We start from the raw sequence: 71,113 nt of genomic DNA, 5'->3' as shown, positions 1-71,113 counted from the left end.
GCTCTAGGAGTTTATCCACCAGAGAAGGAACATCAAATGAGGCACCAAGATAACTGCAAAGTGTCAATAATCACAATAAGATCAAGTCTCCTAAAGGGGGGAAACATAAGTGTGTGCCTATATGGAAACAAATTTACCCCAATGTAGCATGAATACGCTCCTCTGGTGTCGCATTTGGAGGAAGATCATATTTGTACACGGTGAACGTAAGCACCACACCGAGATGATTAGATTTCAGAAGCTTAAAAGGGGACGTTAGAGCCCCTTTACCTGTTGCCCGGGAACGTAATATATTATCATGATCTTCCTGAAATCAAGGTTCTAATGTTAAGAGACAGATGAAGGTCCTGAAATCTAAAAGCTTACATATTTATTTCAAGCCTACAATCTATGGCTCCTGTGTTGCTTTTGTACCATCATGTAATGCGCTAAACCACCAAAAAAGAATGCAATAACCAAAAGATCTTTTATTGCTATACTGTGGAAAAGAGAGAGGGGGCACAACTCTTTTACTGAGGTCGAACATCTAAGGTCCACATGTCAGCTATAGGCAGTGATGAACAAATTCATGGCCTCCTGCGTAGATTACCTAAGGTTTGAACATTCTATGGAACCTATCCACAATTTATGGTAATATAACGCTCTAACTCAGATGAACTGTTGAATAAGACACTGAACAGCTCATAATACTATCACATTCATTGTAACAATGTAATTTTTATGCACCAATTTCTAGTTTAATGAACAGGATAAAGTTTTGCACATGTTTTATCTTAAGCACTCGAAAGTAAGAAGAAGAGTTAGAAATTGCTTATTTTCCTAACAAAGTTAGCAGTGAGAATATAGATCAAAGAGAAAAGATTTACAGAAAAGGCCTGCAAATATCCTCACCTTCCCAGACATCATATCTACAGATATGATATGCTTCACAGTTTCCTGAGAGAAAATAACAGGTGCATACTCATCTTGAACTGGTGATGGTTCAAGCTTTTCAGGATTATAATCATGAACAAGGGACTGATCTCCAGCTTCCATCTTCTTAATCTTCCATCCGTGTTGTTGCTCAAACTGCTCCCTTTCACTGTGTAATACCTTCAATGCATAGGCCACACCGCTCATCAATGGCCTTTCAAATGTCGTCCTTGCTGTGAAGTCCTCGAATGTTTTCTGCAAGGGTCGGTATAAGCAAAAGTACATGATCATTGAAAAAGGTACAGTTATATTAGCAGGATGAAAACTAACATGACTTTCTCCTTACAAACAATAATTATTAGTAAATAGAAAATATAGTTTCAAACTAAATACTACTGTTTTAAGAACTTCTGTATGGTTCATACTTCATAATACAGTGGATTTTGGATTATCCACCTAGCAAAATCCCTATTATTTGCTTATTGGCAGTACATGGATGTACACGCATTCATTCCTTTCTCTACTACATACTTAGAGATCAGGGGACAAGTAAATAGAATGCTATTCCAGGTTTCAGCCAGAACAAGGCTCTGGTCTTTGTTGCCGCCTCCTAACTATAAGTAAATGAAGATGATCCTTGGGAGGCAATAATGCTATTGAAGTGGTCAGGATACATGAGACGCTTGGCACTTATTAAAAAAAAACTCGACCGGTGGGGGAAAGACCGCCGCCACGGCATTGCACTAAAAAGAAATCTCAGCCAATCTGGCCGAGAAAACCCCCAAACCCTGGATTCACCCTATAGGCCCGCACCGTAACCTGGGCCGACCACGACCAACTGGGTTGGCGACCACAGCAACTACCCCCTGATAGGAGGGCCCAAACCAACCATATGTGCCACAGGCCGGCGCCCTGCCACTATTTTTCCGGGTTGCCAGCGAGGGTTTTTTTTTTGTGCCACCAAGGTTTGAACCCTGGTTAGTGTCTCCCTCAACTAGGGAGCGTACCACTACACTATTATCGTTTACTCCCCAATTCAAAAAACCTTGTGCCGCTGCATGCAGTGTCAGCAATTACGACGGCTCCCTTTCTTAAATAAGAAATAAGACAGCCTCCTTAAGGAATCTATCTACTTCAAGTTATGTCCCTTCATCACTAAAGTGCAGCACCAATGGACATCATGATATCCAGTACGGTAAGTACAACACCATTATTTAAAAAAAGCGGTAAATACAATATCATCAGAAGCAGAAGTATTTGACTTCACCCAAGTAAATATAATAACATGAATGTTATACTAAGCAAATATGCAATCTCAAAGTTGACTTAACTCTACTGGAAGCTAGTATTAAATGGTGCCAAGCAGGAGCTGAACTAAGGGCACTTTGAGTTCACTACACATCATAATATGGTTCCCATTGATCTGTTCTAAAATTTACTATTTCGCTATTACTATATGACACCCATATTGAAAGTTTGTTATTCACCATGTGTATGGGAGAACTTTGCAATTCATGAAGGGTACCTGATCGATAGCAGACGGATTCTTCCCATGGTGAAATGTTGAGACCAATATAGCCAAAGCTTGCACATGGTTCATGCTTACATTAAACTGATCCTGTAGCATCCTTGCTCTCTCATCACACATATTAGCAAGATTCTCAATTCTCCTAGCGACAACATCTGCATACATGCATAAAAATATGCATCCAGAGCTACAAAGCCCAATTGAGACACCAATAAGCAGGGCTCTTTTTGACCACTTTCGACTTATTTTAGCACTTGGTATCTGGAGAACTTTGTCAGACTCACACAGCTTATTTGATTGAATCCTTCTTTTGTGTATAGTTTTAACTATTGAAACCACAATGCTCCCAAATAAAGCAGATAGAAAGAGCATCACTGTGTGATTGGAACTTGACACAATATTCTGGACCACATTCACGCCATTCATTCCAGCACATAACTCACATTCATGCAGCTAGATACATTGGAAACAAAAACAAAATCAATGCAACTTTGTAGCAGTTGATGAGTAACATGATCGTGGATTATGCAATTACAAATAATATTTAAAAATCAAATAACCACATGTCAAACCAATATTTTACTTTACCAATATGATAAAACTCCATTTCTTTAATGATAAATCAAAAGCTAGAGGTTTAACAGCTATAGTCAAGTATCATGGCATAAAAAATGAAGCTAGGTAGTTCGTGCAAGAGAATTCTACTTAGGATTGAGTTCTGAAGAAACTATATATATTAACCTCTACGAAATATCTATTAGAGTTCAGATATCTATAGAACAATATGTTACATGTAATAGGTAGAAGTTCCAGATGACTCACGAATAGCCAAATACACTCAACTACATGTTTCACTAAATGCAACTCTATACATGCTTTATATCTGTAACTGTAAGAGCTGCCATTCACAAAGTACATACAAGAGGAAATAAAATGAAACACTCACATTGCCTTGTGTAGTAGAACTAATGTCTTCTTGTATGACATTTTGCAAGAACTTAGCTTCCAATACCGCAGGTGCATGACTATTGACACCATATTTATCTTGAACTGTGCAGAATTGTTGAAGAATTGCATCTTTCAACCAATTCTGCTTTCCATCATATATCTTATCTCGAATACAAAGACTATCTGGGATACAAGACATGCCATTTACTTGATTTCCACCATGGATCAATCCAGATTTTCCCATACATTCTCTCTACAAAATAATAGCAAAGAAATAGTGGAAAGTGACAGTGAGGAATGCAAAATGCGATAGCGCAAAAACATTGTTAGTAACAACTATTTGATCAGACAGCTATTAGAAACATTGCATTCAAAACTCTCAGTTGGACACAGGTACAGGTATTTGATGGGAAAAGTAAAATTTTCCATTCCACTGAGATGTATATTCTTCTGTTTCACACATATATTAGCTAGTTTATAAATATGAATTGGAGTGATTTGTCTTGAGTTCGACATGAGCAATTAAATATATTGAAATGAGTCCCTTGCATTTGAATCACGTTTTACATCTCCCCTTCTTGTCATGTTTACCATAAATACTAAATGCCTGATAGCAATAGTATGTTAAATATGTTTTCAAGAAAATAGTAAGTGAAATGCACTTAAGGTATGTAGCCCTTTACTTTTACTTCCTAGATTACCACAGCTTTGTGTGCAACAATGGAGTTCTTGATAGCTAACTATATCTGCTGGTTGTTGAAACGGCCATTTGAGGTTGCTAGAGATCAAGTAAAAAAGTAGACCCATATTTGGGGTTCAATTGGCACCAAGTGAAAAGCATCCAAAAATCAACACAAGATTAGGCATAGTGTGCATCCGGCTTAGATGATTAACCAAGAGTTGGTTTAGATCAGTGATCCACATTTGTTATTCTTGATGCTTCGTGGCGCTGAGACAGCCTGGCAGCGATTGTTTAACTCTTGTGAGGGGCTCCAACAAGGATTGTGGGAGAGGGGTGACTCCCCAATACCTCAAGAAAAGGTTGTCATGCGTATTTTTCTTCTACCTCTACATACCAAAATTAATTTATTGCACTTATTTTTCACATTTTTTCCCTAGGATTGACATGTGTAGTTTATAGGATTGAAACCTAGAGTGCAAAACTTTTGTTCCGATAGAGTAGAAACACTAGAAAAGCCTAAAGTGCATTTAGATTGAAATTGATTTAGGCTTCTATATGCTGAGCCGATTAATTTTAGAAACTCTCTGTCCATTCAAGGATGACCGGTCTACCTTCTTGCCTATTAATGTTATGCTTCTAGGGCTTGTTTGGTTGCAACCCTGGACTAGGCAGCTAAATCCAACGGTAGGCACTCGAAATCGACGGCCTGAGAAGTCTGCCTAGCCCAGGCAGCAAAACACAGGCTTGAAGCAAGCAAGCCCCTAATGCTTGTTTCAATCCTTGCTGGAACAGAAAAACTGGCAACCTAACATTTTTTTATTGGATTCTAAACATTTCTTTATCTATTTTCATCGATCTTATAACAGCTTAAATTTCTAAAATCCACTGGAATCCAACTCAATCTATTGTCAACCATTTCCAGCAATCCTTCTACCCACAACAAATTCTTATTACCATGGAACCTTGTACTACTCTGTTTAGTAGATTAATTAGCTCATATAGGTACTGTTAACTACAAGAACAGACTCAGCATTCCAAATAGCACTAGATAATCAAGTGAACATACAGAAAGATAGCATACCTCTTCAGGTGTCAGTACCATACGGAATGGAACAGGTTGACACGTGATATCTAGTCCATAACAAATTCATATGCACCTTATTTGACATGCCGTAGGGAGAAACTGCATGTCTACGTTCAATCCTTGATACATCTCACTCCTTTACAGTGACTTGTGTGTAACATGACAAATTAATCTATTTATTGCTCCCGTTATCTACAATCTTTCACGAGTTTTGGTGCTCAACTACCTCAGATAGTAGTCTATATGGCTATCAAACAACGAATAGCTATATCAACAGCAGCGGACTGAACACGGATGAAAGATTGTGCAATGCATATGCGTGGCAAGCTCCTGCACTGTTCCATTCAATTAGAACTACAGAAAAGTAGAAAACAAGATACTGACACAATAATTAGGCAAGCAAAGTACCTCTGTCGACGAGAGGAGGGACACCAACGCCTGCAGCTGTGTCGTACTGAGGTTGAACTGCCCCAGCATCCCCTCCTCCTCAGCAACCCTGCCCGAACTTGGCCTCCCACATCCACCAGTTGCCCAGACCACCAAGAGGCACACGACGAAGCCGGCAACGGCGCCGGCGCCGGCGTGCGCCGCCTTCCTTCGCCGGCAGCCGCCGCCGCACTCCCCTGCCCCGTTCGGAGCCATCCTAACCAGCCCCCCGCTTCAGCCACTGAAGACCTTCAAGAAACACGGCCTCACAGCACGAGACAAGTGGTGCTGCAGCGATTCAGACTCCACGATGCTGTGTTGCGCCCCTCCCCGATTCCGGGCCGGATGTTCCCAGAGCCACATGAACAGCGGAAGAAACCGCCGAGGCTTCCACCCGTCCAGGAGGCAAGTGAGCTCAGGATTTCAGAGAGGCCAGCGCCTCCCGCATCATCGAGCCAGCAGCAGTCACATGCCAAGAGAGAAGGGCGGGATTGGTGGGGTTCTTGCTTGGTTTCTTGCCCGGTTGGAGGGGCCCGGCACGCCGAGAGCCAATCCAAGAACGGAGGAGGTTGGTTGCTGCGGTGGCGCGAATGATTGCTTCCTCCTGCACTCGCACGCCGGGGCGTCGGGGACCGGTGGTGATCCAAGCGCCCACTCCAAGCCACCGAAGCAAGTTGCTCCTGGTTCCTTGCCCGGGTTTGGGTGGGTGGGTGGTGGGAGGGGAAAGGTTGGAGCAGGAGCTGCAAACAAAGGCAGGGGGGCTTGGTAGTAGTGACTAGTGAGCAACAACTGGACAACAGGAAAGAAACAAGAGAGGGAGGGAGGGAGAAGGGCGGCAGTGGTGTTTACTCAAGGTGGGTTTGTTTGGTGCCGGAGGGGGTTGCCTTCGACCCATGAACCCACGTTTGGTTGGAGAGGAATGGGGGTTGGGTCGGACCTAATAGGAGAATATTCGGTTGAGATGCGAGTCGAACGCATCCGCCCAAAACGAGCGGACGCACTGGACCCGCGTCGACGTCGCGTGCGTCCGTCCGTGCGTCCGCGTGCGGGCCTATGCGTGCACGGGAGGAGGTGGCCTGGCATGAGGGCGGCGAGGAGGCGGCCAGCGGGAAGGAAGCGGCGGCCGGCGTCGGGGCGGGGAGGAGGCGGTGCCGAGCGTAGAGAAGGTGGGGGTCGGCGCGGGGCAGGGAGGAGGGGTCCACAGGTGACAGGTGGGACCCGTTACTAACAGTGTTAAAATGACATCCATCCCATCCCTCTCAACCCCTTCAACCAAATAAAAAACTGAAATGAAATCATCCATCTCATACAAACACGAGATGGGTCGACACCAACCCACGTCGTTCCAAAATCAAACACACCTTCAGTAAAGCTATTGTGGATCTTGTGCTCCTCTCTCTCTCTCTTCCCCTGTTGCTTTTGATCCTTTACCCCCAGCTGTGTCTCTTCGCTGCTGTTGTTGCTGTACTGCCAAGTACTACTATAGCTCTAGCTGGAGGCAGGGGGATGGGAACAAGCCCAGGCCAGCAAGGAGGTGATGTGGAGTAGGGTAGTGAGATGGAAATTTTTGATGTTGGGAAAGGGTTGAAGGTGCACATCATTCTCACATCATACTCTGGTCCCAACATTAGCCCTTGTTTACTTCGCGAATTTGGGAGGTGCTAAATTACTGTAGATCAACTGTAGCGTTTCGTTTGTATTTGTGAATTATTGTCCAAATATTGACTAATTAGGCTCAAAAGATTCGTCTCGCAAAGTACAACAAAATTGTGCAAATAGTTTTTGATTTCGTCTACATTTAGTACTCCATGCATGTACCGCAAGTTTGATGTGATGGGGAATCTTCTTTTTGCATAGTGTTAAAGTTGGGAGTTTGGAGGTAAGAGAACAAGGGCTTAGTCATTGGTGACATGGCTTGGGGTTTTTCTTTCCCTTCTCTCTCTGTCTTTGCTTGCAAGAAAGATCTAAGTAATGAAGTCATGTGTAAACTGTGTGGTTGTATACGTGGAAAATTGTATATGTGGAAAATTGTGCTTGGCCATTTATGTGTAATCAGTGATGTATTTTTGTCCTTTTCAAGTTTAGGTAATTAAGTTACAGATGCTGACATGATCACATGAGAACGTAACCTTAGAGTACATCGTAGTTTGTAATAGAAATGTGGTTGTCACATCGTAGTTTGTAAAGATGTGGTTGTCTTAGTGTTATGTCGCTTTCCAAATGTATCTTTGCTTCCAAAAATCTTCCTATTCCAATTTTACTCTCCAGGTAAATGTTTCATATGAATAGGAGTCAAGCTCTAGCACCTTCGAAGTTAAATAATTGTCATCAAATTAGGCTTTCTACATAGCTATCGGTCAACATGCCCTTTTTTAAGTCATGTTTGAGCCCCTAACGTGAGAGTTAAGTCATGCATAGCGCAAAGTACTTCTATCGTATACGTCCTGGTATGAACAAAGCATAAACATGCACATCATGCATATGAACATCAATGATAGCTGATACATGAGTTAGTGTTGCGTCATTTTGCATTGATTTATTGTGACCATGCAGATGCTCTTTTTTCTCCATGAACCAAATAATATAATTTCTCTCCTTACTTGAATTTCTAAGTTTACTTTGGATCTCAGGTATCCAAAAACTTTAAAACTTCTCACCTTACTCGAAGTCATAGTTGATAATCGGGCATGATCCTATTGTAGTTTGTGTTATATATCTTGTGTGTCATTATAGAAGGTTGTCCAAACGTTTTGGTTCTCCTTTTTTGGTGAACACGCAGACTGCAAAAGTTCGTGAAGTTTGACCTTAGATGGTCCACCTCTATTACATTTTTTTCTTTATATAGCCAAAAACTTTTGGAAAATCGCACTTGGTATGTGCTGGTCCCTATAGGCTATAGCATGCATGTACTCTCTGATAGCCTGTCAAAAGCAAATATAAAAGCACCGCCCGATTGGATGTATGGTCCATGTGTCGTCTTTTCCTAAGGTTCAGTGAATTATGATGCACGTCTTTATTAGTATTTCCATTTGCTCTTTTAACATGAAAACAAAGTTTCACGCGGGGGTTATCTGGACTATGCAGAATATAAATTGTGAACATCTTTGTTTACAAAATATTAGTTAAATTTCATTGGCGCAAATAGTTGTGATATTTTGGGCTTTATATTATTTTTTCACAATGGCATAGGTGGTTAATTTAGATCAATAATAGTGAAAGTGGATAATTTGTTAAAAGATATACACAGTACTTTGGGACTTGAATGATAAAGCAAGGTAATTTAAATATAGACTTAGTGTTGCTTTGGGTTATTTTCAACAATTGTTTTGGTGAATAGTCTAGATGAAGATTTAGGGTGTTCATTTAAATTATTTTCTTAATAGCATAGGAATGATTCTGATTAACAATGGCCGAAGTGGATAATTTAGATGCATATATAGAAATACGTAGGGATATTTTCATAATGAGGATTTTTTTATAATGATAAAGGTAGGTACATGCCAATTAAAGTGTGATTTGAATGAAAAAAAGGGACATGAAGCGAGTACAGTTCTTTTTCTGGGACTCTGCAAACTTTGCTTCTTTGGCAAACAAACGAGTATATAATGAAATCGGTGAAGTTTGACATTATATTGATGCCTAGTTTTTAATGTCAATGTTTTCTTTATATCCTCACAAAATTTTATTTGCTATTTCTACAGTCGGGAATTGTACACCAAAGTAACATTTTGCCCTCAGATATGCTGCCTGAATTTTATAAATGTTTGGTGATTGCCTAAAAGAAAATGGAAAAATATTGCTTGATTCAATGTATGGCGCTACATCTTTCTTTTTCTAGTTCTTATAAGGTTTTGCGTGTCATCATGATAAACGTCGCTGTTAGAAAATAATTGCCTAATGTTCCCTATTGGTTGTTCTTTTAATACGAAAAATAGATGACCTGCGCGAGGTCTTTTAATTTAAAGTATGCAGATTAATGATCAAAATCGACCAAACCTAAAAAAAATAGAATATACACTACTTGCGCTGTCGCGCATATTTTATTTGCAAGTAGGTAGCGATCATATATAGCTATCCCAACTCTAAAATAAGACTGCACATAAAACACTAAATTCATTCAACCTGGAGTAGCTAAGAATTTCCGAGCAGTTTGAAATCATTGTCAAAAGATGAACTCAACCATAATTAAGGCCTCGTTTGGAACATGGAATTTTCCTCTCGTTACTATGATAATGTACAGTATTGTTTCTTCTGAAACTGTTGAATTACGGTGAAAAAACAGAGTCACGGTAAACAACTCATGAAGTCATCATGAAACAGGTGGCGTCATCTAAGCTGATTCTGATTTTCTATGGAAGCTGATTCTCTGAGAGAAGTAATTCTGTGATCGAAAGTGATTCTTTTTTATTCTCTAGCGTAAACACTTAGGATGAAGAATCACTTCACAGAATCAGGAGAAGCTATTTTTTCAGCTCCTTGCTTCTTAGTTCATTTTAGAGAATCACTTCAGAGAATCAGCAGAGAATCACTTATCTCTAAAAAACTGTTTGGCAGTGCTCCTATTGGATTCAGCAGAATATCAACTCTGGGAGCTCTGCCAAACGCACCATAGGAGTAGCAAAGAGCCAAAGAATCAAAATTATAGCTCTAAATTTTGACCGTTTATTGCCATCACATCGCACTAGCTCGTTTGTTTGTAGCACAGTGTGAAAATATATAATTTTTAGTGGGTCGACTTTTTCTGCATCGGTATCTCACTGGTTTAGTGTTTGAAGTAGTATTTGTCATCCACAAATCGCCACGCTTACCTGCGGCTGGCGCCAAAATGGGGCAAGAAAAGCTACGGAGGAGCACTAATAGCCGTGTACTCCCTCCATCCAAAAAACTATTCATTTATCTTTCAAAACTTATCCCATAAAAAGTGACCATATAACTTTATAACAATCCAACAAAGACTCTCATAATACCTTCTAGCCCAATTAACGAATTGATCATTTACTCCCACCGCCGATGCTCGAGCCAGACTCGCTAAATAAGGAAGGCTAATAGGTCCGAAATTACTGCAAGCGTGCATGCATAATTAATTCTACATGGTAATCCATCTGATTAAAAAGAGTTATTAGAGGTACTTTGGATTTTTAGCTTTACTACTACCTTATCTAAAATTTTCTAAATGAACGGTCTTTGTGGGACGGAGGGAGTAAAGTTTTGTGGCACCAGTCAACCAAACAAAGGGCTTGGTGGGCTGTGCTCGGCATCCAAACACGTTCATAGTCAATTAGTCATAGCCGATTAAACAGGGACAATCTATCAGCAGTAGGAAGTCAATGTGATGTCCATTACGAGTAGGAAGTATCGTCTGGGAGTCGAGATACCAAGTGCTGATCTCAGCACGACAGGTAATGGACATCCGCGGCGGGCCAACCCGGCACTCATGGTGCGGGCGTGTCGAGTGTGGTCCACACCCTGAATCCCTGATCGAGCGCTGTGAATTGATGCATGCATACAAGTTTTTCAAAAATAGGCATGAGTGTGCACCTGTTCAGGAGATTTTTTTTTAATCGAAGACAGAAATGAGGGCGCAATTTATGCAAAATTGGCTAGGGACAAGAATATTGATATCATTTAATCGACGGTCTCATATATACACTTAAAAGACAGAACGTAGGCTATGTTGTCTTCTAAGTTGTGCGGTAGTCACTCAATAATTTTTTAAATTTCTGCATAGAAAAAATATTATAAGTTGTATGATAATAACTTGAGCAATGGCAAAGGAGTTGTGTCATAGTTCTAAAATATAGCTTACGAGGGTTGTTTCATGAAAAAAATAAAAAAATTTATCTCACCCCGCTATGTCTTCTTCACGTCACCAAAAATCATATTCCCTTAGTCCTAAATTGTAGGTCACTTTATCTTTTCAATACACATAGATATATGCTACGTCTAGATTCATGGTAAAAATATATGAATCTAGAAACGCCAAAACAACATATAATTTGAAACAAAGGGAATATATGCCATCATATGAGATGATATTTAAGACTCTTGACGTGTAGCAATGTAAGAAAAAAAAGGTAATCGCAATATTAAATTCTAATATAATAAAACATCACGGGCATAGAAACTAGTATGCAAAACTCTAACATAATAGATATCAGAAATAATTATGATCTCAAAAAATATTATTAACATATGGATCAGATCATGCTGCACGTACTAAACATTTACATATGAAGACACAGTGGCTGGTACATATGTGTTACCGATATGACAAGTCACAGCAGTCGGCGAAGATGACAGAGCTGTGCGACAATCGATGTAGGAGGAAGCTGAGCCATGGTGGCGAATTTAACCAAACACATGGAGCGCTTTCCAAAAATCTTATCCGTCCTCTCCCGGAGTCCCGGTGTAGGATCGCAAGGATGAGTGGTTTAGGAAACGTGCTCTCCCGCTTGTCAACCATGGCTTTTGAGGAAATCAGATGCACCAATCAGATGGTTCGACGTTCACGGGCCTCGTTGAAATACTGTGAAATGCTTTGTTCATGGATGGATACAACACCTTGATGCTGAAGATTGGCTAGTCAACTAGCTAACCAACAAACACTACAAGAAATCTTCCGACCAGTGACGAACCAAAAAGTGTCATAAACGTATTTTTTTTATTATAAACCGTGATTTATGACGCGGGAATGATGAAAATCCTTCGTCATTAGTCGAGCGTCATAAACCACGACTAGTGACTTTCCTTATTTCAGTGCGTTCGTCCCACATGTCGTCATAAAATTGTTTCGGAGGCTGCACCACGTTGGATAAGAGGCTCCAACGTGGCAGGAGTGTTATGATGATTTTGGTACGTCACAAATTGAAGCCCAGTCCATGTAAGAGATTTTATGAGCCCAATTTTATTAGTCCATTTTTAGCTCATTTTAGCTTTCCACGCTATTCTTTAGGCCGAAAAATGTTTGTCGCACGTCATATTGGGCTTTTTTTCTAGGCCCTAACCCATCTAACGAAGAGCCATTATTGCATTTTGCAGTACCATATTGGACCATTTTTTTCTGGACCCTAGCCCATTATTGCATTTCGTAGTGCCATATAAAAGCAGCTCATTTCCAACTTCCATATTGTTCACATCACAATTAATGAATAGTTCATCAGTAACAATAATGCAAAATAGAATAAGTTCAACATCAACAATGCAACATACAATAAAAGTACATCAGCAACAAACAAGTTCACAGGAAATACACTTCAGTTGAGGGAAGGATTCACCTGGCTCTGACTGGTGTTGAAGTGAATCAGGCTAATCAAAGTATGCAACTGCTTTGTGGTGTTCTTCAAAGCTTCGAGCTCTTCTATCGAAGACTTCAATGTTGTTTCTTACGTTTAGATCCTCAATCTCACTGCACCCATCTCAAACTCCTGTTCAGCAATCTTTTGCCGAAGTTGTGCCCCCCTTGTTTCTCACTCTCAAAATCAGCTTGGATTTCTTCTACCTGCAATGCAGTACCAACCCTAGTCCTTTTCTTCGATGGTGGGTGAATGCTTGCAACCTTCTAAAATGTACTAGATTGGACAATTTCAGCCACTGCTTCAGTAGCAGTCTTTGGTTGGTCGTCTCCAGATTGGGCGACAATTTGTTCCATTTGACCCTAATAAAAAAAGAAAATGAATAATCTCACAAAAATACTCACAAACGTTTCTAGTGTTGTTGCAAAGAAGAAGGCAAAGTAAACAAGTACTTACAATGGCTGCCTGTACTGGAGCGGTGTAGCCATTTTTGCTGCAATGAAAGTTCTTGAAAAGATCAATTGGAGTTGGTTCTCCTTCAACTTGTTTCTCCCTCTAATATGATGTGAAAACAGGCATAAACTGTTAGCTTGGAACAAGGAGCATGAGCAGGTTCATCAAATAAAGTACAAAACAATAGCATGACTTGTTTAGTTGCTTACCACAACATGAGTCTATGCAATATAGCTTCTAGATCCTGTGCGCTGAGGATACCTGACCTGTCCACGATTACTAGTGTTTGTAGTACCCCTCTCCTTTACAATAATGAAAACTCATGTAAGATACATGAACAAGAAGAACAGATCAGTACATGCAAATCTGCTAGTGGCAATTTGAAGTTCTATCATACCCTGTAAGGTTGGCTAGACCACATCGTAACCAGTTTGTTCCACTGGTCATCATTCATAGTGGTCACAGGAGTTTTGGTTGGGACTTCACTTGCTGCAAGACCATTGAAGTACTTTTTCTTGAGTCGGTACCTCCCCTGTCTCTGTTGCAACTTGAGCACGTCAGTGCATGCCTCTATGACAGGTTGACTGGTGGTGTCAATGTCAAATTGTCCCTATATTAAGCACAACACAAGAGTAGTCAGAAAAATGGATGAAAAGAATGGATTCAACGAACTATGGTAGTAGATGAGTTGATATATACACACCACCAGTTTGCCAATGTAGTTTTTGAGATATTTTTCATTATCGGTCTTGTAGTCCTTCCAGCGAGTAAGGATTGGTATATGCCCACGCAGTATGATCCCACCCTCTGATACAAACTTTGCAGCTTGCATTGGTTCCTCTGGCCATTTGAGCCTTTCTCAAACATGGATCGGAAGCTTGGTGTGTAACCCTCTGCTTATCCTGTCCAGATCTCTACCCAACCTTCTTGAATCCCGTGGCACTTATACTCTTGTGGAAGGGCGTGCATCACCTAACAATTTTGTTACGATCAAACAGGTGGTGTGTATTAATAATGATTTGGTTGCTAATTGCGACGTTCCAATTTTTTGACTTTGGGAAAAAAAGATCAAATAACTTGCCTTTGCCTGTCATCATGTTGACGATGTCCTTAGTGTGGGTGGTTGTTGCTTGGCCATTGGTTGACAATTCTTATGAATCAAGAGTCATCCCATCCGAAACTCCTACCTGAGCTAAAGTTAATGCCTTTGCCCTAGTCACTCTAGGAAGCATATTGTCAGAGGCATCAGGTGCTTGAATTCTCTTGGACAACCCTCTTCCCCTGCTGACAGGTATGCTATCATTGATCTGATTGGACAAATTGCATAAACAACAAATAATGACAAGCAATCCTAAATAACTTATACAAGAAATTTGGTAGGCAACAACAGATACCTCGTGTTGGCATGTCCTTGGTTAGATTCAGGCCGTTCCTGAGATGGGTCATACTCTGGATCTGGATCTTCACTTCTTTCAGTTCTTGTTTCATTGGTATCCTTTCTTTGTCCTTTTATAGCCTCTTTAAGGTTGCTTGCGACTTTTCCAACTTTGAGGGAAGACAGTACCTTCTGGTTCCTTAAGATACATGCAGCCCTCTCTGCTCGTAAGGACTGGTTCTTATGTTAGGAAAATAAAGGAACTTCTATAAAATTGTCCAATCACTATAAACGAAACAAACTATTATACAAGAAACAAAATGCTACAAAATCTAAAGGTAGAGCGCACCAAAACAAGATCCAAAATAGGATGTTCCTAGCCAAAACAAGATTCAGGAAAGGATGTTCCTTCCCAACCTTATATTGAGTTTTACATTGGGAAACCAAAGAAACCTCCCGTCTATTCAGTGTGGTTACTACAATTGGAAATCCTTGTACCATCCGGGCAACATTGTAAATCCTTGTACCATGACTTCTATTGGATGTGTTTACTACTTAATCATGTGCACATTGGAAATCAAACAACCCTCCCTTTGGTTGCATGTGCTTACTTACATGTCAACATTCGAAACCAAAGAAATCTCCTTTCGATTGGGTATGCTTACTACTTATTCATGTGCACATTAGCAATCAAACATCATTTTTCCCAATTGGATTTGCTAACTACTCAATCATGTGCACATTCAAGATCAAACATCCCTCCCTTTGGTTACATGTGCTTACTTACACACATGTCAACATTGGAAATCAAAGAAATCTCCCTTCAATTGGGTGGGCTTACTACTTATTCATGTGCACATTGGCAATCAAAAATCATTTTCCCCTATTGGATTTGCTAACTACTCAATCATGCGCACATTGAAGATCAAACATCCCTCCTTCCGATTAAATGGCTCCCTTGGATTAAGTAGCGCTGGACATAGTTTTGGGTTACATTAAAGATTACAAACAAAAAACACTACAAAGGTAGTTTTGTGTTCCTTGTATCGATACACTCATTACATGATGGCGTGGTCGGAGAAGTCTCCTTTTTGGGTGGCAGAAGATTAGACCCTGCCACGCATGTATTCCCGCATGTATCCATAATCTTAATCCACTCCGACTCTTCAACACCCCTAGAGTAGTTAGATGATCTAGCTTCATCCGCAACTTGAAGACAACATGCCAGCCTATCTGCTTGGTCATTCTACACCCCATTGGTACCAGACAAGTTATAAGACCAGTCTGATTCCGGTACAAACTCTGCCAGATCACCAATAGATAAAACCTGATCACAAAGCCTAGGAAAAAAATTATTACAAGGCTCAACAAAATAGTTGGTTAGTACATGAGAATGAAACATTTGTTGTTCAAATCTAATACAACAATCAATGGCAATAAAAGAATTGTTTAACATTCTACCTCTTTGTCATCGGGGTTCCAAGAAGGTGCTGACGTAGCAGGATTGGTTGACAGAAGAGGGTCATCAGGAGCTATAGATACATGATTATTTGGAGGAGGAGGAGCACCAGTTGCAGGTGCAGCAAAGCCTTCCGACGTAGTTGGAGCAGGAGCCGGTGTAGCAGAGCCTTCCGATGTAGTTCGAGCAGGAGCAGGTGCAGCAGAGCCTTCCAACATATTTCGACTAGGAGCAGGTGCAGGAGATTCTTTTGACGTAGCGAGACCAAGAACAGGTGCAGGAGAGCCTTCTGACGTAGCGAGACTAGGAGTAGGAGCCACCGTAGGATCTTCCTGAACTTGCAATGTAGTGAGATGAGGATCATCCTTAGCTTGCGAAGTAGTGAGACTAGGATCATTAGGAGTAGCAGCAGTAGACACTTCATGATCATCCGGATTTGTAGCTGTTTCCACCACAAGATTTTCCTTTGCTATTGCAAGGCAGCAATATTAGATAGAACCATGAGTATTGATGCATTTGCTTCCTCACCGTCGCCACCCTTCTTTGCGGGAACAATGTGCAATCCTTTTCTATCTAGGTTGTCGTTGATGTCAACAATTGTGGAATTCCAGTTGAACTGTGATGCGGCACAGAGACTTCAAAGGATTTACCCGGTTCAGTTGGAGGCATGATTAGCAAGGGGATCTGACCAGCATGTGGGAGTTGAATTTGCGGTGATGGTAACCCGACCTGCTAGTACAACTGATTGGGTGCAGCAGAGAAGGTGGTGATCACATTGTTGATGTTCTGGTCTGCCCTCTGTGCCACCTGCTCTAGCCACGCGAATTGTCTCTCCTCCTGACGAGCCAGTCTCTCGTCCAACCATTTTTGTAGCTCGGCCAAGCGGAGATTACTTTCTGCTTGTTTGGCCTGACCATCAACCATTCCTTGAAGGATTAAGGCAAGCTCTGTTGGCTAACTGGATGTTGCTGGAGTGGCCGGTACTATTTCTATAGCAGATCGCGATGCACCTGCCTCCTGGTCATGAGTGACTTGGAGACAAGGTACATACGTATTTTCCCCCACACTACCTTCGTTGTCTGAGCAATAGTTCTCATTTCTGTGCTCATCAGGAGATGGCTCATTCCTAGCCCTTAGGCCATGATGTCTGTCTCCTGGTCTCGCTGGCTTGTTGAGGGATATGGGTACCCCATGGGTCCCCACCAACCAAGACACTGGCCGGACTTGACAAGTGGGCCCACCCAACCAGGGGTGCGGGCCAAAGACATGAAGTTAGCGTACACGCCAAGGAGGCCGGGTGATTCAAATCAGCCCGGATATTGCAAAACGCATGTTGTAGTCCAATTCAGATTACCTTCCACGTAACTACCAAGTAGATTAGATTCAAACCAACTTGTAACCCAAGGTCATCAGTCTATATAAGGCAGCCAAGGGAGCCCCTAGGGTACCTAACATCTCAATTCTCAAGCAATACAAGCCACCAAGCATACAGGAATTAGGGTATTACTCTCCGGAGACCCGAACCTGTCTAAAATCCCCGTGTCCCTTGTGTTCTCGCGATCACCTTCGAGTTCTTGGTTTCACAATCGTCCCTAGTAGACTGCTGAGGTTATAAATCCGACAGTTGGCACGCCGGGTAGGAGGCATTGTGAGATCCTCCCAAGCGAGCACGATGGCATCTCGCCCCGGCGTCATCTTCCCCGAGAGCATGAAGGACTTCCTCGGGCTCGACCACCCACCCATGCCCTCCGATTTAATCGCGGGGTCAGCATATGTGTTCAACAGCGAACGAGGGTGCACACCGCCGACTAGGCATGACGAAGCTCGTTGACTCCACCCAGCAGCGCTCCCCTACGAGGCTACCGTGCTAATCTCCAACCGGCATACATGGCTTGACATCAGGGAATACTTTCTCTTCTTTTTTTTCCTTATCCGATCATAAGCTGGCACTTTATCTTTTGGCTTGAGGATTATTTTTAATATTGTCTTTTTATGCAACGATGGTTAATGCACGGCGGTCCGTGTCTCTCCTTCCATGCAACTTCATGCACAATCCTTCACTTGACCCTTCGGCATGCAAGCATGGATTTTCAAGTTGCTAATCTGCATGACATACACCGCTTGCCCCAAATTGCCTACGCTTACACTTCAACGACGAAACCTTCGATCACTCGAACCCGACATCAGCTTCGTCAACAACTTTTCACCAACGGCTACCCACTCGGGCGCGACGCTGACTCTTTGACTCGACCACGAATTAAGCTAAGTCTTATTTACAATTAAATATTTTACGGCTTCCATATACCTACATATGCCTCAGCTCCTCCATGTCTCCGTGACTTTCGCCGACCACCTCATCTTCTCTATGTCTCCTTGACTTTCGCCAACCACCTTGGTTGCACCCCGACTGCTTATACAACTTGGTCCGTCGACTACACAGGCGGTCGGGGACTACACTCCATGGGTGCGTAGCTCATGCCGGTGCTTTTCCACACAGTTCCAGCTGCTTTCCAACTTGTCCGTCCCTCTTAACGGTTGCTAAAGTACCCGGGTAGCACACACCTTAATCCGTGAAACCTTGACTCATCCTGCGCATCTCCTATATGCGTGCATTGGGTCAGCCCCAGCATTATAGCCTGAGATAAGCTGTCCTCTCCGTGAGTAGTGGTCAGCTGGGCTAGGTGCTTAAACGTAACAGGCTAACTACTCGAGGAAATTACCTAGCCTACAAGAGCAGGATGCACAAGAGTTTACTTCAACAGCGAATTAAACTTTCGAGTTGTTTAATTATTAAATGATCTACACTATACTACATAATGTTTGTATTGTCCTTTTACAGCTCAAAAATGACTTTGTGTGCCTCCTGTCGCCCGGCTGACCTCTCTAGCTCGGGGTAGGAGGCGACTCGACATGCTTCCACGACTTGTCCAGCTCCCAGGCTCGGGGGCTGGGTGCCATAGATGACTCGGCGTGCCTCCCGTCACTCGGCCGACCTCTGTGGCTCGGGGCAGGAGATGACTCGACGTGCTTCCACGACTCGACCGGCTCCCAGGCTCGGGTGCAGGGCGCCATAGACGACTCGGCGTGCCTCCCATCGCCCGGCCGACCTCTTTGGCTCAGTGTAAGAGGTGACTCGACGTGCTTCCATGACTCGTCCAACTCCCAGGCTTGGGTGCTGGGCGCCACAGACAACTCGGTGTGCCTCCCATCACCCGACCGACCTCTTTGGCTCGGGGCAAGAGGTGACTCAGCGTACTTCTGCGGCTCATCCAACTCCCAGGCTCAGGGGCTGGGCACCGCAGACGACTCAGCGTGCCTCCCGTCGCTTGCCCGACCTCTCTAGCTCGGGGTGGGAGGCGACTCGACATGCTTTCGTGACTCACCCGGCTCCAAGGCTCGAGGTATGGGCACCACAGATGGCTTGGTGTGCCTCCCGTTGCTCAGCCGACCTCTCTAGCTCGGGGCGGGAGGCAACTCGACATGTTTCGCTACTCGCCCGGCTCCAAGGCTCGAGGTATGGGCACCACAGATGGCTCGGTGTGCCTCCCGTCGCTCGGCCAACCTCTCTGGCCCGAGGCAGGATGCGACTCGGCGTGCCTCCATGGCTCCATCAGTCCTCGTACTCAGGCGCAGGGTGCCTATTTCAAGTCGGCGTGCCTTCGCGGCTCCGCCAGTCCTCGTCCTTGGGGGCTGGGCGCCTATTTCAAGTCGGCGTGCCTCCGCGGCTCCGCTAGTCCTCATACTTGGGGGCTGGGCACCTATTTCAAGTCAGCGTGCCTTCGTGGCTCCGTCAGTCCTCGTCCTTGGGGGCTAGACGCTTATTTCAGGTTGGCCTGCCTCCGCGGCTCCGCCAGTCGTCATCCTCAGGGGCTGGGCGCCTACTTCATGTCGACATGTCTCTGTGGCTCTGCCTTTCCTTGTGTTCAGGCACTTGGACTTGCTATTGGGCTCAACTTTTTTCTTTTTTGGACCATTGGATTGATTATACTAATCGCTTCAATGCGCGGGGGCCACTTCTGTGGAGTGCATCTTGCGACGCCCTCCATATCCTTCGTTTCGACCTGCTGGATGCCCAACATCCATCAACTCGGCACTCGGCCTTGCTCTGTACGATGGCTCTGCGTTCATTTGGATTTTCTTCTTTTTTAAGCACTATGCAGCATCTCTGTCACCATGATGCCATCACAGCTTCAGCCAACTAAATTCTAAGCTTCGCTGTGACAACCTCAAGTTTATGTTTGCCTCCACATTGCTCGAGGGCTTGAGAGATATGGGTACCCCATGGGTCCCCACCGACCAGGATACTGGTCGGACCTGACAAGTGGGCCCACCTGACCAGGGCGTGCGGGCCAAGGACTTGAAGCTACTTGGAGTACACGCCAAGGAGGCCGGGCGATTCAAATCAGCTCGGATATTATGGAACACGTGTTGTAGTCCAATTCAGATTACCTTCCATATAACTACCAAGTAGATTAGATTCAAACCGACTTGTAACCCTAGTTTGTTGGCCTATATAAGGTGGCCAAGGGAGCCCCCCGACGGTACCTGACATCTTAATTCTCAAGCAATACAAGCCACCAAGCATATAGGACGTAGGGTATTACTCTCTGGAGGTCCGAACCTATCTAAAATCCCCGTGTCCCTTGTGTTCTCGTGATCACCTTCGAGCTCTTGGTTTCACAATCGCCTCCACCTACAAATCAACCACTTGGGTAACCCCCTGGTGGACTGCCAGGCTTATAAGTCCGACACTTGTATACCTTGAATTGTGTTTTGGCATAGCTGTACTCATGTCGCCAATTTTTGGGTCCGGTTTGCACCTCTCTACCATTCTCATCTTTTTTAGTAAGATGACTCAGGACGACGGAGATCCAGCGAGCATAAGGCATTTGTCGGGCCACTGTCAAACCATCATGGATAACATCTTGGATCTCACAAAGAATAAAGTCCACGATGTCGAACTCTCGGACAGTCATGATGTGAAGAAGAAGCCACTGCTAAAGACTAGTGATGAACTCTGCATTGCTGATCCGAAGTAACAATGTCTTCCTTAATGGCCGGTGAACCACATTGGGCTCAGGGGTAAGCATGTTAGGCATGCAATATGTTTGGCTAGAAGGGAACAGCTCCACAAAAAGTTCGGCCATATCCTCCTCCGAAGGGAATGATCCACCAAGCAAACTACGGTGAGGTAGTTCATGATCCCAATAGACAATGTCATGTAGGGACACGTTACACGTATTGACTCCAATACTATCAGCAATTTGGTGTTGCTAAATTCTATGTGGAGCTCCCTGTCACATGATCTGAATGTACTCTCTGCTCTTAGGAATGTACATCGTAGCATAGAAAACTCGGACCCAATCCTTGATATACTGATGATACCCTAAGACCAAATCAGTCAATCCGGGTAGTTGATCAAAGTATCCCTTAATATCCTCTCCTCCCGTGACCATGTTCATATGATTCCAGTTTATAATCTTGTGCTCAAATAGATTGGTGGACAGCTTTTTGTAGTTATAGTAGAAAGTTTGCTGAATGACATTCCTAAATTTTGGTTCGACCCGTCTGTCATGGGATTTTTCAAACCACACATCCTCAAACAAGAATCTAAGCCTTCTAATCATTTGGTAGCTATGCATGCTCAGGTCAATCATCCTTAGCGGCTCTTCCGGTGGAGGGTAAAGAGGTACCTCGTTCTCCTCCCTAGGGTCGGGTGCGCGAAACTCAGCAGGGCGGGGTGGCCCATGCTACATAGATTGCGGTCTCCCAGAAGGCACCAAGGTTGACCCATCCCGTGTGTGGCAGGAAGGCGCTGACGTTGACCCACCCCGTGTATGGCGGGAACAGGCAGGGGAAGACTCCCGTGTAATGGACTTGCTCCTTTGCCACGTCTGAGCACTAGACATGCCTGCAGAATTCGCCTGCGACTTCCTTTGTCACTTCGCCGAAGGTGGGTCAAGCGTCTTTCCATTTCTCTTACCACCATCTCGGCACATCTGCAAGATCTTTTTCGAATCAGCTACCGCAATGATCTCAAAAAATTTAATGAATCCCCTTACAATGACGAATACCTGTGGAATCGGGGCGAGCGGCGGCAGATTGCGGTAGCGGCAGAGCGCGGCCGTGGCGGCAGGCAGCTGCAGCAGGTGGCAGCGGCTAAACCCTACCAAGGGCGAGCGTCGCAAGTGACCTTACAGTAAATGGGGAATAGCAAGTCAGCAGGAGTGACACGGCGTTGGATAAAGTCATAAAGGTATAGTGTGCACCTAGACAAGAAGATCGGTGGTAGTTTCCTACCCAACCTTGTTCTACCATAAGGATGTTCCGTTGTTTGAGAATACACCAAATCGGATAAACAACCAGCCAAATAAGCAATCGAAGATTTTGAAAGTAGGATGTTCCGGTGTTTGAGAATACATCGAACCGGATAAACAGCCAGCCAAATGTTCATTCGAAAATTTTTAAAGTAGGATGTTTTGGTGTTTGACGATACATCAAACTAGATAAACAACCAGCCAAATGGGCATTCGAAGACTTTGGAAGGTGTCATAGGATGTTCCGATGTTTTACAATGCAACGAGCTGGATCGATAGCTAGCTAAGTGCGCTTTCGAACATATTAAGATGCGTTAAAAGGATTTTCCCACAACTACTATGATTAAAGGTCTACATGCACATATCGGTTCATATCTAATACAACAAATGAGTTCAGATCAGATTGACTAAAACATTAATTGATTTCACATCCTAGTCCTCATCACTGTCAGGTGCAGGATTTTCATCTTCATCATGGTATTGCAAGATAGTCTCGTCCTCCCCCTCATCATCAGAATTGAATCCGTCCATATCAGATAGAACCTGTTGGCGAATGGAAGTAACTTGAGCCGCTGGAACGACAATCCATTCCTACCTCGTCGTCAATAATAGGCATCGGAGGCTCTGAACCATCACCAATATCATGATTCAAGGTTTCTTCAATTACATCATCTTGATATGCAAGTACCATGCCACTAGGCGCTGTGTCCTGCTCATTTTCATTAAAGCGCCACAAATGCATGTGCTCAAATTTTTGCACCACTCTCCATGGGTCTTGTAGCAGGGTGTCTGGCAAGTAAAACACCTTTGTTGCTTGTTCAGCAAAAATGTAGGGATAACTTTTGTACCAGTACCTTCCATTATTGATGCTTGTGAAGTACCCATCGTTGCTAATCCTCGGTTCCCTCTAGGTCCCTCCCAGATCATACCAATCACATTGGAATAATACAACAGTTCGATTTCTGCCACGCCCTGATGAGTTATACTGCAGCTCAATAATTTCTTTTAGACAACTATAAAAGTCGAATGGCTCACTGTTATTAAAGCCCGCAGCCATAATCCCACTGTTTTGTGTCTTCCGATTTTCCTCTCAGGCATATGTGTGGTACCGAACAACGCCAACAAGACATGCTGAATATTTTCTTCACCGCTTATCTAGTAAAGCTGATAATGCATATAGGTCCTCGGAGACCTCTCCTTCAAGCATCTTTTCAATCTATACAACAAAACCATAGTTTTATATATATTTTTATATATAGGTCCTCACCAGCTAATATAAGTTTGTTCTAAAAAAGCAGAAAACTTACATGCGATTTAAACCATCAGGCAAATTCTTTCTGAATTCTACGGTCAATGACGTGGTCTGACACACCTTCTGCTTCTAACTGATCCCTATCCATCTGAAAATTAGATTGAAATAATTGCAATACAATCATTGCATGACGGATTACGTACCCGATATATGGCTCAACCTCTTTGCAATTGTTTAGCACATACCAAACCAACTTGTCATAATCCGAATCAAGGAATGAAATCTTCACTGCTCCAATTACATCAACATTTTGTTGGAAAACAAGATAAATCACTTTCTCATAACAAATCAGCATTCTCTCCGTTCCTACCCTCCTAATTGAATCATGTGCCAACATCATCATACGCAAAGCACCTTGAGCAAAATGTCAAGGCCTCATTAGCAACATATGCTTCTGCAATGGATCCTTCAGTCCTAGCCATGTTTCTCATGCTTCAATGTGCATAGCCTTCTTTCAACGGGATACATCCATCCATATTGTACTGGGCCACTTAGGATTACTTCCTCAAGCAAATGGACAGCCAAGTGCACCATAACATCAAAGAAGGCAAGAAGGAAAATTTTCTAAAGCTTGCACAAAATTATTGGGATGTCTGTTTTCAGTTTATTCAAAACATCCAACTACAAAGTTTGCAATATAGTTGCTGAAAGAAGTTTCCTAATTCCGAAACAGCTGAGTATGTCTCTTTACCCATTAAACCTCGAAGGGAACTAGGCAAAATCCTTTGGAGTAGGATATGACAATCATGATATTTTACTCTTTGGAGTTTGCATCCATCAGCGGCAATACATCTTGATAAGTTAGAAGCATATCCATCTGGGAACTTCACCTGACTTATAAAATCACATAACACCTTCTGTTTCTTTTTACCCATTGTATATGGAGCTTCTGGCATTTTGCATGACTCCCCTTCCATAGTATTCAGCATGTGTACATGTGGTCTAATACCCATCTTTTCTAAATCAACCTTAGCATTGATCGTATCCTTTGTCTTCACAGCAATTTTAAACAATATTCCAATAAGGTTTTCGCATATGTTTTTCTCAATGTGCATGACATCAAGATTATGTGGCAGCTTCAGAGTTGTCCAATACAGCAAGTCAAACAAATAAACCCTTTGGCTCTAACACTGTCTGGGTTCCCACTTCCTTTTCTAACCTTGAGGAGGCTTTCCTGGTTTAACGTCTTTAACCTTCTTGAGTTGCTGCTAAAGCTCCTCAGGAGTAAATTGCTCTGGCCTCTCTCAGCTTTTAGTATTACCATCAAACTCTGCTTTCTTTCTTCTCCATGGATGGTCAGTCGGAAGGAAACGACGATAGCCAATATAACATATCTTGTTCTTCAATCTCCTTGAGCAAGGATCCTTGTCACAATGCACACAGGCATAATAACCTTTCGTGACTCGCCCCGCCAATGTGCTCCGTGCTGGATAATCATGTATGCACCAAATAACCGCAACATGCAGTTTAAAGAATTGTTGACTACAAGCATCATATGCATCAACACCCTTCCAAAGGTCCAACAGCTCATCTATGAGAGGTTGCAAGAAGACATCAAAATCGTTTGATGGAGAACTCGACCTAGGGATCAATAATGCTATCATGAAGTTTGATTCTTCCATGCATACCCATGGTGGCATGTTATACAACACAACAAATACTAACCACATACAATATGAGTTGGTCATATTGCCAAATAGATTGAAACCATCGGTTGCAAGGCCAAATCTAATGTTCCTAGCATCTTTTGCAAATTCCAGCTAATTTTTATTGAAGTCTTTCCATGCCTCACTATCAGTTGGATGGCTAAGCTCATTATCCTCCGGTTGTCACTTCAACTCGTGTCAATATGCATCCTTTGCGGTTTTTGATGAAAGGAACATCCTCTTTAGCCTTGAAACTAGCAAACAATGCCTCAATACCTTTTCTGTGTCTTTCCATCTTGAATCCGTTTCACAACACACTGGGCACACATCATGTTCGGCTAGCATCTTGCAAAATAATACACAATTATTCTTGCAAACATGGATAGATTCATAGCTGAGTCCCATGGCACGTATGTACTTCATTGCGTCATCATAAGATGTTGGAACACATGCTCCTAGGAAAGCAAGGGATACCACCTTCAGAATCACATTGAATGCGACATTGTTGATCCGATAGAAAGACTTGATATGAAGTAACTTCACAACAAATGTAAATTGTGTATACTTAGATCCTGGTGACACCTTGGTTTATATGTCCCTTTATAAATTCTAACATTTTTCCTCCAAGCTCTTTAGCGTAGCACATGCGGTCTATCATTTCAGAAAGTCCATCTTCAGTGCATTCATTCTCCTCCATACCCGATATGTGTTCGTTTTCCCAAACCATTTCCTGATCACCATCATCCTAAAATTGCATTATCCACAACCCCCTCATCCGATAGAATTGCAATTTCCTCAACCCCATCATCCTACAGAATTGCATTTTTCTGAACCCCATTATCCTGCAGATTTGCATTTTTCTGAACTCTATCCTCGAATGTTTCTCCATGATGGATCCACCTAGTGTAGGTGCTTGCCATCCCATTCAAAAGTAAGTGCGGGTTCACCTCATCTACAGTACATCTAGACTGATTCAGGCATCCATGACACGAGCATAGTATTTGTTCATCGTGAGAGTATCTACTCTTAACAAATTCCATGAAATCAGTGACCCCTTTCTCATGCTCAGGGGTAAATAGTTGACAACCGTGTATCAAATGTCTATCCATCTAGTAAATTTAAGCAAATTCAACTTAAAATTACTGATTAGATTGAAAGACCTTAATGCGAAATGAAATTTTGGCAAATTCAACAAAAAATTACTGACCAGATTGATGCGCCACAGCAGGAAACACCAGATTTGTCCTGCCGTAGGACTAAGCTGCCGCAGGGAGGCGCAAATCTTCGCCGGAGTGCTTCATCCTGACCGTCCTCTCTCTATTCTTCTTTCTTCCATATCGCGGGAGCGAGGCAACAGGTAAACTATTTTTTAGCTGCAGCGCGGGCTTTTCTGCCACCAAATACTACACTGACCTGAAACTTACCTTAAATATGGGACCTGGTCACGGTAAAGACTTCCCATTCGATCAATAACAGGTTCGACCCACGGGAGGAGCACGTTTTCCATTTTATTTTACCGCCTTATTTATCACCTTAAACTTACATGTGGGACCCTTGTTCATTTATGACATTTTTTGCGGAGCTTATATCATCACAAAACCACCATGTTACAGTGAGTGACGATTTCTTTTTGGCTACAATGGCAACTTTGGTGATATTTTATAACTTTATCACTAAATTTGCTCGGACGTCAAACTTTATGACATTTTCAGCTAGAAACGTCATAGATCTATGATGAGAACAAATGTGTTATAAAATTTTTGTCATAGATCAATACATTTCTTGTAGTGAAAGGATAGCTATCGTGCTTACGTGACCATAAGAGACTAGTTTAGTAGTTTACGAGCAAACTAATAAGGATCATCAAGTTACACACCAAGGAAGGATCTCGTTGGGATGTGGTGTGTACGCCCTCAGGTTGCCCTAGGCCGACTAACAAGCCTACTAGGATGCCACCTCTAATTGTGGAGATCACGAGATAAATAGTTGTAGGGAATGTAAAAGTAGGGTAAAAGAGAAAATAATTGGACCTCTTTGGTCCAATATATTTATAGAACAAGGAGATCTAGCCACCATGAGGAGTCGAATCCATAACAAATTCATGTTACAAACTGACACAAAAATAGTATACAACTCCTCATCCCGACTGCCAAAACCAGATGAAATGACCCTAAAAAATGGGGTTAATATTCATAAATTTTTTATAATAGTTTCATCTTGGTGCACTTAAATACATGAATGGATCTCATCTTAATGCTATTTCAAGTGCTTCTTTATGTCTCCAGCAACATCATGCCCAAATTTGTCCACACGTGATGCTCACATCCTGTAGAACATGTCAGCATGCTAATCTTTCAGAATAATTAAAAGTTAGTTCTAAATTTGCTATTTTAGCTTTAATCTTTGCATGTTAGGAAGACTGCCAAGTTTTGTTGGCAAATTCACCTGATTCAAATTAATTTCCTGCCAAGGGAAGATAGAGATAATAACTGGAGCTTTTGAACATGGCGTGATTTAACTTATTAACTTTTTGTGTGTAGGGAAAATGGATCTAGCATAGCCCATTAATGATTTTGGTGATTGTGTATCAGCACTAACCATTGACACTAACGATATTTGTGAGTATACAATAGGTTTTGGTCATATAGATGCAAGGTGATGGACTTGGGTGATCAAACATCACAAACAATGTCAAGACGACATCTACAGGACTCAAGACATCATAAAAGACAAGCCGAGACAAAGACACATGAACAAATAAAGCAAAATAGTGAAGATTCTTCACCATCATATATGACCATATCATCCTATGAATTACTATATATTCACATCGGATCAGTTGCCATCACCGGATTCCTATGATGAGTTTTGTCTCCTCTCTGTCTTGAATATTGGAGGATCAATGTAAGGTCGATCATGTATCATTATGTTTCAGCTATAAGAGAGCAAAATATTCAACATAATGGCTAGTTTTTATCATTATGATTCCTTATCATCGTACTCAAATTCCTCACCATCACATATCACCAATTCATACAGTATCAACAATAAAATCATCATATCATCTAGTGTTAACAGTAAAATCAACCTTTTATGAGTAATGGCTAGTTCTTCATGTTTGGACTATAAATACCCCATTGGCCGGCCATTTGAAGGGTGTTATAGGCTTGATTTTCACATAAACACAAGTGTTATATCCACCAAAGTGCTTAAGAGAAGACTAAGGCAATTAGCATAAGGCTTAGATCTTGGTAAATGCTAGTTTAGACCTATTAGCACATTGCTTTAGGGATTAACCTAGAGTTAAGCGAGGGTTACACCTCTTGCTATCAGTGTTTTTACACACAAAATGTTGTAAATCCGGGACTTATAACTATTATGAGACCCTCCAATCGCGCTTTTGGAGTGGCCATCAATGCTTGTACAAGGGAGAAGAGGCCCTAGACGATATTCCGGAGCTTTACCTAGTGAAGACAGCGAAGAGTATCCGGCAGAGGCAAAGTGGAGACCCACTTGTGTGTGAGGAAGGCCCATCGGCTATTCACGGAGTGACCCGACCATGAGCTTAGCCCTTGCATAGGGCATTCCCTTGCGAGGGGCTCCAATGAGAATAGGTGAAAGCGAGAGTTTTTCAATACCTTAGTAAAAAGCCATCATGCCGAGAGTTTGTATTTTCTACCTTATTTACCTTCCACATTACTTATTTCACTTTACATTCCTAATTGACATTTTCTAGAATTGCCATGTGTAGTTTGTAGGACTGGAACCTAGGGCGCAAACTTTTTTACGATAGAGATAGCAATAAATAGAAAAATCTAGTACACATCTAGATAGAAGTGGAATAGGTTTTGGTATGTGCTTGGAGCTTGAGTTTTTAGAACACCTCACCCTCTCTTAGGATATCACGGTCGCTTCATTATGTTGTACTACATCCATCCTAAATTATTATTCGTTTGACTTTTCTAAATACACAAGAAAAACTATGTACCTAGATATATACTATATCTAGCTAAATAGTAAAAGCTATCTACGTAAGAAAGTTAAAAGGAATATGGTAATTTGGGATAGAGGGGTAAGAACTTTTAGTTAACACTCGTAAAAGCCGTCATCACTAAATAATCAAATTTGTACTTTTTGTCGCCCCATGGATTAGTGTCGTGGCTGAATTGGTCGCCACATGAGCTTTGTTTTTCTTTGCATTCGCATACAAACTTTTTAGGGGTCTAATTAACATTCTTAGCTAAAAGTGGAATATTTTTTGTTCATTCTACACCAACCAAGCTTAAATTTATGCATGCGAGGCAACTTTTGTAAAAGTCTAAAAGGGAGAAAGTGATCACGGACTAATTAAATTAAGCTTCAGTAGTTTACAACTTTTTGCACATTGTTATCATTTGCGTGTGGCTCGTTACGCTACCAAAAAGGGGTATAGTGGTTGGCACGTTGCCCTCCGGAGGCTCTGTTGCATAATGTCACATGTGAACTCATCACACTGGTATTCACATACGCACGTGTTGAATCCAACAGTTCCATGCATTTCAGACTTAAATATGTTCATAAACAAAGCATGGCCAATCAACACCGAGTTCATACACACCCATTGAACAAAGCGGTGATGTGGGATACGATTGTTATCAGCATTCAACGTCAAGCTCAATCATTTCACCCAACACCATCATAGATTTTTGCAGCGGACAAAATAAAGGAAGAACACCGACACTATCGATGCTTGAGAAATCCATGTCATTGCCTTGCCAAGAGAGGCTGAGTGGTTGGCTTTTAGCAAAAAAAAATCCTATCACATACTACCAATTAAGGAATGTGTGTGCCTAGTGCCTAGTGCCTACTGATCAGAAAATCAGATTATGTTCGGAATAAACACACGTACACTATTCCTTTCATTGTCTGATAGGTTTGCCCTCACCGACACTTAGTGGCGGATCCAGAACCTGGGCTGCCCAGGCTGCAGCCCGAGTTCGTGGTCTGAAAATCAGTAGAGGTTCAAGTAAAATTATGCAAAAATTAAAGGTGAAAAACTCTTGAGCTCTAATAAGCTAGCCCCCTTCCAGCCATTTCCTGAGTCCGGCCCAGCCAACGGTGTCACGCTGGCATGCTGGATTACTCATTCGGTACTTTGTTTTATTTTTAACTATTGAAAGTTGATAATCCCGTCCAAGTTCCCACCCTCTATCAAAACTTAGGATTAATACCTTTACCTTCGTAGCTATATGATATGTGTAATTGTGTATGCTTGGACGATTTTAGATAATATGGTTCAACTAATTTCTTAATTCATATGTTTCATCACTCTTTTAAGAAAATTAGATCGAATGGATGGATATGTTCACCCAACTAAACACCCATCTTGAGTGAATTAATGAACTAAATAGTACGTGCAAAGCAAACACCTAGGTAATAACGAGTTAATAGAATCGTGACATGTACTCCGGTCCGATGTTGATGAGCTGATCTCTATCCGTCTCCAGTTCTCCACTCACCCGCTGCTGGGCCCCCTAAAACAAAGGCAATGACGGAAAGGAAGCCAAACCAGAGCGGCAAGCCGTATCGGCCACACCTGCAAAAGCTAGCTCAGAGCAATTTCTCGGCAGCACGTACTTCGCATGCCGTAATGGGAACACACCACGCCAACACGACGCGGCGAAGTCCCCATCAGCTCCAGGAAGCTGACACTGTTGGGGCGGCCGGCCGGTTTGGCAGCACATACCCCTCCACGTGGACAGTGAAGCAGCAACGGCAACCATTGCCATTTGCCATGGACTCATGCTGTCATGCATGGAGAGCCACAGGCAAGACGTACTTGGGAAAAGGCTGCAAAGCATCTGCATGAATGACTTCTCTCCTCTGACCAGAGCCTGCATCAGCTGAGCTGATGAGCTGTGCCTCTACCCAGGACCCAGCTAGGATCTTGTTTAGTTGTCAAAGTTTGGAGGTGTCAAATTACTGTTACAGTACTGTAGCATACTGTAGCGTTTCGTTTGTATTTGTGAATTATTATCCAAATATTGACTAATTAGGCTCAAAAGATTCGTCTCGCAAAGTATAACAAAACTATACAATTAGTTTTTAATTTCGTCTATATTTAGTACTCCATGCATGTACCGCAAGTTTGATGTGATGGGGAATCTTCTTTTTGCATAGTGCCAAAATTGGGAGTTGGAGGTGAAAGGCTAGGACTAGGAGCTAGCAGCAAGGCGAATCAGCTGCTCGTGGATAGAGGCCGCGTGGCCGCGTATCGTGCAGCGAATCAGCAGGAACATGAGGCTGTGCTGCATAGGCAGCTGCAGCTGCCCGGTATAACAGGCCCACAGGTCAGCCTCATGCTGCTCACTCGGTTGTTGCAGCTGCAGCCACAGCACTGCAGCAGCAATCTTTACCGAACACTGCGGATACAACAACTACCTTGCTTGTTACGAATACACACACACGTAGATTGTAGAGCAGTAGAGGCAAAACTGTGTGACAAATGACGACAAGCCAGAGAAAAAATCAGCTCCGCAACATGGATTGGAACCAGGCCAATTACGGGATACAGCCCGAATAGGCCCAGCTTTGCACAAACAGGACAAAGCAGGTGGGCCAATAATTAGACCTTTCTTAGGCTGCTTTGCTGTTGCCCTGGAAAAGTATAAAGCCCAGCAAGCTAGCGAATCACCAGCCCATGTCTAGATAACGCCGCGCGCGCGCGCACCTCCCCGGATCTAGTTGAAGGGCCCATGGACGACAAGTAAGGCCAGCCCAGAACAGATGGCTCGGTCGAATATCTGTAACACAATTCATTGTTTCGTTGATTCGTTCACCATGAAACAACCATTATTTATTATTTTATTTTTCATAAGAAACGGCATTCGTCAGGCTACAACATCGCCCGACAAACTTATGAATGCCCGTGCTCTGGAAATGCGTACAGAAAAGTTTGATACACAGTAATATGGTGCTATACCAAATGGCTGAAAACAATAAAAACAAAACCACCGCAGACTAAGATTGTCAAGTTTCCTCTGCAATGAGCAATTCCCCTCGACTCCACTAATCGGTCTAGTCTAATACCCACAACTAATTTGCAATAGACCACTGTTTAATAAAATTTTGGCATACATTAACAAGCATCGTTATATATATATATATATATATGGATGTCGTAATAGCGTTGTTACTGATCCGTCACCGTTATCAGCTTTGCTGCTTACGTGGACACTTGTTTTCTCTTCGGGGAAGAACAAAGCAGCACCACTCATGTGGCAAGTACAAGGTCTCCTGCATGCGTGCCCCCAAAAGGGAGAAGCATTTTTAAGAAGTTAGTTAGGTGGAGTAAGTGCACCAACGCTAACGATGTCGATCGAATGCTGCAAACCGTCCGTCCACCTAGATTAATTTATTAGGATCATATCATCAGGAGTCAACCAGATTGTGCCAGCAAATGCCAACACAGCCTTCCTAGTGTACGTGGAGGCTGTGTTGGCATTTGCAGTGTACAGTGTCAAATTACAGTAAAACTAGACTAGCTGCACGGTTGAATGTCGATGAATTTTTAGAGGTTTGTATAATGCGCCTTTTTTTTAATGTGAGACCATTTTGCTCACCCAAGTCAAACCAAGTGCTAGTTCACTTATTTCCCCGTTTGGTTTTGAGTGTGTCCGGGCAGAGTCTCTCCACGTGATCCAGAAAAAGAAAAGATGTCACCTCTCCAGTGTCTGTGGCGAGAGGCTGAGGTAGGCATAAGCATGATCTACCTACCCGCTCCAAGAACAACAGCGCACCAAATCCACCTAATCATCTAACCAATTGATACGAACGGGGGATGGATGAGAGGACAAAGGATGAGAAACGGACCACAATATACAAGGAAAAAGGTGCACAACTTTCTCTCCAGGCTTTTCAATCACTCATATCCATTTAACAAGTTATGAGATCTGTTGCTGATCCATTTTTAGAAGATAAAGAACACTTCTTTGATTATGCATTATTTTTTATGTGTTTGGTTATAGGTATTTGAAAATTATTTATCTCGAAAAGTGAGCTTTTGCTATGCTTTATAAGCTACTTAACAAAAATACACTAGTCAGAGTTGTATATTGAAAGATTGTGTCACTTATCTTCAACCGAACAGTAGCTGGAGGGAGTATTTCCTTCAATTTACACCCAAGCCGTCATGAAAGCTCCAAACCTATCGGGCGTGCGTGTCCCGTGTTTAGGGCACACGACATGGAGAGGATCGGAAGAAACAGATAGGCTGCAAGCTGCTGCTACGGACGACAAGGCTTTATTCCGCTTGATCACCGTCGTTTTCAGTCGATGTAAATGCCGTCATTCTCTTTGCACGTCTTCGCGTACTTAATACGGAGGAGTACAAACATACTTGGTTACAAGAGGACAGATCAGAACTCCATTACTCTCGCAAATAACGTGTGCGAGGAACTCCAGCCACGTCCTCTCTCACAAGAAGTGCAAGCTGTAGCAGATAGCAACAAGAAGCTAGCTACCTACTTTCCAAACAGAAAGGAGGAAGCTACCTGAACCTGAAACCTACCCCGGCTGATTGGCTCCACACACCACACCAAATCTGCTCCTCCAAACGGGACGGCACTCTCCAATCTTTACATGTTTCAGTTCGGCACCCGTTGCTTGCAAAGTTTCCACTTTGAGTCGTCGACCAATAAGAGAGCAGAGGTACGCTTGTCTCACGAGAAGAAAGTTGCATAAGGGCAGTCCCAACTCTCCAGATATGGTGTTCATACCATTTAATAGGCTGCTTGATGATGTGGCAAGGGAATTAAAGAAGAGAGAAGGAAAAAAAGAGGAAATCGGATCGCATGCACGACATCGTTTTGGCGGGCGTTCCAAGATGCTAGAAAACCAGCTATTCGTTCCAAGATGCTAGAAAACCAGCTATATCGGCGTTGAGTCAGACTGTTTATTTCTTCCGCTGTTACTCCTCATCTCAATCCATTGTGCCAGGCTCACTACGCGACGCTTGCATCGGAGAGCTCAGCGTTGCACTCGCCGCGCCTTTAAGCCAGCAACCAGTCATGTGCGGCCCCCGCGCACCATGTCATCGGCTGCTGGAGAACCATGCCGCCGCCGCTCGCAGGATTGAGCTCTCGTGGCCACCTGTACCTGAACCCCTCGTGACCACCACCGCCGCGCAAGAAGAGGAGGAGGGCGCGGGTCGTACCTATCATGACCGCCGCTGCCACCCGCCGTTCTCTCTCCGCCATTGGGTTGGAGAGAGAAGATGAGAGAGAGCAGAGGATATGAATGATAAAATATTGAGATGGAGCCCACACATTAGAAACTATGGGTTGGCTAATGTAGTTTCTAGATAGAGTGTCTTACTGATTTGGCATCATAGACATCATCTATAGACACTGTGGATTGGGACTGCCTTAAGCATTCAACTGCCTTAAGCATCCAAGGCTTTCCTTCTTACTGTGGTTCACACATATGTCACTACCAGTGCCACACATACATTGCATTTTTTTTTCAGTTGCATATATCGTGTCTCTTGTAAGTAAACGATTTCCTGGATTTTTGTTTGTTGTTTTAAGTTATGCCATCATGGCTTTGACTTAACTGGCAATCATATATTGGTTTGTCTAGGCGCAAAAGGACATTTGCAAAACAGATGTGGCTTTAATTTCTGAAATACCATCAATTTATTTGGATAGGAGGGAGTAGTTGTTCTGTTGACAGTCGCCCTCCAGAGATGATATCAAGTTTTATCTTCGTGTGGTTACTAAGACCACTGACAGAAAACTTCTTCACGATTCAGTACTTCTGTGGACTGTGGCAAAGTGCTAGTGGATGTTGTTTATACCCTAATTGACATCCAAAAATCTCATAGCCATCTTTGTAAAGTACTAGGTAGTACAGAAAGCTAACGACCTCTCGACCTCTATCATTTTTTTATTGCTAAAGTTCAACCTAGACTTTTTCTTAGAATTAAGACCCCATTTGGATCCCTTCCTTTTGAACGAATTGAAATCTGCTTAAAGGAGTAGACTATTTATTTTAGAATATGGCATTCCACAACTTTCCAAAATCTAGACATAAGCCTATCTTAAATTTATGGGGGTTGAGATGAAAATTAATTATACAGATCATCATGTCATGTTCCTAATGTGTAACTTATAGCACGCTCTTCGACTCACTTCCTTATAGCAGAAGTGCAGCATATAAATATCTCTCACATATGACCAACAATAACATACAAATATATTCCACATGTAACTATATTAGCTTAATTAATTTATGTCTAGATTATGATTATTAGAATGTAATTCAATTCCAATGATCCAAACGGAGCCTAAGTGCAAATTTTACTTGAAAGCGTCTTTCCATAAACCATTAATCTAAGTTGCTCATTTCACGATGAATATATGTACCTTCTTCTTATTTTTTTCGTTTCAAACAAGTTTACTTGCCCCCTCTGAAATACGATAGAATTCCTTATTTGCTATCACAGGTTAACTCGAGCGGTGTCCTATTTACCATCACAAGGTTTACTGGCCTTGAAACAAGTTCACTTGTTCTTTTAAGTTTTAACGGAGGGAATATAAGAAATTTTGCCGGAGCTGGGACCTGGGGTGATAGAATATAGATCCCCGACCATCACCATTGATGAGCAGCTGAGAGGCGCCGCTCACCACTTAACACGCGTGCCTGCCAAGTGTCATGTACTCCTAGACGTGTAGGAATGAGACGTGCAACTAGGCAAGTGCAACAAATTGATGGCACGGAGGGAACGAATGAGAACATTGGCTGGCTCCTAGGTCCCGTGCCGAAGAGGAGGGGGAGATGAGGCTGAGAGGTGGCGCCATCAAGGAGGCGGGGCCCAGTTGTCCCGGTTATTAGAGCCATGAAGCCCACCTACTCGCGTCGCCGGCGAATTAAACGCCCGCCCGGTGTCCCGGCGGACGCCGCGCCAGCGCCACCACCGAGGCCAGCGGCCAGCCACAGCCACACCGGCCACCTGCCTCCCCCTCCCGGCCGCCATCAATCAATGCCGCAAGGCCGGCCAGCGGCCACGCACAGCAGGCAGCCGCGCAGGTGAGGACGTGAGGCGAGGCGGCGAGCTCCGCGACAGGCCAGCGTGTGCGCGTTTATTACGTGCGCCCAGCCGTGCCCACGCCATCCATCCGTTCCATCTACCAGATGCCGCTTTCCTGTCCCGTCCGGTTCGAGGCTGAACGCTGAGACACGAGCCGGGCTGCCGTGCGCACCATTCTCATCTAGCGATCGTGCGACCAGCCTGCCACTCGGAAGGGCAAACTCACCTTGTTCGCACCTAAATCCAAATAATTATTATTCACTTCTTATCCTTCCCGATCCCACACATATCTAATGAATAATTAATTTTTTACTACATATATATACATATTCAATTGATTAATCGTATCATTTTCACATCCTACCCTTTCTATTTTTAATGATATATAATTTCCTACCCATACCTTTCCCATTTGAAGTGAGTGAAGATGGGTGGGGATGGATACTCAGGAGCGGCCTGCGTGCAATCGTCACATGCAGGTGTACTTGTAGCGCCCAGAGGGCCCCACTGGCTGGGCTTTTAGTCAAGAACCTCCTTCTCTATTCCTAAATTTGCACTTAAAAATAACAGCTTTGTGCATTTTTTAAAAAGCATACTTTTCAAAGAAAAACATCTGGATGGTCTTCCACGATTTTCTTTTAAGCGTTTAAGTACCAACGGTGTGAAATTGTTTACAAACAAAATAATTGCCATATAACTCTTTTGTTCGACTTGCCATAGCTACAAATTATTTTTACGTTTCTTTGACTTGTCCTAAGTCAAATAATTCTAAATTTGACCCAGATTACATAAAAGATCAAGAATTTTGTAATATTTATGATATCCAATGAGCACCATTAGATTCATTAGGAAATATATTTTTAAATTTTATTTTTTTGATATCATAGATGTTAATATCTTCGTTGTAAACTTGATCAAACAGATAATAGTTTGACTTAGGGGCTGTTTGGTTCCACCTTACTAAACTTTAGTTGCTTTTAGCTGCTAAACTGCCAAACACCCTTGCTAAAACTTGCTAAAGTTGAGTTGCTAAAGTTTAGCACTTTCTTGCTAAAAGGTGGGCTGGACAACCTATACCCCTCATTTATTGCTTGTCTCCCCCCTCCTGCGCACCTTTAATAAGGGTAAATAGATCTTTTTACAGCTCATTAAATACCTTTTAGCAAGAGTATCCAAACAGCTTTTGCTAAAGTTTAGCAACTAAAGTTTAGCAAATTTTAGCTGCTAAACTTTAGCAAGAGTAACCAAACAGGGTCTTAGTTCGAATTTAAAAGTATTGGCATTTTGGACGGATGGACTAGCTCCACCTTTTGTGTTATGAACTAACACTCTCTTTTTTCATCTTTTATGATTGTTGATCAGATGTATGACAAAAGTGATAGCTCTTTTGGGACTTGGCCACTTGGGGGAACATGTGTTTTCGTGCTGTTCATCGTAATCTTTTGCTCCTCAATCATGGCTTTGGTGATGTGCGCTTGCTCAGGATCTTTTGAAATCTGTTACCTGACACTGGTACTTCCTCGTAATTTTGCCAGGAGACAATGCCATAAAGCCATGGGCAATGCGTATGGTGCATTTTAGCCTTAAGAGGGCCCACAGAATTCTAGTTGACATTACAATCTAGGGGATGTTTGGTTTGAGTTGCTTATGCATAAGTAGCTAAAAATAAGCAACTTTTAGCCCAAACAAACCAAACACCCTTGCTTATGGGGTTGCTTATGGAGCTGCTTATTTTTAGCTCATAAGTAACAATGGTTACTTATGGGGGCTAAAAGGTACACTTTACACCTCCAGCCCGCCGCCAGCCCCCGCCCGCCGCTCCCTACCATGGATCGGGCGTGTGCAGCAAAGAAGAAGCATGGGGAGGCAAAGAGGGGGTAGCAATATAGTGGACAAATATGACAATGTCCACCTCATTCAATGCTCATAAACAAGGATATCCAAACAGCTAGACTAAAAATAAGCAAATCCAAATAAACACCTTTTAGCTGCTTATAATAAGCAAGAGGAACCAAACAGGCCCCTAGAATTCCTATTGACACCTTAAGATGTGATGCCAACATGGGCAAATTCTAGTTGACATTACATCTTCTTTAAAAGGTTGACAAAGAAATTTCTAGAATTCAAGCTCGGAGCCTTAATTTGAATTCAAAATAATTACAGCATTTGAACTTCTGGATTCGTATTTGACTTTTTTCATATATGGGCTAAGGGCATTTAGATTGATCCACCGTATGCTAGTCTCGCTCCGTCACATGGAAAACTATTTTAACTATACCGATGTTCACGTACAAATCAATTGCACCCACCTAATAAGTTTATTGTACTAGATTGAGCATTTTATATGTTGTTGGACTAATTTGCATCCACCCGACAAGCTGTTGTATGGTGGATGTAATTTACTCTAAGTTCAACATCAGAACAGTGCCATCCTTTTACTTACACAAGATCAGGGCACATGTTTTGGAAATTTGTGGAGGCTTGAGATTATAATCCTTGACCCCGCTCACAGATTTTGTGGAGTGAAAGAAATGGTGAGGTTGCTGCGGAGCACACAGATTTTAGTGCGGTGGACAACGCTGCCACTTGGTCATCCCACCAAGAAGCTTTTTGAACATGCCAATTGCCATGCTGCCAAGGAGGTTCTCCGGTCCGATGCTTGCGGTGAATTCGCAGGTTCTTATCTCTTGTTGCACTCCAGATTTTCCAAACGGGTTTGGTGGCAGTAACTTTGCACATGTCTCTAGAATATTTACGAGAATACTGTATATAGGTAGAGCAAGAGTGAGTGAGTGAACCCTTTCGGAAAATGAGAAAACTTTACAAGGGAATCTAGTATATATTCATTTGCTTTCCCATTGGAAATCCTGCATCTCAAACGGTCCTCGTTCACCGGCATATTTCCAGCACCCCCGTAATCCAGCCGGCCGGCTATTGGGCAGCCGCCGCACGCCAGAAAAGAAAGTACAGAGGACAAGGACATGCCACTGGCAAGGATGCACGAGGCAGGAACAAGCGGCCGCCGCCTGCCTTGCCTGGCCGCCCTCTCGGCCGGTTTCTGATTCTCAGCTGCCTCTCCTCTCCGCCCCGAGACGGAGACCTGTCTGTCTGCGGATCGAGTCCGATTCCGGCAGCGGCGGCGCGACACATGCGACGGTGGGCGGAGGCCGTATCGGACGCCGCCGGAGGGCCGGCCGGTGTATCATAAGTACGCCATGCAAACGGTAGGTAGCTAGACCGCGTTAAAACTTCGGAGAGAGCCACGAGTTTTCCTGATTAGCGAGGCGAGGACGACGCCGCGCATCGAGGGGCGCGGTTCTGCTCTCTGTTCGGGTGCGCGACGAAAGCGAAGCAGAGTACAGTAGGAACTCGCACGATATTTTCCGTAGGGTTTTGGAAGCACAGGGATTTTAATGCCATCAATCTGATCCGTGCAAAGTTACGTGCTAGTTGCTACTAGTGGTACTCCCTCGGTATCAAAGAAATCAAAACAATCTACAATTTGAAATAGAGAAAGTAGAACCTACAATTTGAAATAGAGAAAGTAGAAAATTTCCTGGTACACATAGTAACCCAACAATTGTAGTTATTGGTCAATATTATTTTAGTTGAAAAGTTCAGAATTCAGAAGAATTTCGCTTTACCCACGTTTCGCATGAGCAGGTAGCTGCTTTTCCATTAGGCAGGTTTTGCAAGAGTGGTATCTGGTTCACGCTTTCTTTTTGGCTGAAAAGTCCAGAATTCGCAAGAATTGCTCGACTATCCGTTAGGCAGGTTTTGACAAAATGTTGTCTGGTATTTTCTATAAGGCCAATACTGTACAATGCTATTGTAAAGTAGTACAGTTGCACATACAATTAGGTACCTACCATTTTGTACCCAACTGCACCATTTCATGTAGTATAAGCTTTGATTTTGATAGCTGTTGACGCAAAAATCAGGTGACGACCTTCGCGCGCTAACACACGAAACCTGGGAGAATCTGCTTTACTCCTATTCAGGTTGTAGCCCTCTCGATCCGCGGCGTCCCAGTCAATCTGACCTGCTGATTGACAAGGACAAGTAAAATATCAAATACAAGAGCAAATCGGCTGGTGTTTCGAATCGGTCTGTAGGACAGTCGACACGGGCAAAAGACAATCGGGTAGATCAGCCGATGTGGACGTAGTAGATGCAAAGGAAGTGTAAAACACAACCTACACAGTGTTGCATGAACAACACTTGAAACAGATCCTACCGGCTATGTGACAGTAGATTGATATGAAATAAAGTAAAAGCCGATCGAAACGTGTTCCAAGCTGGATAATTGTGATAAAAACTAAAACAAGATTGAACGAATAAAGCTTGCAGATCTAGCAAATATCAATAACTTGTGAGTAAATCTAGACGAAACGACAGCGATGCGCCCAAAGTTAAAGCCTAGAAAGTATTCGGTAAATGCGGAACTTACAGTCTAGCCGGAGATCGAAGCGATGCAACCCGACTAGCTTGGAAGAACTCGTGAAGAAAAGAAAATAATGGCAAAGTTGACTTGAAAATACATTGCGAAAATAGAAGATTTGTATTGATTATGATGTGTTTCCCCTCCCAGACCTCGCAGGGCGTCTATTTATACCCTAAACATCAAGACTTCTAGTCCTAGTTAATTACGACAAAATATAAGATCTATCTCTAAAGAAACAAACTCTCTAAACAAAATAAAACAAAAACGACTCGTACAGGAGTCCGAAACGAACTTGGCCTCCATCGGTCAAAACCTGCTCTTCATCAACCGAACCTCCAACATTTCCGATCAGCTAGAATCCTTCTGCTCGCATCAGTTGACCCCATCAGCTATGCCCCTATCATCTTCCATCAGCTGCACCCTTGTGATTCCATCAGCTAGGTTTCTGTCTTCCTCTATTGGCAAGACTTTCGCTATCATCTGCTAATCTCTTATAACTTCATCGGCTGAGCCCCTGCAACCCCATCGGCCGATTCCACTAGCCGTTGTCTTTCCACTATGCATCGGCATCTCTACTTCCTTTTAACGTCCGGCCTATTCGGCTGGACTTATAAGCCGGCTGAAAAGCTGAAATGGCTGATTTGTTGTGAGAGAAAAACATTGTTCGGTGGCTGATAAGCTGAAGCGAACAGGCTGGTCATCTTTGATGTATGTCAAAAAACGATATCAACAATAGCTAAGTGCCCATTCAGTTTTCTAAAGAACTTGCCACTTGCCCGAGGATTTTCTGAAGAAAATTGAGGTACTGGCCCGTTGAAAGTAAACAATGCTCATCCGTTTCCTTTAATGAAAAATTGGAGTATCCAAAAAATAAATCCGATATTTCGGGTTTCCGTCGATGTACGTTTTTTAATCGGTAATGCTGAGGCCCGTGCGTCTGGACGTGCAGCCTCCTCCGGACAGTCACGTGGCACGGTGTCGTCCACATATTATCATCAGCAAAAATATCACGTATGGATAAAAAACTAGCGCAACATTCTTATCTGCACGATGATTCCTTCCACCGCACCCGAATCTCATTTTGCGAGTGCAACCTCATCCTCTCCCCTTGCTGCTTCTGCTTTGTGCTCCCTGCTCTGCTCCCTATCGATGCCAGTGCTCGAGACGGCGAGATCGGCGGTGGAGGCTGATGTTGGTCCACTTCCCCTTGTACGGCTCCACTTCCTACTGCTCTGCCAGACCGTGCCCTTCTCCTCTCCGTCCCTCCCGCTGGCCCGCTCCCCCAGGCTGCTCTGCTTCCTGCTGCTCTGCTCGGCTGTGCCCTCCTCCTCTCCGTCCCTCGTGCCTCGCCGTTGCGGGGCTCCTCTCCAGCCTGCTCTGCTTCCTGCTGCTCTACCCGGCCGCGCCCTCCTCCTCTCCGTCCCTCCCGCTGGCCATGGTGCCTCGCCGTCGCGGGGGCTCCTCCCCAACCTGCTCCGCTTCCTGCTGCTCTGCCCAGCAGCGCCTCCTCCTCTCCCTCCCTCCCACTGATAGGGGGTAGCGCTCCAAGGACCTTGTCGAGGCGATGGAGAGGATGGAGAAGAAGAGACCAAGGCCGACACGCCGCAGCTGAGCATCACCGTGCATGTCGGCATTGGCAGCAGCCACAGCAGGATCTTCAGCACTGATAGCCATAGGAGCCTAGATCTGAAGATAGCTCCCGGACTGCCATGTTGCAATAGGTATCTCACGATGTTGCAGTAGGGATTCTTGGATGTTGCAAGCGTTGTAGATGCGCACGAGTGTTGCGGATGAACGTATCGTCTGATGTTGCACGATTGGTTTTCTGAGATGTTTCGATGTTGCAATAGTTGGCTTTTGTTGTTTCATCTGTCAATTTTTCATGTTGCAATATTTCTTCCTGTACGAGCTCAACCCCAACTCAACATATGATGATTTTTTAGAAATGTTGCATGAAACATGCGTTCAATGTTGCGGTAGGAATTTTCCCTCACGAATATTATGTTTACATTGAGCTATTTTTTGCATCTTTTTCATGTTACAACCATAAATTTTCGATGTTGCAGCTATTTTATTTTGATGTTGCAACGGGATGTTGGATAATTAGTGGTATTTATTATGGTGCTATTGTAGCCGTCAGATTTAAAACGGATGGTGATGCATGCGTCCGATAGGAGTTGCTCCCCGGACATACGCTAGCAAGTCCTTTTTTAATAGATTTCCTGATTATTTCGAGAACTTTTAGTTAGCATAAAAAATGAAGAGAGGACATATATGCAAATACGAAATTTCCTGCGAGCGACACCGATAGATCGTGCGCGAGAGACGTGACGGATGTGGCCGCCGTGATGACGGCTGGCTAGCCGGCTGGGGTTGGGGGTTAGTTGATCCAACCCCCAACCATCTCTCCCTCCCTCCCATCCGCCAGTCAAATTCCCAACTCAATTCTCTCTCTTCCCTCCCCTGCACATCACGCCTTCCGCCTTCTCTCTCTACCCGCCTCTGCTCCGCTTCCGCTCTGGTCCCCCTGGGGCGCCGCGGGCCCCGTTGCGCCGCGGCCACCGCCGCGGGGGCGGTTAAAAAGCGCGCGCGGGCGCGGCAGCCAGCAGCCAGCAGCAGCAGCAACGGCGGCGTCGCCACGGCCCCGGGGCAGCCATCACCACCTCGCCTTGTCAACTCCGCTTCCCCTCCCTCCCCCCCTCTCTCTATACTCGCAGCGGGGCTGGGACTGGGAGCACGCGCTGTAGCATCGCGCCGCGCATTTAAGGCGCCGCTTGGATCTTGATCTGCCCGGCGGCCTCATCCTCTTACGCGTCTTCCACCTCCTCGGTGGTGCCAGCCGGTGCCTGTCGCGGCGGCGGGCAGGCGGGCAGGCGCGCGCCACGCCTCTGTAACTACGAACGTACGTACTCTCTCTCTCTCTCTCTCTCTCGTTTCTTCGCTGGCTGCTCCGCTCGGGTGTTCCAATTTTGCATCGCCCCGTGCGCCGCCGGCTGCTCGAGGCCGTCCCCACCCAAATCCCGCTCCGAAATGCGATTTCGCGCGGCACTTCCCAGCCGCGCCTTGCACTCGGTTCGGCATTCCGTCGAGCAGGTTGTGGGCGCGCCAAGTGGTGATTGGGGGGAAACGGAGATCCTGCCTGCTGCTGGCAACCGGAATTTGTCAAGCACAGGCAGCAGGTTTCCTTTTCAGTTTGGTTAGGGAGCCTGTTATTTTATTTGTTGGCGTGCTGGGATTGGTCCCCTTTGTTTGGACTGTATGTATTGGCCTTTCGGGTTTCGACTTTGGACTCACATCTAGTGTGGACTTTTATGTGATCACATAACATACATGGTCAATATATTTACCTTTGCCTAGGAAATCAAAACCCGTGGCCTTGCTTTTCTTGTTCTGCTATATTTAACTAATTACCTTTGCCTAGGAAATCAAAACCTGTGTCCTTGCTTTTCTTGTTCTGCTTTCTGGTTGTACTCTATTTCAACACAATCAGCTGCTGCCTAAGAATTTCATCTGCTTATTAAATAGTCACTTCTCTGATAGCAACTTGCTGTCATTTCAGGACACTAATTCATAAACTATAACTTCTCTATTTGAATTTCGATTAGTTTGATGATGATTGGGAGAAGTATTGTGGTAGTGATTTGTTGATATTCATGTAGTTCCCCCCTTTCATAATTGATGCACTAACAATCTGTTTCTTGTGCGCCTATCAGAAAGTCTGAACTTCAGAGGGTGAAATGATGGCAGAGCCCTACCAGATGAATGGCATACAGAATGGGATGCCTAATTTGAGGCATCCATCGTCTCCGTCAGAGGTCGATGAATTCTGTAAAGCGCTTGGTGGTGACTCGCCAATACACAGTGTGCTAGTCGCCAACAATGGGATGGCCGCGGTCAAGTTCATGCGCAGCATCCGCACATGGGCCTTGGAGACCTTTGGGACAGAGAAGGCCATTCTCCTGGTTGCTATGGCCACTCCAGAGGATTTGAAGATTAATGCCGAGCACATAAGAATCGCTGACCAATTCATAGAAGTTCCTGGAGGAACAAATAATAACAACTACGCGAATGTACAGCTCATAGTGGAGGTTAGCGCAAATCATCATCCTGGCAGTTTTCACATAACTGTTTTTAGTTTACATGTATTTCACCATGTGTAATTTGGTCATTAACATTGTGAATTCACTATTTACAGATAGCAGAGAGAACTCGTGTATCTGCAGTTTGGCCTGGCTGGGGGCACGCATCGGAGAACCCAGAACTTCCAGATGCTCTTAACGAAAAAGGAATAATTTTTCTTGGGCCACCTTCAGCTGCAATGGCTGCACTTGGTGATAAGATTGGTTCTTCTCTTATTGCGCAAGCAGCAGGAGTTCCAACTCTTCCATGGAGTGGATCACATGTATGCCTTCTTCTATTTCTGTGTGGCTTTGCTTCTATTTCTGATCTGCTAATTTAGTGTTTGCTTAACATTAAATCAAACTCACTACAGGTGAAAGTTCCACCAGAAAGCTGCCATTCGATTCCTGAGGAGATATATAAGGATGCTTGTGTTTCAACTACAGAGGAAGCAGTGGCTAGTTGTCAGGTGGTTGGGTATCCTGCCATGATCAAGGCATCATGGGGTGGCGGTGGTAAAGGAATAAGGAAGGTTGGTTTTCTTTTTCAATTGAACTCTGGGGAAAAGAAGTGAAATGCCCAGTATTCAGAAAACATGATGTGAAAATTTCAGGAAAAGAAAATAGAGTAAATCAACACTAATTTTGATATCATCTGTATGGATTCATAGGTACATAATGATGATGAGGTGAGGGCACTGTTCAAACAAGTTCAAGGAGAAGTCCCTGGCTCACCTATTTTTATTATGAAAGTGGCATCTCAGGTGAGAACTGATTCAAATATTTTCTTTCGCTTATTCTCTTGTTTGCTTTGACTCCACCTTTGTTCTTTGTATCCTGAGCGCTTCTGTGGGGTCATATTTGTTTCTGAAAGCTTTTGGTTTGTTCTTTCTTTGTAGAGCCGACATCTGGAGGTTCAGTTGCTCTGTGACAAACATGGCAATGTGGCAGCATTGCACAGTCGAGATTGTAGTGTTCAAAGAAGGCATCAAAAGGTTGGCTCTTAGAATTCTTTTTAAACTCTGATTTACATTGTGAGTTCTTCGAATTCATCCCATACTTGGATTCTGCATTGTGCTCTGTAGAAGTTTTCTATATATCTTGAATAAAATTTTTATTGACCTAGTGCAAGACCAAAAAATAAAGATATCCATATTTGTATGTTTATGAAGAAATAGTTTTTCACCGTTTACCTCTGCAACAGATCATTGAGGAGGGGCCAATCACAGTTGCTGCTCCAGAGACAGTTAAAGAGCTTGAGCAGGCAGCTAGGCGGCTTGCGAAGTGTGTGCAATATGTTGGTGCTGCTACTGTAGAATATCTGTATAGCATGGAAACGGGCGAATACTATTTCCTGGAGCTTAACCCACGATTGCAGGTCTATTCTAAACTTCCAATGCAAGGTTTTTGCAGTGCCATTCTTATATTCTTCTAGCATTTTGTGTTTTGACTGGCCTCCTTTCAGGTAGAGCATCCTGTGACTGAATGGATAGCTGAAATAAACTTACCAGCAGCTCAAGTTGCAGTCGGAATGGGCATACCCCTCTATAACATTCCAGGTATTTCAGCTTTCCAACTCAATGAATGATGAGATTATTTCGTTCCCTTTGTTCTGATGAATGAATTGATGCTGCAGAGATTAGACGCTTTTACGGAATGGATCATGGTGGTGGCTATCATTATTGGAGGAAAATATCAGCTGCTGCGACTAAATTCGATTTGGATAAAGCAGAGTCAGTGAGGCCAAAGGGCCATTGTGTTGCAGTCAGAGTTACTAGTGAGGATCCTGATGATGGGTTTAAGCCTACTAGTGGAAGAGTGGAGGTTGGTCTTACTTGACTGCAAGTTTTTTGGGCATTCCACTAGTTGTGCTTACTCATATGTTAACTGACATTCTGTTGTCTTTTCATCAGGAGCTAAATTTTAAAAGCAAACCAAATGTTTGGGCTTATTTCTCTGTTAAGGCAAGTATATCTCCATCCAAATTGGTTCTTTTCATTTGTGGTACACATCATCACATCTGCAAAGTATTAGTCTTGAATATTATCTCTCTTGGTTTCAATAGATTTTGTTGCTAAATATGTATCTTGGTATGATACAAACTAACCCAAATATTATTTCTGTTTTCTTGTTTCAGTCTGGAGGAGCAATTCATGAATTTTCTGACTCACAGTTTGGTAAGTAACATGAAATTATTTTCTTTATGTTCAATCTATTGATGCTTTTGGTTAAATTCAGTGTTATTTGTTTGCAGGTCATGTTTTTGCATTTGGGGAATCTAGATCTTTAGCCATAGCCAATATGGTACTTGGGCTGAAAGAGATTCAGATCCGTGGAGAGATACGCACAAATGTTGATTACACAGTGGATCTCTTGAATGTATGATGACCTCCATAATAAACTGTCCTTTCAGATGATGCAATCTCTTTGCATAATTTATTTTTCAATTTTCCATTTGTACAGGCAGCAGAATACCGAGAAAATAAGATCCATACTGGTTGGCTTGACAGCAGAATAGCCATGCGTGTTAGAGCAGAGAGGCCCCCATGGTTCCTCTCTGTTGTTGGAGGAGCTCTATATGTATGCCTGTGACTGCAGAACCATTGTTTCTTATCTGCTTATGAGCTTCGAATATAGTTATCCTTGCTAACATCAAACACTGCACCTCTTAATTTACAGGAAGCATCAAGCAGGAGCTCAAGTGTTGTTACCGATTATGTTGGTTATCTCAGCAAAGGTCAGATACCACCAAAGGTATACTATATGCTGAGATGCCCTTATTCCAGATTGCATATGTTGCCGTTTGACTTAAAGCAGCCTGGAAACTGTGTAACACCTTTCTGCTTTGCAGCACATCTCGCTTGTGAATTTGACCGTTACTCTAAACATAGAGGGGAGCAAATACACGGTACTCATACATAGTTTTTCTCTTTAAATTTTTGTAACCTACCACTGAGTGGTTTTTAAGCAAAATTAAACTTAAACTTGGATGTAGATCGAGACAGTGAGAGGTGGACCCCGCAGCTACAAATTAAGAATGAATGGATCAGAGATTGAAGCAGAGATACATTCACTGCGAGATGGTGGACTTTTAATGCAGGTAATATTTCCACCCTACAGCCTCCTTTTTTTCTATTAAAAAAAAGGTTCTGATCCATCTTTGCTGTATTCTTCAGTTGGATGGAAACAGTCATGTAATATATGCAGAGACAGAGGCTGCTGGTACTCGCCTTCTCATCAATGGCAGAACATGCTTACTACAGGTAAACATGGTGTTCTTGTTCTCTTCTGCACAATTTTACACTAAACACAGTGCCTTTTACATATCTTTACTTGAAACTATAGTTATTGGATCTGGAAAATTGTTACAAATCTTGCCTTCGTATGAAGGTCATAAAAAATTATAGGCTACATACAGGGTAGAGATTCCAATTTAGGAAGCTATGATACATCATAGCCCTGGGTTATATAAACTCACTTGAATGTAGGTTTCTTTCCTCCTCTCCAAGTTTTCTGTTTGGCATTTTCATAACTGTGCTATTCCATGTGTCAAAGCATCTAATGTTAGCAACTGTTAGTACCCTCAGTTTCCAAAGACAAAGATATCCCAGTTGCGTAAGATCTTACTAAAAATTCCTCACTATGTCAAATTTGACTTGAAGGAATAAGCAGTTTGGATTGTTTCAACTCCTAACCGTATTCTCACATCATATGGAGATACATGATATCATTTTTGTTCTCTTGATTATGCTTCACAGAAAGAACACGATCCTTCAAAGTTGTTGGCTGATACACCTTGCAAACTTCTTCGGTTCTTGGTTGCGGATGGCTCTCATGTGGATGCTGATACACCATATGCTGAGGTGGAAGTCATGAAGATGTGCATGCCACTGTTACTGCCTGCCTCTGGTGTCATTCACTTCGTTATGCCTGAGGGTCAGGCCATGCAGGTTTTATTCCTCTCTGTTTCTCTCTCCCTCTGCTTGCCCTCTATCTCTCTCTCTCATCAAATCAGTATGCTTCATTTGTAACAACCTTAAATGTCTGTTTTTCTTTTTTCAGGCGAATGACCTAATAGCAAGATTGGACCTTGATGACCCCTCTTCTGTGAAGAGAGCTGAACCATTTCATGGCTCCTTCCCCAAACTGGGACCTCCTACTGCTATTTCTGGCAAAGTTCATCAAAAATTTGCTGCAAGCGTGAATTCTGCACACATGATCCTTGCAGGATATGAACATAATATTAATGAGGTAAGACATTAGTTTTTAGATTTATTTGTAATTTCAATTTAATTTCCAGTTGTCTCTTTCCTTCCATTATTCCATTATCTTCATTTATGAAGAAAAAACTAACTTCATAGTTTATATGGCACACACCCTATCCATCTTCTTTGAAAATAACCTGTTCCATCTTCCTGTAAAATAGTCTTGTCTTTATGTAGTATAATATTTAATCAAATACCTTACTGTACTTGCTTCTTCAGGTTGTACAAGATTTGCTAAACTGCCTAGACAGCCCTGAGCTCCCTTTTCTACAATGGCAAGAGCTAATGTCTGTTTTGGCAACACGGCTTCCAAAAGATCTTAGGAACGAGGTGATTAGCTTCTTACTAGTTTCTTGTTGGATCAATTGCGTCTTGTTTATTTCTTCCGTCTTTTATTTTTGGTGCACATTATATGTCTTAACTAGTTGGCATGTATTCAGTTGGATGGTAAGTACAAGGAGTATGAATTGAATCCTGACTTCCGCAAGAGCAAGGATTTCCCTGCAAAGCTGCTGAGGGGGGTTATTGAGGTCAGTTTGAGACTGTTATTTGGTATTAAATTCTTGTTTGAATGTTTATATTGTTTCCTTAAAAAGTTGCTACTGTAGGCAAATCTTGCATACTGTTCGGAGAAAGATAGGGTTACCAATGAGAGGCTTGTGGAACCACTTATGAGCCTGGTCAAATCATACGAGGGTGGAAGAGAAAGCCATGCTCGTGTTGTTGTCAAATCTCTATTTGAGGAGTATCTGTCTGTTGAAGAACTCTTCAATGATGACCTTCAGGTCAGCCTTTGAAGTATGGGTTGATCAATGCTCATTTGTTCACCAAATGTGCTAACAATCTTGTTTTTTCCCTTCTATTTTTGCATTTTCAGTCTGATGTTATAGAGCGTCTACGTCTTCAACACGCAAAAGACCTTGAAAAGGTTGTACACATTGTGTTCTCGCACCAGGTAATGTCTGTAAACTGTGATTTTTTTTTAAAAAATATTTTGCTACATCTTGATATTCAAGGGCGTTTTTGGCTGACAATTTATCTGTTTGAAGGGTGTAAAAAACAAAAATAAATTAATACTACGGCTTATGGAAGCATTAGTATATCCAAACCCATCTGCTTACAGGGATCAGTTGATTCGCTTCTCTGCCTTGAACCATACATCATATTCTGAGGTACAGTTGAAAAGTTTGGAATTATGAAGTTCTATTTACTTTGCTCATGTGATAGTGTAGAATAATAGTATGATATGTTGTTATTGATGCAGCTGGCACTTAAAGCAAGCCAACTTCTTGAGCACACTAAATTGAGTGAACTTCGCACAAGCATAGCAAGAAGCCTTTCAGAGCTGGAGATGTTTACTGAGGAAGGAGAGCGGGTGTCAACACCTAGGAGAAAGATGGCGATAAATGAGAGGATGGAAGATTTAGTATGTGCTCCACTGGCAGTTGAAGATGCTCTTGTAGCTTTGTTTGATCACAGCGATCCTACTCTTCAGAGGAGGGTGGTTGAGACATATATACGTAGATTGTATCAGGTATCATCGTATCTGTCCACAACTTCTTGACTTGATACAACTTAAATATTAACAAAATTGATGTGAACTGACCCAAAATTATATTACAGCCCTATCTTGTAAGTGGAAGTATCCGGATGCAATGGCACCGAGCTGGTCTAATTGCTTTATGGGAGTTCTCTGACGAACATTTTAAGCAAAGAAATGGGCAAGATGTGCTTCTGCAGCAAGTAGAGAATCCCATTGATAAGAGATGGGGTGTCATGGTTGTAATCAAGTCTCTCCAGTTTCTAGCAACTGCAATTGATGCTGCATTGAAGGAGACTTCACAGTACAGAGCAGGTGTTGGAAGTGTCTCGAATGGTAACCATGTAAACTCTAATCAAAGCAATATGCTGCATATTGCTTTGGTTGGTATCAATAATCAGATGAGTACTCTCCAAGACAGGTTTGTTTGCTCTCCATACCCTTATGTGTCAGTTTGTTTTAATGAAAAATCTTCAGTAGTGATACAATTAATGAATGACATCGATTCCTTTTGTTACGTCATTTTGTTCTCTTTGTAGTGGCGACGAGGATCAAGCACAAGAACGGATCAACAAACTATCCAAAATTTTGAAGGATAATACTATTACATCACATCTTAATGGCGCTGGTGTTAAGGTTGTCAGCTGCATTATCCAAAGAGATGAAGGGCGTCCGCCAATGCGACATTCCTTCCAATGGTCTGTTGACAAGCTTTATTATGAGGAGGATCCAATGCTCCGCCATGTGGAACCACCATTGTCTACATTCCTTGAGCTGGTATGTAGCTATATTCATCCTTCACATATTCTTTTAATCTTCTCTTCAACTATAACTGTACCTCTTAATAATTTTTCTGGAAATACAGGACAAAGTAAATCTGGATGGTTACACTGAAGTAAAATACACCCCATCACGTGATCGCCAGTGGCATATTTACACACTTATCAAGAACAAGAAAGATCAGAGATTAAACGACCAGAGGATGTTCCTTCGTACCATAGTCAGACAACCAAGCTCAACAAATGGTTTCCTGTCAGGAAATATTGACAATGAAGTAGGCCGCACTCATGCTTCATCATCGTTCACATCAAACAGCATTCTCAGATCATTGATGGGAGCACTAGAAGAAATAGAGTTACATGCTCATAGTGAGAATGTGAGATCGGGTCATTCACACATGTATCTGTGCTTACTGAGAGAACAACAATTGCACGAACTAATTCCGTTTTCAAGGTCAGTCAATGTACCTTGTGTTTTTATGTTGCTAAGAAGAATAGGTTGTTAATTTCCTTAAAGATGTCAAACTTCTGCCATTTCATTGTGTAGGATGGCTGATGAAATTGATCAGGATGAAGCAACTGCATGCACACTTTTGAAGCATATGGCGTTGAATTTGTATGAGCATGTTGGGGTCAGGATGCATCGTCTTTCTGTGTGCCAGTGGGAACTCAAGCTCTGGTTGGTTTGTGATGGGCAAGCTAGTGGTGCTTGGAGAGTTGTTGTTACGAATGTTACTGGTCACACCTGCACTGTTGATGTAAGTTCTTTGACAATTGCACTACTGTACAAGTAATCATAACAATGATTCAGTAATGATTGTAAAGATTGCTACCTCATGCACGATCTGCCTGATATGCATAAAACTTGGCAGTCAGTACAACCTCATTGGCCAACATACATGTTTCTTTAACTAATGTGGTTAGCGAATAGCAAATGCTCCATCTTCTAAGTATTTCTGATCATTAACATTTAGGTAGAAAAATATGATTTGCACTTTATAATGCGCTTATATTCAATTACTTTTGTCTCCCAGATTTACCGAGAAGTGGAGGACCCCAATACACATCAGCTTGTCTACCACTCTGCCACAGCCACGGCTGGTCCTTTGCATGGAGTTGAATTGAATGAACCGTACAAGCCTTTGGATGCTATTGACCTCAAACGTTATGCTGCTAGGAAAAATGAAACTACATACTGCTATGATTTCCCCTTGGTAACTTGCTTGCAGCTCCTTGTTTTTCCTAACATTAATTACGGGATGCTTAAACAGATCAATTCATATCAGTAATACTGTTTCTGCAGGCATTTGAAACAGCCCTGAAGAGGTCATGGAAATCAAGTAATCATGGTGTTACTGAAGCTAATGAGCATAATCAACTTTATGCTGAAGTGAAAGAGCTTATATTTGCTGATTCAGTTGGAGCATGGGGTACTCCATTGGTTTCAGTTGAACGCCCTCCAGGCATCAACGATATTGGCATTGTTGCTTGGAACATGAAGCTGTCCACACCAGAATTCCCAAGTGGCCGGGAGATTATAGTTGTTGCAAATGATGTGACATTTAAAGCTGGGTCCTTTGGTCCAAGAGAAGATGCCTTTTTTGATGCCGTTACCAATCTTGCTTGTGAGAGGAAACTTCCTCTTATCTACCTGGCAGCAACTGCTGGTGCCAGGCTCGGTGTAGCAGAGGAAATAAAGGCATGCTTCCATGTTGGCTGGTCTGATGATGAGAGCCCTGAACGTGGTTTTCACTACATTTACCTCACTGAACAAGATTATTCACGTCTAAGCTCTTCAGTTATAGCTCACGAGCTGAAGCTAGAAAATGGAGAAACCAGATGGGTGGTTGATACCATTGTTGGGAAAGAGGATGGACTTGGTTGTGAGAATCTCCATGGAAGTGGTGCGATTGCCAGTGCGTATTCTAAGGCATACAAGGAGACCTTCACTCTGACATTTGTGACTGGAAGAGCTGTTGGCATTGGGGCTTATCTGGCTCGTTTAGGTATGCGGTGCATACAACGTCTTGATCAACCAATTATTTTGACTGGGTTTTCTGCACTGAACAAGCTACTGGGACGGGAGGTTTACAGTTCTCATATGCAACTGGGTGGCCCCAAAATCATGGCTACAAATGGTGTTGTCCACCAGACCGTGTCAGATGATCTTGAAGGTGTTTCTGCTATCCTGAAATGGCTCAGTTATGTTCCTCCCTATGTTGGTGGCCCTCTTCCTATTATGAAACCCCTGGACCCACCAGAAAGACCTGTAACATACTTCCCCGAGAATGCTTGTGATGCTCGTGCAGCCATATGCGGCATCCAGGACAGTGAAGGCAAGTGGTTGGGTGGTATGTTTGACAAGGAAAGCTTCGTGGAAACATTGGAAGGCTGGGCAAAAACTGTTATCACCGGAAGAGCAAAACTTGGTGGAATACCAGTTGGTGTCATAGCTGTGGAAAACCAGACAGTGATGCAAGTCATCCCTGCTGATCCAGGGCAGCTTGATTCTGCTGAGCGCGTAGTCCCTCAAGCAGGACAGGTGTGGTTCCCTGATTCTGCCACCAAAACAGCTCAGGCATTACTGGATTTCAACCGTGAGGAGCTTCCACTGTTCATCCTTGCAAATTGGAGAGGTTTCTCTGGTGGGCAAAGGGATTTGTTTGAAGGGATCCTTCAGGCTGGATCAACAATTGTTGAGAATCTGAGGACATACAAGCAGCCAGCTTTTGTATATATCCCAATGGGTGGAGAGCTGCGGGGAGGTGCCTGGGTTGTGGTGGACAGCAAGATCAATCCGGACCACATTGAGATGTATGCCGAGAGGACTGCGAAAGGGAACGTCCTTGAGCCAGAAGGATTGGTGGAGATCAAATTCAGGCCTAAGGAACTGGAAGATTGCATGCTAAGGCTTGACCCAGAATTGATTGGCCTGAATGCTAGGCTGAAAGAGATGAAGAAACAAAATGCCAGCAACTCAGAAATGGAGACCATCCGTAGGAGTATGACTGTTCGGATGAAGCAGCTGATGCCTACATATACTCAGGTTGCCACACGGTTTGCTGAGTTGCATGACACCTCTGCTAGAATGGCCGCCAAAGGTGTAATTGGTAAGGTTGTGGATTGGGAAGAGTCTCGGGCCTTCTTCTACAGGAGATTGCGAAGGAGAGTTGCAGAGGATGCACTTGCCAAGGAAGCTAAAGAAGCTGCTGGTGAGCAGCTGTCCCACAAATCAGCACTAGAGTGTATCAAGAAATGGTATCTAGCATCCAAGGGAACTGAAGGAGATAGTGAAAAGTGGAACGATGATGAATCTTTCTTTGCTTGGAAGGATGATTCCAAGAACTACGAGAACTACCTTGAGGAGTTGAAGGCTGAAAGAGTATCCAAATGGTTCTCGCATCTTGCTGAAAGCTCAGACGTGAAAGCCCTACCGAATGGTCTTTCGCTCCTCCTTAACAAGGTAATCCTTCTTATAACGTCTCAATAGTCATTTTTTCTTTCTATTTCTAAGATCAATGAACTGAATTCTGAATTCTGGTACAGATGAATCCTTCGAAGAGGGAGCAGGTCATTGATGGCCTCAGGCAGCTTCTTGGTTGATCGATGGTTGTCTTTGCATCCCAACCAAATAATGTCCTCTTTTTTGCACATAAGCACTCGGCGGTGGCATATCAATCCTAAACTGTGTCTGCTCTGTTGGATGTTTGAGTTGAGTTCTTGCTAGAGCGGAGTGAAGCATGAAATCCACCTTAATTGGGCACGAGTTTTACTGTTTGTAGTCATGTATTTAGCTGTTTTAACCTTGTAATTAGTTGCGTGGCTTTTCTCAAGGCGATGTCATACGGATACAACAGATATCCTGATCAAGTAATTATTTATTTTTCAACCCAAATAATATGCGATTCCTCATCGGTACGCTTTGTCCGTTTGCTAAAGGGTTATCACCATTGACATTTGATCATGGTGTTAACCATTCGTTCTATTGAAAATTTTATTATAAATATGCAAAATATTAGTCATGCCTAAAACAAGCTGCAATAAAAAAATAATGCTTACATACTTTTTAATTATAAGATACTCCCTCCGTTCCGAATTGTAAGTCATTCCAAGAATCTTGAAGAGTCAAAGCATCTCAAATTTGATCAAAATTTATAGAGAAAAATATAAAGATTTATGACATGATATACTATGAAAATATAATTGATAAAGAATCTAACAATACTTAACATCATAAATGTTATTATATTATCATATAAATTTAGTCAAACTTAAGTTACTTTGACTAAGTTACTTTGACTCAAAGATTTGACTAAGTTACTTTGACTCAAAGATTCTTGGAATGACTTACAATTTGGAACGGAGGGAGTAGTAAAACATTATCCAAAAGTGAACACGCCGTTGATCTCTAATTTTAACTGACAATATCTATTTGATAAATTAGTTAAATAAAGTGAAATGAGTATAATTATGTCTATTGTCAAAACTACTTTAGATTAGATTTAACTTGTAGTCTATTTGCAAAAACTATTTGTAAGAAAAATGAATAGTCAAATAAAAAAAGTCAATGGTATCAGTAGATTTGCCATCAAAAATAATATTTGACAGAAAATTTTGAAGCGCAGCAAAGGTGAGTAGTGTATTGGAGACATGGGAGCTAGCTAGGAGGAGAAAGTGACTATTGGAGAGAGGCGGCGAAGGAGGGGAGAGGAGGGGAAAAGAGACGAACTGCCGCAGGAAGGCCCAGCTGCTGCCCGGCTAGTAGTGCTCATCAATGTGGGTTTAGTAGTGCGTGCTCGCCGCCAGATGCGTCGTGGGGTTAGGAGTGGGCGCGTGTGTGCCGCCGTCGTCGACCCTCGACCCGCACCCGCTGCCGAGCTTTGAAGGCATCGGCACGGCGCTGGGTCCACCCAACCCGGGGTGGCTCCGTGGCTGGAAGAGCGACTCGACGGAGACATGGTTCGGACTCGCCGGCGACGTCACCGGTGGTGATTTAGGGTTTAGCTTGTACATTTTTCTTTTCTTGCGGTTTCCATTTTCTGAAATAGAGGATCTTTCTTCCTCTCTTGAACAAGTTGCATCAGTTTTTTGTCGCCTGGGCCGCATTAAGCAGGGAAATAGCCACTCATGTGCTATTGTTATCTGCTCGAATTTTGTCAAAAAACAAAAAGAAATATCGTTTCTTTTTAAGATTGAGTTTTCTGAAAAGATTGAACTAAACTACACCACGATAGAAGACAAGACTGATTTTTATCATTCTGAATTTGCTGTCACAGGCTGGTTCTGGTTGCTGACCATGAGCAATTTGGAGGCTTTGGTTCAAGCAGCAGTCAGGGATCACCGTGATAGTGTGGTGACAATACTGACGAAAGAAAAGGAGGCCCCTAAGCTCTCTGCTGTCGGCTCCGGCTTCATCATCCGGTCAACTGAGAACAAATGCCTGCTTGCCGGCATGTCTTCCAGCATTTCGACCCCTACAAGCACACCATGCACGCCAGGCTCACCGGTCAGAATCTGGAGCTGGATTCACCGGACAGCTCCTGAGATGCATGTTCAACGAAAAGGCAAGGAGAGCCAATTTGCTTCTCGTATTAATCAGTGAGTTAGTCATTCATGTCGGATGCAATTTTCTGCATGTTCGTGAATCATCATTCTGTGCATGACCAATGAGAACATGTGTGTGTGAAAGATAAATTGAGAATGAGAGAAAGAGAAATCTCGTATTTTTTAAAATTTTATGATAACGTAGCAGCATTCTATTTTGTAATCGAACATATTTATATTTCATGCTGGTAGATGTATATGTAATAAACACTGTTTTTAATAAACTTCAACCGGAACAGTTTGATAAAGTCCTGTAGCAATATTGAAAAAATAAAAAAAACAAGAACGATGGGTAAGAAAGACTATTCACACCAAATACTACAATTTTTGGAGTCGGAGTCATGCTATTACTCTATTAACCAAACAGATTCATCGGCTCCATGTTTTTCTGAAGTTAATAGAGTGGAGCTAATAAAAAGTGGAGTTGGTAGAGTGGAGCTGTCCAAACACGCCCTTGGTGTCTTTGGTTTTGAAAATTTATTGCCTGTTCTATTTTGCTTTGCTTATTTTTTTTTCTTTTGCTACTCTTCCAGGTCGCCAAAACTACTGGGGAGATGATACAGAGCCTCCCCATCTGAATTTCTGATTGTTTTCTGGACTAAGTCGATGAGATCTGACTGCGACAGCTTATCTTGGGAGTTAAGGAGTTACGGCTGCTATACTCAAAGTCAATTCTATGTAATTGATGGCTAGTTGTACTGTTAGTTAGGCTTGGACTCTAGTCTCTATCGGGTCTTGGTGTTCCTTCCATGGATATGGATATTGCTAGAGTTGAGTACTGTCTGACTCCGTTCAGAATTATCTGTCCTCAGCTGATTCGAAATGTTCTGTTTTAGCATTCCCTTGTAATATTTCCGCATTTCTTCCTAAGATTTCCCATGGTTTGACATAAATGTTCATTTCGTGGTTCGGTTATGAACATGTTGAATGATTCCATGATTCTACATGGGAATCAAATGTGTTGAGTGCCTTTTTACATTGTTGATAGGGGCGGATCCAGGGCCCGGGCTGCCCGGGCTGCAGCCCGGGGCGAGACCATGGAATCCCTTTAACCTATGTGCTGTTTAGCTTAACAAAATGAAGCTTAGGAGACAAAATTAGACTATTTTAGGTGTGATTCAACAGCTCAGCCCGGGGCGCAGCCCCGTTCTGGATCCGTCCCTGATTGTTGAACCATAATGTTGAGAAGGGGACGGGCAATTGGGCAGCCCGCTGAATGCTACGGCTAGCTTGGATTCAATATAATCCCTGCCAAGGCGGATCTCACGGTAACTCAACCGTAGATGTTAAGAAATGAAAGCAGCCTGTTCATAAGATGATCTTTTGGTGGATCCGCGGATCGTCTAATCTAAGGGTTGATACTTAGCAATGTAGCCTTAGCTAAATGGATCTTCCAATTCTAAACTACTAGGTAGAACACAATAGCCAGTAACTCTAAGAGTACCCTAAAAAATCTTATATATTAGAGGTTCTCCTAAAAAAAATTTTCCCTAAAAACATATCAATCCACAGCAGATCGTTAATAAATTGCTCCCAATATTTCAAAACAGGCCACGTCATCGTATTGGGCCCATCAGAAGGGACGTGCGGGCGTGCGGGAATCAGGATTGGGGGAGGAATGCCAACGCTAAAATATACGCGGTGGCAAGCTGTTTTTTAGCGTCACTAAAAAATTGGGAAAGGTTTGAGTGGACTGTTGGAGTTCGTTTTTTCTCTTTTTCTCACTAAAAAGGATATTGGGGGTAAGATTAGCAGACTTTTGGAGTTGCTCTGAAAAGTTAGATTTCGAAAGCACCTAGTGAAATTTCAAAGTACAGTGGGCCCCGCAGCAAACACGTGGAATATTGGGAGGGTTGGAGTTCAGGAATCAGGAGGAGATGCATTATTGGAGGGAGAGAGAGAAGCCGGCAGGAAGGAGACGAAGCAGCCGCCGGAGAGAGGGCAACCTGCTGGCTCGTGACGAGCAATCGGCGGCAAGGAGACCTCGTTCCCTTCCCTTCTCTTCTTTCCTCAGGTAAGCGCAAGCCGGTCAATCATCAATGTGGGTTTATTAGTGCTCGCCGCTCAATGCTTCGCCGGAGGCACTGTGCGCCGCCGCCGACCGGCTACGGCGGCCCTGCCTTAATGGGAAGAGGACCAGGGCGGGTGGGTTCGCCCCAACCAGGGTGGCTATGTTCGGGTCTCGCCGGAGATGTCGTTAGGCACCGGCGGTGATCTAGGGTGTCTTTCTTTCTTGAAAAAAAGAGATGCGTACATTGAATTTTCATGGACTTTGTCAGGAGAGAAAAATCTCAAAAAATAAATTGTTTTTCAAGATTGATTTCCCTAAGGATTGAACAAAGCGCACACCACGGTCACAGTAATATTTCAATGGTCTTCAGAAAAAAGAGAAAGAATAAGAAGAAATATCTCATCGTCTGAATTTCTGTCTCAGGTTGGTTCCGGGTGCTGACAATGTGGCCTCCGACCAACTTGGAGGTTTTGGCTCGAACAACATTCGCGGAGCATCACGACAGTGTGGTCACCATTCTGACCAAAGAGAGGGAGTCCCCAACCAAGCTCTCCGCCATCGGCTCCGGCTTCATCATCCGGTCGTCGGGGAGCAGGTGCCTCGTGATGGCATGCCGTCACGTCTTCCGGCACTTCGACCCTGCCAAGCACACCATGCACGCTAGGCTTTCCGGCCAGCATCTGGAGCTGGACGCCGAGGTGATGCGCCTGGACGACGCGAGGGACCTCATGCTGATCCGCGTCGTGGGGATGCCCAGGGCCTACCCTGCTCTGGAGTTCTGCGATTGCAGCAATGTGCCGGATCGGGGCGATGTGGTTCTCCTGGCGTTCTTCAGTACCTATGCACTTGTTTTCCTGGATCCTGGAGTGCTTCCTGGAAACATTTCGTGAGTTTTCGTTCCCTGTTCGTGTATGCTATACACTTCAACTGACGTGCACGATGATTTGTTCTGATGCTTTGTGCTTGGTTTTGAAGTGCGCCCCCACAGGAGACAAATGGAGTTGTTCATCACACTTGCGTGGGGACTTCAGGTTGCTTCGGAGGCCCCCTCATCTTCGATGGCAGAGTTATTGGAGTATACAATGGAATCAAGTCGCGGACAGGATTCTCTGCTTCGGCCGAAACTGTGAACGCAGCCATGAAAGATTGGCTTCACATCCCACCCGGTGTAAGTCAGTTTAATGTGTTCTGAAGGTTGTCTGTTTCTAGGTTTCCCTTCTCTTATTGTTTCTCTTGCGAACTGTTCAGGTCACCAAAACCACTGGGGAGATGGTACAAAGCCTCCTTATCTGAATTTTCTGATTGATTTCTGGACTAAGTTGATAAGATCTGACAGTGTGGGCTTATGTCCATGCAATGGCTACTTGTACCGTTAATTAGGTCCATGTGATCGCTCTGCCATTGAATTTGGTGCCATGTGCTTGTTTAATGGACATGGATTCTCTCTAACTTCGTTCAGAATTATGCGATCCTTTTGCTAATTCGAAATACTCATGTGTTCAAGTATCCCGATGTGATATTTACACATTTCTTCCTAAGGTCTCCAGTGGATTCTTTTACAAGTTGATTTTGTAATAAGGAGATAAATAAGATGTTCAGCATCTCCAGGATTCTTGTGGTAATTCGTGGAGTAGCTATAACATTATTCAACTTCAATTATTGTTCACCAGGTGGCACTGGGCGGGTGCTACAATTGTATAAGATTTTTTGGGCTTCTAGATTTTTCAAAAAACCAATGTTTCAACTCCTTTGTTTTCTGCTGTTTTATTATGTCTTTATAATCTTTGGACTGATTTCCAGTATTATACTTGAGTTTCCCTAATTTTTACGACTTTCTTATATCTTAAGTGGAAGATATTTGATGTATATGGGATTTTTGAAGGATGAGTTGGTTACCTTAAGAGTCTGAATATAATCTACTCTCTTAGGTCGTTTTATTGTTTTAGCTTTTTTATTAGATATATAATTTTTGCTATGCACTTAGATATAAACTATATCTAAACTATAGAAAAATCGATGTATCTAGAAAAAATTAAAACGACCCGCAATTTAAAATGGAGGAAGTACATTTTTTTTTTCAAGAGGCACATGAAATCTCACCTGTTTCGAACACAACGTATCACACAAATTATGAATTTACGAAATGAACTTGCGAGTTTGCCACCCAACCAAGTTACACAAAAGGTTCCTCTTAGGCCAAGCAATTTTGAACTTGCGAGTTTGAAGGCATTTGAATGGTTTTCTCTGGCGTCAACAGAGAAGCGTTTGGTTTCACTCTTCAGACTTTTTTTTTTTGGGGGGACTCAATCTTCACTGAAGAGTCTTCAGACTTCAGAGTGCCCCCTGGAGTCAGCCAACAATGGCGCCGCCGCGCGCGCTGCCGCTGCCGCATTTCACCCTCCCGCCCCTCGCCGGCGAGGACCACCTCTTCGTGGCAGCGCTCCGCTCCCACATCTCTGCCTCACCGACCCCCGCCGCCGCCTCGCTCTCCCGCTTCCTCCCGGGCCTCACCCCGCTCCGCCTCACCCACCTCATCCTCCTCCTCGGCCCGCTGCTTGCCAAGGCGATCCCTCACGGCCTCCTCGCCGCCCTCATCCCTTCGCCTCCTCCGCCGCTCCCGCTCGCAGTCCTGCTTCACTCCCTCCCGCCGCGGCGCTGCGCCGAGCTCCTCGCCTCCGTGCTCCCCTCCGTCACGCCGCACGCCTTCCCGGACCTCCTGCAACACGTCCTCCTCACCGCCCGCCTCGCCGCTGGGGCGCAGCGCGCCGCCGCAGTACCGGCCCTCGACGTCCTCTTCTCCTCATGCGCGCGGGACAAGAAGCTTTCCCGGGCCACGCTCGCCTACCGCGCCATGCGCGCGCACGGCCTGCTACCGACCGTTCTCTCCTGCAACGTCTTCATCTCGGCCGCGCTCCGGCTGCGGCGCCCCGAGATCGCCGTCTCTTTCTTCCGGGAGATGCGCCGTTGCCGAATGTCGCCCAACGTGTACACGGCCAACATGGTGATGCGAGCACACTGCGCCCTGGGGCGGGTCGCGGAGGCGGCCCAGGTGCTCGATGAAATGTCCGACTGGGGGATTAGCAGAACGGCGGCCAGTTTCAACACGCTAATTGCCGCGTACTGCAGGGACGACGGAGGAATGGAGCCCGCATTGAGGCTGAAGAAGAGGATGGAGCAGGAGGGGCTTACACCGAATGAGGTGACGTACAACGCCATCTTGCACGGGCTGTGCAAGAAGGGAAACATGCAGCAGGCAAACCGGTTGGTGTCCGAGATGAGGGCAAATGGGCTGGCGCCAAACACTGTCACGTTCAACACGCTGATTCATGGGTATGTGAAGATTGGCGATAACGAGGCGGCATCAAGGGTGCATGAGGAGATGGTGAAGGCCGGAGTGGGGGTTGATATGGTGACATATAATGCACTCATTCTTGGGCTATGCAATGAAGGAAAGGTGAAGAAGGCTGGGCGTTTGGTTCAAAAGCTTTGCAGGGCCAAGCTTGAGCCGAATGCGTCAACTTTCATGTCGCTGATTGTTGGGCAGTGTAAGAGGCAGAACTCGGAGCAAGCGCTGGATGTGTTGAATGCAATGAAGAAAAGTGGCTTCCATCCGAATTACGACGCGTATAATATGGTTGTATCCACTTTCTGCAAGAACAAGGATTTTGAGGGAGCACTTGATGTCTTGAAGGATATGCTTGCTAGGTGCTTGGCTCCTGACAAGGACTTGTTGCATGAATTCTTTGAAGGCCTCTCCGAAGCTAAAAAACTGCACCTGGCAGAGGACCTCCGTTCAGTGGCCAACGGTGAAAGATTTATTTCTGATGCCTACTATACTGGTGATTATAGGAATAAAGATGAAGAGAAGAACGAATGGTAACTGCATTCTGGACTACTATGTCTAGCAAATATCCACGATTTGTTGGTCAAGTGGAATAAGATTGTTCAAAGAAGTAAGAATTCCAAATTTCCTATCTTTATGATCATGCTGATGGAACTTATTTAGGTGTGCTCGAAGTTGTTTTCAGCATATTTGCACTCATTGGTTCACCGTCCTTGTAGCACCTAGTTTGTTCTAGATCGTCAAAATACAAATTCCGTGGAAGGACAGTCTAGCAAAATTTTGGTGCAGTGGAAACCTGGTGGACTGCATGCAACACAGAGGACATCTATAAAAACATAATCAGATGTTGGTATCCTTGCACTTTTCTGCAATGACTTCTATTTTCCCCTATTATGGTATACCTTTTTGAAACTACTTTCAATTTTACTGTCAGTAATTGTTTACATGTTTGTGTATCTTTTTTTTATGGGGATACATGTTTGTGTATCTACAACATCTCTATCCATCCTTAACTTGCAAGATTCACTCTTTCATTTGATATAAAATGAAACAAGTTGCAATTATATTGTTGGTAACTTGGTATATGCGCATCTGGAATGTTCAGATTTGCACACTTTCATCTGCACATGAAACAAATTCAACTTTGTTTGCAACTTTAAAATGGCAGTTGAACTGTTCTAGAGATCTAGTCAACAAAAATTTTAGTAGCTTCCAGCATCGAATATTTTGAACTTTTCACATGTATTGTATTAATACATTTCATGTTTCAGGGTGCATACATTGGATGTGGACACCTGCACTAACATAGCATAGAGACCTGCAATATTTTCATCAGATGAGAAAACTGGAAAAAGCAATAGTCTTTTTGTGAGTACAATTTGGCACTCTCCAAGGTACTGCAGAAAACGAATTTACTGCTTATATACAAATTTTCAATCATCTATAAGCACTCCACAATATTGTAACTGAGCACTCCACAATATTGTAACTGCCATCGTGCTAGATATGTTCCTGCTGTAAGTTCCTTGACAACTTTAGATATAGTGAAAGTAAGCTTTAATTTTCAATTCTCAAGTGGAAATGTGTTAATATGTGCAGACTTCTTATGTTCTCCCTTTCTGGCCCATGTTGGCCTTATGGCCCGTTTGGCCCATACTTTGTATACTTGTAACCCTAGACTGAGTGGAATATAGTAGTCCATTTTTCCCTTCTTCTCTAACAGAAAAGAGCTTGCCGAATAGATAGATGCAACAGGCCTTCAATACTCGAGTGGTGACACCCGAGGTTTTTAGCCATCAAATCTGAGATGTGCAGGCCAGATTTTCATTAAATTTGTACTAACCGAGAATCAGGTGTTACTGGGGACTTGAACATCTGAATTTTCAATTTGCCCAAGCGACAGTAACTTCAATACAAACTTACTGGTCTTAGAAGGTCCAAAAACACATGAATTTTTCTTACCTCATCTACCCACCATCCCTGAGCATGAATTTTGTTACGTATCTGAGGTACCTAAAGACGGGTGTTAAGAACGAAAAAGACTGGAGTGGCCTTTATGTATAATGCTATGGCTAGTCTTTCTTTATATGAGAACTGAATCACTGATAGTCCGATACCTTTTTTCTCCATTCCAGCTGGCTTAGATGCTGGCACTAACTAATATCAGAATTTTCTAGCAGCAACCATCTCAAAGAAGGGCATGATTATAATTATAAAGCTATCTAAACAATTATGGTTGCAACAGGGTATCCAAATTCCAAATAGCAGGTTTTAGAGTAGCACTGCTACCTAAAGCCACAGGTTTTAGAATTGCAACAGTATATCAGAATTGTGCCACCACTATGTTGGTACCTCAAGGACAAGCATTCATAGAGTCCACCATATGATTAGCTTGAGTTGTCAACTCGTACTCCTGTTGAGATGTTACCAGAGCTATATGTACCGCAGAATGACCCATGAGCTTGGTTGCATTCCAACTTGTTTGGTTAGCCCCTGTCACATCAAATATTTGGACACTAATTAGGAGTATTAAATATAGACTAATTACAAAACCAATTTCACAACCTCTAGGCTAAATCGCAAGACGAATCTATTAAACCTAATTAATCTATGATTTGACAATATGGTGCTACAGTAAACATTCGCTAATGATGGATTAATTAGGCTTAATAGATTCGTCTCGCGATTTAGCCTAGGGGTTCTGCAATTAGTTTTGTAATTAGCTCATGTTTAGTTCTCCTAATTAGCATCCGAATATCCGATGTGACACGGACTAAACTTTAGCTCCAGGATCCAAACACCTACAAGAGACTCAAAGTTTTTGTCAAGTATTGACTGGTATCGCATCTTGCTCATCCTACAAGAGACTCTTCACCGGTAATTCCTTGCATCTAGTTATATCATCAAATGGCTTGAATGGGCTAACAGCGGTAAGAGAGTGTGGCTGTGTTTTGAATCATTTAACAATTATCTCGATTTTTTTTTCTTCTTATGTTTTGACGATCTGTGTCTGGAGCATTACATGTATCTGTATAACAGGAACCGAGGGATCTGAAGGAGAATAAATCCCCATGGACTAACCTTGCCTGCTTCAGTCAACCTTGGGATTCGCACCCTTTTCTGTTAAACGATATGGCATCAAAGGTGTGTTAATTGTTTTTAACTAATTCATTTGGTGCGCAAACTTCTCAATTGACATGTTTTGAGCATATGAAGATTGCACTTGCCCTACTACTAGCACACAACTCCAACCTGCAGGGTGCGATTAATACAGAAATGTTCGACTGTTCTTCCTACCCCTGCATGGCTGCATGGACCTTCAGATGGCGAAGGCAGACTAAAATGATCTGGCCAGGCCCCCAACCACCACCACCACCATAAACTCGTGGATGGCGTATACAGCAAGAGCTGCTTTAAAGCAAATAATCTCTTGCAGCATTTTGGAATGTCACGAGAGAAGTTATGGTCACGGCTTTTGCAGTCATTGTAACTCCAGAATACCTCAGTTTCTTGACAGCTGCTCTTTTGTCTGTATGCCATATTATTTGTTGAATTTGTCTTCAGCTTGTACTAGGGTCTGAAATCTGCATAAATCCTATCAAAACTGAATGTATCGACGTGTGCATGTTCTATTTTATATTATGAAAAAGAATCTGAAAAAAAAATACGAGTACCCGCCTAGCCGGATATGTCTAGAACTCAAATGCAGATTAGAATGCTCCACCAGGACAAGGACCGAAAGCAAACCCAGCCTCATGTTCGTGGACGTATGCTTGGGACTAGAATGAATGTTACCCGAAGCAGACGTTGCCTGGAAAACAATGATTTATATCGATTTGTCACTCTCATTCTGGAATGATTCTGGTGACCTATGCGGCTATGCCTGCACGACTGTAAGTTAATTTCGATCGGCCCAAGACAAATTAAATACCTGATCAAGTAAACGGCCTAACGGGGTCACCCTCATTCTGGAACACTAATTAATGTACACCAGTAGACGTCGTACTCACCGATGCTTAGGGGACTTTAGCTTCTCGAGCTAAAAAGTTTAGTACATGTCATATCGAATATTCGAAGGTTAATTGGAAGAATTAAACATGAGAATTATAAAACTAATTGCACAGATGGAGGTTAAACGGCGAGACGAATCTATTAAGCCTAATTAGTTCATGATTTGACAATGTGCTGCTACAGTAACCATTTGCTAATGATGGATTAATTAAGCTTAATAGATTCGTCTCGCCGTTTAGCCTCCATCTGTGTAATGGGTTTTGTAAATAGTCTACGTTTAATACTTCTAATTAGTATCTAAATATTCGATGTGATAGGTGTTAAAAATAAGCAAAGGAACCAAACGTCCCCTTGCTGGTATCCAGATTAGGGGTTTATGATCGTTCACGGCAAAAGTCGAATGGGATCTTAAAATATTTAACCAACAAAAAACACTCCCAAGTTTATCACTCCACCGTTTCATAAAGACTGTCGTTTAGAAAATTTTAGATAAGATCCTAATAACTCTTATTAATCAGATAGATTATCGAGTAGAATTAATTATGCATGCACGCTTGCAGTAATTGTCAGACCTATTAGCTTTTATTAGCCTTTCTTAGGGGGTGTTTGGGAGGGGGGCTAAACTTTAGTCCCCTATTTTAGCCACATTTTAGCCCCTTCCTCCCAAACAGGAGGGTTCAGATCTATTAGCCCCTCCAAGGGGTGCTAAAACGAACTAAAGAGGGCTAAAAGTGGTCCCCGAACCAATTTCCACCCCTGCCCCCTCCCCTCTCTCTCCTTCATGCCGCCTCCGCCTAAGCTCCCGCCGGATCTCCCCTCTGCCGGGCCCTGCCACCTCCCGCCCAAACCGCCTCTACCCAGGCCAGCCTCCCCTCTGCCAGGCCCCGCTGCCTCCCGCCCAAGCCGACCTCCCCTCCAGGTCCCGCCACCTCCCGCCCAAGACGGCCTCCTCTCCGCCGGGCCTCGCCACCTCCGCCGATCCCCGCTGTATCCGCCGCGATGGCGCAGCCCCACCTAATCCTCCAGTGCCCGCCGCCCCGCCGCATACTCCGTGGTCCAGGCAGCCCCGCCGGCGGCGCAAGCATCCGCGGCGCCTGGTGGGCCCGCGGTGCTGGGGTCGTTGGTGAGCAGCGCGGCGGTGCCGCCACATCGGAAGAGGCAGACGGCTCTAGGGAGAAGGAGCCCACATTGAGGATGACGAGGTCGACGTCGCGCGCGGGGACGCCGGTCCTGGAGAGGACGGCGGCTACGGCGTCGGCGAAGAAGTCATCCATCTCCTCGAGCGCGTCGGCGTGGGTGGGGGTCTCCTCGCGGCCCTCGAGGATGTTGCGCGGGGTATTAGGTGTGCTTGCTGATGCCGGAGTTGATGATGACCTTGAGGAGGCCCAGCCGCTTGTTGCGCTCGATCACCACGCCGGTCGTCTCCGTGGTGACCTTGCGGCCGCTGCGTGCGCAAGCAAGAGCGCCGTGAGCAGTTGAGGGGTAAAGGAGATGAGTTAAATGAGGGGTAAAAGAGTCTTTTGGCAACCAAAGTGCTAAAGTTTAGCTCCCCTCCCAAACACCTCACATTGCTAAAATTTAGCACTTGGTAAACTTTAACCCCTTCCTCCCAAACAGGGCCTTAGTACCTGTTTGGTTCTAGGGATTAAAGGTCATTAAAGAAGATGAACAAAGACCAAAATACCCCAAGCTGCAATAATGAGGGGCAAGGCTGTTCTCTTAGACTTTTAGTCCCCTTTAGTCACTCCAAGGGACTAGAGGACTAATCCCTTTAGTCCTCCATTTAGTCACTCTATTTTAGTCACCCAAGGGACTAGAGAACTAATCCCTTTAGTCCTCCATTTAGTCACTCTGTTTGGAAGTTTAGAATTAAAAGAGGTAAAAAAGGAGGGACTAAACTTTATCCATAGCTAGGCTGGCTCGGGTATCGATGATGTGAGTAAATGACTGATTCGTTAACTGAGTTAAAAAAGTAATATGATGGTCCGAAACTATTTGTGGGATTGAAGGTGGACGGAGGGAGTGCTCGACAAATTTCAGGACCAACTAATTTTAACTAGTATAGTCACTGATATTCTTGTAGCAAGAGGCCGGTCTCCATCACGTGATGTGGACATCATCTGTTGGTACGTGCCATTCTTCCATGCCATTGTTCCATCCCTAGCTCGGTGGGTTAAGATAAGACTTGGCTGGCTCGTAGTATAAAATCAACGGAGTGCTGCTTGGGGTGTATCGTTCATGGACATCTTGAGTTGCTTGACAACGACACACACTCGAAAGAAACACACATATACCTAACAGCTAGCTGGCATTAATTCAAGTGGGCTCAGTTTTTTTCCATATACATGGATTTTTTTTTATGAGCCATATACATGCTGGAACTGCTATAGGATGCCGGGGCATTTTGTGTTCTCTTTGTACCCGATTTTTTTTTCCTTTCCCTTCTTCATGAGTAGCACGCAAAAAGGTAGAGGGAGAGAAAAAATAAGGAATTTTACTAGTTCAGTTAAATTTACATATTAGAGCTACTGTATTTTTGCTGCTGTAATTTCTGAGAGATGGCCCTTCACTAAAAATTCAAATGTTGAACTCCACTAAACTAGCCGGATTTGGCCATACTTCCAAAGGGTGTTAATTACGTTACGTGCATGTTCACAAATTCGAAAAGGAGCCGTTGGATTTGTATCCAAGGGTCCAAATTTTTGGTGTGCGAGGAGGGTAAAATGCCTAGATAGAATACAGATGAACCCAAAATGTATAATTTTATCCAGTGATCCAAATCCTTTAACCATTTTAGGAAAAAACCGATAGATGCCTTTGAAATCGGAAAAAATATAGTTCTAAACAGTACTGCATCGACTCATACGTACAGTGCAAAGCACACCGATGCGCTAGGTTCATTCCCACTGGTGCGGAATCAAACGGCACGTATAATAATTAAAGCCTCATGCCATTACCGTAAATTTCCTACAAACATAGAAGGTATCTAATATATCATAAGAGTTACATTCAGCCTGTTCGCTTCAGCTTATCAGCCGGCTTATCAGTTACCGAACAGTGTTTTTCTCTCACAACAAATCAGCCGTTTCAGCTTTTCAGCCGGCTTATAAGTCCAGCTGAACAGGTATGAGTAGCAACGGCGCAGTTCTTTTCTATAAAAGAATTCTAAAATTGAGAATTTCTTAGTAGATAATGCTTTGTTACTGTCTTAATGAGTTGTTTTGACCCTTACATGTTCATATTGCACTAACAATACCTTAGTCACTTGAAAAATAAATGCAAATAAGAAGGAAAAATAATGATGGCCGTCAGCTTATTTTAGAGTGATTTTATAGATTTCATGTGAACCATACCCTAGCCTCCAATTCCGTCTGCCTAATCGGGGAGCCAAAATGCAATTGGACAGTATAAGGAAATAAATGAGGATGCTGAATAGTTCATGGCCTGCCTATGCACTTTACTTTAAGTTAAATTTCCCAAAACTACATTGTTCTATCGACATTATCGTGGAACTACATATTTAAGAAGTTTCGTAACAAAGCTAAATATTTAATATGTCAAAGGCTCACAAACTAAAATTTAAGAAATTTTGGTATAAAGCTACATATTTACTATGCAATACATGGTAAAAGTACAAATTTAATAAATCAGTATTTCACAAAACTATAGATTTTAGATGAGTGAAACCTACAATTTTTCCCAATAAATTTCACGTTAAATCTGTAGCTTGTGATGCTATGTCATGGTAAAACTTTAGTTTTGTGATAAAGCTTATTCAATCCATATTTTTTACTATTCTTTGACACACTAAATCTGTAGTTTCCTTATCCAACTTATTTATTTTTAATTTTGCGATAACAACTTATATAAACAATATGTTGTTTGACAAAATTTACAGTATCTTATTGAGCTTATAAATTAAATCTTAATTATATATGCTAGTTTACCATATAAACTAGACCAAAAATATGCCTGGTGCTTTATCTAAGTCCGAAGCTACGGGCTACTTTTTGATTGCTATACTGAATCTACAAGGTGTTGCGAAAGTCTATATATCGGTTAGTGTAAGACTTTTCTATAATGGTTCTTTAAACATACTCCAAGTTAAATTAAAAATTGTAACCCTCTTCTTTAAAAATTGCTATGCTTACCCTTCGTCGTTGCGTTCGTGGCTTTATGTCACTAGGATGACGATTACATATGTACGCAATTCTACGTTCCTGTCGCTTGACTTTCTAGAATCCAGATTAGCATGTACTATTGGTGGAGAAGCAAGGCCTCCTTAGTCCCAAAGTTTTGCACTTGACTTCCTACTCGTCTCCTTCACTTTCTTTTTTAAATGGTAAATTTGTCTACTATATACTAAAAGGCATGGTTTGGTCTATATATATGACATCGCACTTGTCGATTTTGCGTGGTGAACAATGCAAATACGTGATTTTGTCTATAGGATACTGCATGATGTCCTACGAAAGTTTGAAGAAGTGTTTTTGTCT

General features: G+C 43.2%; 4 protein-coding genes and 1 pseudogene across 13 annotated transcripts in view; 3 read left to right on the top strand and 2 right to left on the bottom strand.

Annotated features, from left to right (window-relative positions):
• LOC117835912 (probable histidine kinase 5) overlaps positions 1 to 6,365 on the bottom strand; it is an 11,582-nt gene extending 5,217 nt beyond the window's left edge. For 3 of the 4 annotated variants that reach the window (XM_034715242.2, XM_034715241.2, XM_034715240.2), the window contains exons 1-6: positions 5,563 to 6,365; positions 3,387 to 3,641; positions 2,438 to 2,893; positions 892 to 1,167; positions 138 to 307; positions 1 to 53 (exon numbers count right to left, since the gene is read on the bottom strand). The exon at positions 1 to 53 is cut by the window's left edge and continues 163 nt beyond it. In XM_034715242.2, the coding sequence (XP_034571133.1) occupies positions 1 to 53; positions 138 to 307; positions 892 to 1,167; positions 2,438 to 2,893; positions 3,387 to 3,641; positions 5,563 to 5,796 (1,444 nt within the window). In that variant the 5' untranslated portion in view covers positions 5,797 to 6,365. Of the gene's footprint in view, positions 54 to 137; positions 308 to 891; positions 1,168 to 2,437; positions 2,894 to 3,386; positions 3,642 to 5,151; positions 5,373 to 5,562 lie in introns of those variants that run through there. The other variant, XM_034715244.2, reaches the window with a different exon arrangement.
• Positions 6,366 to 24,066: 17,701 nt separating this feature from the next.
• On the bottom strand, positions 24,067 to 26,131 carry LOC140221148 (uncharacterized; annotated as a pseudogene).
• A 17,277-nt stretch (positions 26,132 to 43,408) lies between these two features.
• Positions 43,409 to 55,560, top strand: LOC117839308 (acetyl-CoA carboxylase 1). Its single transcript, XM_034719613.2, has 32 exons — positions 43,409 to 43,848; positions 44,660 to 45,034; positions 45,142 to 45,348; positions 45,439 to 45,597; positions 45,736 to 45,828; positions 45,964 to 46,059; positions 46,269 to 46,442; positions 46,530 to 46,623; positions 46,701 to 46,888; positions 46,978 to 47,028; positions 47,202 to 47,241; positions 47,319 to 47,443; positions 47,528 to 47,644; positions 47,744 to 47,818; positions 47,916 to 47,972; positions 48,060 to 48,164; positions 48,241 to 48,327; positions 48,823 to 49,014; positions 49,127 to 49,315; positions 49,549 to 49,659; positions 49,770 to 49,859; positions 49,938 to 50,114; positions 50,207 to 50,284; positions 50,379 to 50,501; positions 50,594 to 50,863; positions 50,953 to 51,290; positions 51,409 to 51,646; positions 51,735 to 52,102; positions 52,196 to 52,406; positions 52,683 to 52,862; positions 52,952 to 55,111; positions 55,195 to 55,560. Exons 2-32 carry the CDS (start codon positions 44,684 to 44,686, stop codon positions 55,249 to 55,251), a joined length of 6,801 nt encoding a protein of 2,266 aa, XP_034575504.1. The 5' UTR covers positions 43,409 to 43,848; positions 44,660 to 44,683; the 3' UTR covers positions 55,252 to 55,560.
• A 3,496-nt stretch (positions 55,561 to 59,056) lies between these two features.
• LOC117837173 (uncharacterized) lies at positions 59,057 to 60,932 on the top strand. Its single transcript, XM_034716757.2, has 4 exons — positions 59,057 to 59,266; positions 59,687 to 60,149; positions 60,239 to 60,431; positions 60,512 to 60,932. The coding sequence occupies exons 2-4, from the start codon at positions 59,707 to 59,709 to the stop codon at positions 60,554 to 60,556; spliced, it is 681 nt and encodes a 226-aa protein (XP_034572648.1). The 5' UTR covers positions 59,057 to 59,266; positions 59,687 to 59,706; the 3' UTR covers positions 60,557 to 60,932.
• Positions 60,933 to 61,498: 566 nt separating this feature from the next.
• On the top strand, positions 61,499 to 66,223 carry LOC117841005 (uncharacterized). Of its 7 annotated transcripts, none has more exons than XM_072291027.1 (4): positions 61,500 to 63,216; positions 63,326 to 63,452; positions 63,878 to 65,750; positions 65,865 to 66,223. In XM_072291027.1, exon 1 carries the CDS (start codon positions 61,623 to 61,625, stop codon positions 63,141 to 63,143), a length of 1,521 nt encoding a protein of 506 aa, XP_072147128.1. In that variant the 5' UTR covers positions 61,500 to 61,622; the 3' UTR covers positions 63,144 to 63,216; positions 63,326 to 63,452; positions 63,878 to 65,750; positions 65,865 to 66,223. The 7 variants fall into 7 exon arrangements, with proteins under 7 accessions (XP_072147129.1, XP_072147128.1, XP_034577458.1 ...); XM_034721567.2 differs by having other exon boundaries at positions 61,500 to 63,452; positions 63,878 to 64,000; positions 65,646 to 65,750; XM_072291028.1 differs by lacking the exon at positions 63,326 to 63,452 and having other exon boundaries at positions 61,499 to 63,216.
• The last annotated feature ends 4,890 nt before the right edge of the window (positions 66,224 to 71,113 follow it).

The sequence above is a fragment of the Setaria viridis genome, chromosome 9, assembly GCF_005286985.2.
Source record: "Setaria viridis chromosome 9, Setaria_viridis_v4.0, whole genome shotgun sequence".
In the NCBI taxonomy this organism is placed as follows: Eukaryota; Viridiplantae; Streptophyta; class Magnoliopsida; order Poales; family Poaceae; genus Setaria; species Setaria viridis.
This window is presented reverse-complemented; position numbering and strand designations above follow the sequence as displayed.

What these genes read in the sequence shown, in the direction of transcription:
- LOC117839308 (XM_034719613.2), top strand. Translation starts at nt 44,684, where the DNA reads ATGATGGCAGAGCCCTACCAGATGAATGGCATACAGAATGGGATGCCT. An exon ending in AAGGTCAGATACCACCAAAG is followed by an intron (nt 47,819 to 47,915) that starts GTATACTATATG and finishes TCTGCTTTGCAG; the next exon opens with CACATCTCGCTTGTGAATTT. An exon ending in ATGGTGGACTTTTAATGCAG is followed by an intron (nt 48,165 to 48,240) that starts GTAATATTTCCA and finishes TGTATTCTTCAG; the next exon opens with TTGGATGGAAACAGTCATGT.
- LOC117837173 (XM_034716757.2), top strand. Translation starts at nt 59,707, where the DNA reads ATGTGGCCTCCGACCAACTTGGAGGTTTTGGCTCGAACAACATTCGCG. An exon ending in GTGCTTCCTGGAAACATTTC is followed by an intron (nt 60,150 to 60,238) that starts GTGAGTTTTCGT and finishes TTGGTTTTGAAG; the next exon opens with TGCGCCCCCACAGGAGACAA. An exon ending in GGCTTCACATCCCACCCGGT is followed by an intron (nt 60,432 to 60,511) that starts GTAAGTCAGTTT and finishes CGAACTGTTCAG; the next exon opens with GTCACCAAAACCACTGGGGA.
- LOC117841005 (XM_072291028.1), top strand. Translation starts at nt 61,623, where the DNA reads ATGGCGCCGCCGCGCGCGCTGCCGCTGCCGCATTTCACCCTCCCGCCC.